This window comes from Convolutriloba macropyga, chromosome 4 (genome assembly GCF_964194025.1).
Source record: "Convolutriloba macropyga chromosome 4, txConMacr16.3, whole genome shotgun sequence".
Lineage (NCBI taxonomy): Eukaryota > Metazoa > Xenacoelomorpha > Acoela > Convolutidae > Convolutriloba > Convolutriloba macropyga.
Window position 1 is genome coordinate 36,453,708 of NC_134471.1, and position 67,722 is coordinate 36,521,429.

Below are 67,722 nucleotides of genomic sequence, written 5' to 3' on the forward strand. Positions count from 1 at the left end.
CTGATAATTCCGGTCGGAGCAAGACCTGTACCAGATGGAGATGAATTGAAATCTCCTTGTACAACAGGCAGAAGCTACAGATTACGATTCATCATCCTGCTGGGAATTAATTCTCACTATATGGCGTTGGGAGACGGCTGCATATTCTTACAGGAATGACGTTACTGGCCAACACCCTATACCTGGCATCGTTACCGACTCCACAACTGAAATGATGCGGATCACTCACTGACGAATCTAGTCACAGATTTCACTAGGCAGGGATCTCATACAACGAAAAAAGTCACCGACTCCAATATTTGACGAGGATGGCAGATTCAGCGTATTACAGCTTCCCTCTACAGATTTTGACAAAAAACTGAACCTCAGATGGATGAAGCAGATGAAAGACTGAGTATACACCTCCAACCAATCAGAGACTGAAAAGAATCTATTCTCTTATATACAGTTATTGTACGGCAGACTTTTGTCATTCTTCTAGTTATAGTTGAATACACCATGTGTATACTCAATACCTTCACTCCGGTGATAACTATGTTATACACCGCTATAAATGAAGTATTCTTTCAATGTTTTTTTTTAGTGAGTCGGTAGTCTGAGATAACTGGGTAAGTCTACTTCGCGCGTAGACATAAAAAACCTCAGTCTTTATACCTAAAGGCTGTAAAAAGATCCCTCTTAGGGTCTTCCTTTTTATTTATTGTATCCCTAACCACAATAATGACCCTTGGCCACTGGTAGTTCCGACAGCAGTTAAACGTCACATAATTGTTTCGCAGCTCATTTTGAATTTCAGCTAGTCTGCAAAAGCAAAGCTGATTCAAGTTTCAAGCACTGTCTTATATCAAATTCAAGTAATTTAATGTTTGAAATTGTCTATTTTTTGAGCAATTTTGTAACTTCATATTGAGGCAATCAGAAAATGAGAAAAAACGGCTTTAATGTGGCGAAAAAGATTTTGAGATCAAATTACAAACGCCGGGAGGCCTAAAAGTATCCCATAAGATACTATTATTAAGTATTGACACAGCGTTTTCTTTTGGAGCATTCGCAATTCAGTACTCCATTAATATAGATGATCAGGGTATCAGATGATCAGATGATAATTTATCCGCACATAAAAAAGGTTAATTTCACAAATTGTGTCTGCCGCAGGATTCTTGCAACATTTCTGATGATCTTGTCGGTCTAGCACTAACAAACTAGTTAAGTATAAATATTCCAGTATACTGTTTTTGATCAAATAAACAATAATCACTTAGCTGTATTCAAAAAAAAGGATATTCATTTTTTATGTTAACTTAAGCGTAAAACGTTAATGCAGAAACTAAGCACAAATCAAATAAAGTTTTCTTTCGACCTTCATCATATAATCTCGTCATTTTCTGTGTACAGAATGTTTCAATGTTTCACGTTTCGCTAGAATGTCCTAACAACCATTTATTTTTTTGCGAAAAAAAAACAATCATTTATTTATTAGTGTGGACTAAAGATGCAAATTGGCAGCGAGTTTCAAATGTTTTTAACCTTAGAAGAAAAAATCGTTAATTCGACAGAATAATAGTTAGGAAATACTTGGAAATGTATTTTTTTTTCTACAGTTATGTGAATCTCAAAAATAAACCTCTCTGGTACCTTTATCGCAAATTGTTTTCTATCAAATTAATATAAATCACACTCAAAGAGAAGATTTCGCTAAATCTGCCTCCAGTATGCAAACACTGGTCGATAATGTACCAATTTAAAATAAATTTTAGAAATTTTAATCATAACTTAGAGATGAACGCTAGAATTAACCGTTAAAAAATAAACTGGTCTCAATATTATGAAGAAAATGGTAGAATAGATTTTTGTCATTTTTGGGAAAACATAAAGGCAGAATGATGACAGCAGGCTAAAAAGCGTGCAGGAAAAGAATAATGTAAAACGGAAAATCGTGCGTGCTGTCGTTTTAATGAATATAATGTTTCTAGTAGATTCGAGCTTCTAGCTATACGCACAAACAATCTAACAATTCAGTTGATTTTGGTTGACTTGGTGACAAATTAATGTAACGTTTTGCTGAAACATCTCAAAATTAGAGCAAATTGATGGAAGTTTTGTTGTACTGAAGAATTTAACAACCCGGGAAATCTTGCGCTCAAGAAAAAGTTTGTATTGAAAGTTTGCTGAAATACAAATCCAAAATTGTTAAATAGTGAAAAATTAGCATTACCAGTGTCATATGCTCATGACCCCTATACCCACGAATAAGAAAAAAATCAATTTCGATAAATTCTAGGCTTGAAGAGCATTCCATGCTTGACAAACATTTGATTTGTAGTTTGAAATAATATGTATCAAGTAGTTCCTACAAAAATATTTATTGGCCAAAATTAATTGAAGACAATCAGAGTTAGGCATAAACTGAGAAAGGTTATCTTGCAAGATCTTGTTAGATTCGAACTGATGATAAGCAATTGTTTTCCAAAAATCTTTCAGGGCATATTTTTCTCTTATAAGGGGTTTGCATGTCAACTGATCATCTTGTACAAACACACTTTAATTTCTCTTTTTCCTTCTTTCTTTTTTGGCAATTTTTTCTCCATGCAAATTGAAGATGAGGAACATTTTCTTTCCCTTCTTTTCTCTGGTCAGAACATAATCAATAGGAATTAAACGTATAAAGTTTAAACGAATAACCAGCTCACAGTCACTAATGATGGATTATAACCAGAAGGAATACTGATAATTCCGGTCGGAGCAAGACCTGTACCAGATGGAGATGAATTGAAATCTCCTTGTACAACAGGCTGAAGCTACAGATTACGATTCATCATCCTGCTGGGAATTAATTCTCACTATATGGCATTGGGAGACGGCTGCATATTCTTACAGGAATGACGTTACTGGCCAACACCCTATACCTGGCATCGTTACCGACTCCACAACTGAAATGATGCGGATCACTCACTGACGAATCTAGTCACAGATTTCACTAGGCAGGGATCTCATGCAACGAAAAAAGTCACCGACTCCAATATTTGACGAGGATGGCAGATTCAGCGTATTACAGCTTCCCTCTACAGATTTTGACAAAAAACTGAACCTCAGATGGATGAAGCAGATGAAAGACTGAGTATACACCTCCAACCAATCAGAGACTGAAAAGAATCTTTTCTCTTATATACAGTTATTGTACGGCAGACTTTTGTCATTCTTCTAGTTATAGTTGAATACACCATGTGTATACTCAATACCTTCACTCCGGTGATAACTATGTTATACACCGCTATAAATGAAGTATTCTTTCAATGTTTTTTTTTAGTGAGTCGGTAGTCTGAGAGAACTGGGTAAGTCTACTTCGCGCGTAGACATAAAAAACCTCAGTCTTTATACCTAAAGGCTGTAAAAAGATCCCTCTTAGGGTCTGCCTTTTTATTTATTGTATCCCTAACCACAATAATGACCCTTGGCCACTGGTAGTTCCGACAGCAGTTAAACGTCACATAATTGTTTCGCAGCTCATTTTGAATTTCAGCTAGTCTGCAAAAGCAAAGCTGATTCAAGTTTCAAGCACTGTCTTATATCAAATTCAAGTAATTTAATGTTTGAAATTGTCTATTTTTTGAGCAATTTTGTAACTTCATATTGAGGCAATCAGAAAATGAGAAAAAACGGCTTTAATGTGGCGAAAAAGATTTTGAGATCAAATTACAAACGCCGGGAGGCCTAAAAGTATCCCATAAGATACTATTATTAAGTATTGACACAGCGTTTTCTTTTGGAGCATTCGCAATTCAGTACTCCATTAATATAGATGATCAGGGTATCAGATGATCAGATGATAATTTATCCGCACATAAAAAAGGTTAATTTCACAAATTGTGTCTGCCGCAGGATTCTTGCAACATTTCTGATGATCTTGTCGGTCTAGCACTAACAAACTAGTTAAGTATAAATATTCCAGTATACTGTTTTTGATCAAATAAACAATAATCACTTAGCTGAATTCAAAAAATATGATATTCATTTTTTATGTTAACTTAAGCGTAAAACGTTAATGCAGAAACTAAGCACAAATCAAATTAAGTTTTCTTTCGACCTTCATCATATAATCTCGTCTTTTTCTATGTACAGAATGTTTCAATGTTTCACGTTTCGCTAGAATGTCCGAACAACCATTTATTTTTTTTGCTGAAAAAAACAATCATTTAATTATTAGTGTGGAATAAAGATGCAATATTGGCAGCGAGTTTCAAGTATTTTTAACCTTAGAAAAAAAATTCTTAATTCGACAGAATAATAGTTAGGAAATACTTGGAAATGTATTTTTTTTCTACAGTTATGTGAATCTCAAAAATAATCCTCTCTGGTACCTTTATCGCAAATTATTTTCTATCAAATTAATATAAATCACACTCAAAGAGAAGATTTCGCTAAATCTGCCTCCAGTATGCAAACACTGGTCGATAATGTACCAATTTAAAATAAATTTCAGAAATTTTAATCATAACTTAGAGATAAACGCTAGAATTAACCGTTAGCAAATAAACTGGTCTCAATATTATGAAGAAAATGGTAGAATAGATTTTTGTCATTTTTGGGAAAACATAAAGGCAGAATGATGACAGCAGGCTAAAAAGCGTGCAGGAAAAGAATAATGTAAAACGGAAAATCGTGCGTGCTGTCGTTGTAATGAATATAATGTTTCTAGTAGATTCGAGCTTCTAGCTATACGCACAAAAAATCCAACAATTCAGTTGATTTTGGTTGACTTGGTGACAAATTAATGTAACTTTTTGCTGAAACATCTCAAAATTAGAGCAAAATGATGGAAGTTTTGTTGTACTGAAGAATTTAACATCCCGGGAAATCTTGCGCTCAGGAAAAAGTTTGTATTGAAAGTTTGCTAAAATACAAATCCAAAATGTTTAAATAGTGAAAAATTAGCATTACCAGTGTCATATGCTCATGACCCCTATACCCACGAAAAAGAAAAAAATCATTTTCGATAAATTCTAGGCTTGAAGAGCATTCCATGCTTGACAAACATTTTATTTGTAGTTTGAAATAATATGTATCAAGTAGTTCCTACAAAAAAGTATTTATTGGCCAAAATTAATTGAAGACAATCAGAGTTAGGCATAAACTGAGAAAGGTTATCTTGCAAGATCTTGTTAGATTCGAACTGATGATAAGCAATTGTTTTCCAAAAATCTTTCAGGGCATATTTTTCTCTTATAAGGGGTTTGCATGTCAACTGATCATCTTGTACAAACACAGGGTGCACAAATAAATTTGGGGGTAATCGGCATGTGACTAAAAACCAAGGTTTTAATAGATTATAGCTTGAAAATCAAAATTAATTGAGAAATTGAATAACACTCACTAATATTTGGAGAATACGATAATAAATGACTTTTATGTTTCTCGTAATTGATTGAAATAAGGAAAAAATCATTTACAAACAATTAACTGAGAAACTAAAAGTTAGCTTTCTTTTGAAATGATTTTTTACTCTGAATATTTTTAATTGTTATTGATACTTTTCAGACGATACATTACAGTTCATCTACCCTAAGTATAGAGAAAATCAATTTAATTCCTCGTTTCAATCAAAAGTTTATAAAAATTTTGGTTTGAATAGATAAGGGTATCACCATTCGATTCCATTTTTTATAGAATCAAACTTGATTGCATATTTACAAATATTTACAATTCATTTTATGAATTTTTATAAAGCTTACGTTATTTTTGACTGGGTTATTTTTTCAGAAGATCATAATTTAAAAAAATATTTAAAACCGAAACAAATTATAATGATTTAACTCATTATTTTTTAAAGCTGAAATCTTTATAAGCTGAGATCACATTAAACCATTTTTGAGGCAATAAGTTTTGAGCGTGCTATATTGATAAGCAATTTTCATTTAAGCGATACCTAATCACTAAAATAATCTATTCCTTTTCTTATGTTTTCAATGCGTAAAATGAATAATAATGCGCACAAAGAAACCAATGAGAGTGAAGATCAACAGGGACGAAATTGCAATAATCATACAAGGTAGCCAGATTATGTAAGATTCTTCTCAGATCTTAAATAACCATCTCTTAGAAAAATTATGCAAAATCATCCAAAACTTTTTCCATCCACACCCCACTCCCGCGATTGCTAAAAATTTTTGTCAAATTACCGACGATTAAGTCTTCGCTATGGTATCAATGAAGGTTGTAATAAGGATCTTAAGGTAGAAGTTCATGAAAAACATATTACCATGTGTTCTAATCAGTGATACACGCCTTTTGCCTTGATAGTTTCAGTTGTGAACTTTTGTGAACATTATTATGAAGCAATTGTGGAGGTTGTTTACTTTCGTGTTTGCAACACATGAATTTTGTATATATACATTGCCAAATAATTGTTTATTTAAAACCAAATTGATGAACTTCATTATTAATTCGGTTACATAGATTTACTTATGGTGGTTGATTGAACTCATACCCAGATTTTATAAATCGACCGTCTGAGCTGCACTTTCAGTATCTGATTTTTTTGTGTAATAATAATAAAAAAAATTTCAACTCAAAGATAGCTGCGGTGTTTTTTGCTGTGATATGCAAAAAAAAATCTTAAGACAACGTTACGTTCACTTTTATCACGTGAAAAAATTGCGATTCATCCAATAGCAAAAAGTTTGTACCGAAAAAAACAAAGCTACGTCAATATTGATTTTTCGGATCTATACTGTTTTGACCATCCATCCTTTTTTATGCCCTTAATTATAATTTATGCGTTGTTATATAATACTTTATTATGTAAAAAAGCATGAGCGCCTGGGGGAGAGGGTGTTAATTCGGGTCAAAACATAATGGATCTGGTTTTTTGGTGGAAAAAAATCAAACTTTTAGTCCTCGACATATGAAAAGACTGATAAATTCTAGTGTCAAGGTTAATTATTGACTAAAATTACACAATCGACCTTCGTACTAAAAGTCAAGAAAAGGTTTTGCATACATCAAGCAAATGTCTTTTCATAGGCATTTTCGGTCAAGCATGATGCATTCAAAGGTTTCGAATTAGTCCGGTCAAGGAAAACTCGAGCATGACAATTTAGGCCGAACTAAAGTGCAGATGCTCACTAAAGTTGAGCTTATGCCAAATCATAGACTATTTGGGTAGAGCATTGTCTTTTCACACTAGTCTTAGGTCAAGCTTGGTCTTTTCACAACTCGTGATCTAAACATGGGTTGGGCCTGCTGATTTTACACATTTTTTGTGCATGTTCTTGTGAGAACCTTTGAACAATCTGCTGAATAATCTGCATAGTTGAGTTTTTGGAACCGATAAAGTATAAAATTTGACCACTCTTCTTAAGAGCAAAAATTTTCAGTCAACAATTTACTCTACTATTTCTATATGTAAAGAAACAGTTTTTCTTCAGTTGATGATCGAAAAAGTTCGATGGCAACTTTTTTTTCCAAAAAGTTTTTTGAAGTCGATGTTGAAAACAATTTTAGGCCCTTGAAATTGTCAACATGACGAATGACAATCACAAACAGTTTTTGAACATTTTGGTACATGTCTGAAAGGTTTGAATGGTATATGTTTTTGGCTTAGTCCCATTTTGTGAAGATAGGTAGAAAAATAGTGATAAAGGCTCATATAAAAATTATTTATGTAGCGAGTTTGAATGGTTTTGGAGCGCCACACAGTGAGATTTTAATAGAAGTCCATTTGAAACTTTATAATGGAAATGTTGCCAATTTTTTGCGATCAATTAGATGACTATCAGAGCAATTTATACTAAGGCAATGTAACTGGAGATAAAAGTAGGCATCATCTTAAATGATTTTAACAGCCTAGTTTCAGGACTGTTGATGCCATCTTGAAGTTTATTTCATTAAAAAAACTAAATATTAATTGATCAGAAGTTACTAAAAAAATGGCTGTTCTTCATTTCAGTGAGAATTGTTTTAAATTTATGTTATCTCTGATCATTTTTACTTTGAAACAATTTTCTAATTGAGACCGTGCATTTTAAAATACTTTTAGAGAGCACATTGTTTTAAAAAAATCCCTCAATCCCTCACCACAGTGGCCATGATAGTTAATAGAAGGAATGGAATTCCTCGCTTGCTCTCTCTCTCTCTCTATTCATCTCTCTCTCTCTCTCTCTCTCTCTCTCTCCCTCTCTCTCTCCCTCTCTCTCTCTCTCTCTCTCTCTCTCTCTCTCTCTCTCTCACTCGCTCTCTCTCTTTCTCTCTCTCTCTCTCTATCTTTCTCTCTCTCTCTCTACACATATGAAAATTTATTTACGTTCCTATAAACGTCAACTCAACGAAAGGGCGCTCCATCTCTCTCAATATAAGAAGAACGCAGTTGTGCTATCAAGCTATACGATTACTGTTTTTTGAAATATTATATGAAAGTTTTGTAAATGATTGTGCATAAAAATTTTTCGATTTATAAAATTATGAGAAATAAAAAGATAAATGTTTTAGAAAATGATAGATAAACGGTACTTCTTCGATCTCTATGAGATCTTTTTCATTTTCATGTCGTCTCCGATCAACCTTACGTTACAAAAACCTGTGCTAAAATTATCTGGCGTATTTTCACTTCTTTCTGTTTTTATTATATAACTTCCGAATGCAAGGGACAAGTGCTTGACCAATATCACGAGCCACCGTGTTCCATATTTTTTCTTTTATTTTATTCTTTATAAAAAAAACAGAATCAATTTATTAAGTAGCAGTTATACGATTTTATTCATTTTTTTTCAATGGGGAAGGGTAGTACTAACTTTTAATCACAATAATTTGGTTTTTTAATGAGACCATTTATATTTGAGCTGCATAGAAGCCTAAATTTCAACAACTGAAACGTTTATAGTAATCTGCACAAATATAATGCAAAAAATCAGACGTTTACGCAAATTTGATAAGTTTAAGCAAATTTGAGTGCATTGATCTTTACCGACCGCCGGTTACTGTGATCACTACAACTAGTTAACTACTGATTACTTTAGTAGACTGGTAAACCTTGTTACCTACCTTTGTTAGCTACCTTAGTTTAAAAAAAAACTTCTTGACGGTTACAGATTTATCACATAACTCAAACTTATCAGGAACTAGCATTATGTATTCCTTGGCCCTCAAACTTTTATTTCTCACTGCATTTACTCCATGTATTGTAAACTCCACTCTTTTTTATATGGCCCCAAAATCGCCTCCTAAATCACTGAAGTCGGCGAGTAAAAATTTAATAATCGGTGGATACGACAGTCCCGTGAGACCGTTCTTTATTAGGGTCAATATTATCAAGCAGAGCTACTTTTGCGGTGGAGCTCTGATTGACTTCTGGTGGGTGATAACATCCGCTCAATGTGTGTACAGAATTAAAAGTAAGAATTATTATTTTGTCCTTTTAATTGAAACGTTCAAGTGCGTGTTTCAAACTTCGATAAAATTGAATAATCACTTCGGTCTCCTTTGAACATCATAAAGTCGTTCAGTGGAAAGACTATCTTAAAAAGAAAAAAAGTACCACAAACATTGAAAAATATCCCAAACAATTATCCCAAATATCCCAAAAGTGTCAAACAAATCTACTGAAACATTTTGACTAAACCCTAAAAACAACAACCAAAAACGTTTAACGAACAGAGAAATTTTTGTTTGGTACAAAAAAAATCACGATATCTCTCAAAGGAAGAAGAGATAAAAACAAATAATATATCGTTCAACAAACCATTAAACGAAAAAAAAACGTATACCTGAGAGGGCTGATGAGACCGGTCATTAATGTGACTACCATAAAAGACTGCGATAAAATTCAAATATTTACAAATGTTAGTTACAAAAAAATTCGTTGTCCATTTTTTTTAAAAACAACTCATCCTACTAAGAATTAAGTACTTTTCCTAAGTACTAAGTACTTTTCCTCAATGCAACTTGATAACAAGTCGACAAGAAAAGAACAAAAGGGGCAAAGTTGAAAAAAAACGTTGCAATTTTTTTTTAAAACAAAATGTCAAACTGATTAAAAACGTTATGTATCCACTGAAATCCTTGAAAAATTCATTTATAACACCCTAGAAAGTCACTGAGACTTTTCATTATCCAGGATATGTAACACGACTACAAAAAGAAGGACAGATACCGAAAAAAGTTTTAAAAAAATCAGAATATGGGCGAAAACAGTGTCCCAGCCAATTGAACATTAAGCTGTTCACTAATAAAATTATTTTGATAACGTCTTTTCCAATTGGCAACGGAACCGGGCGTTATTTTGATACTTTTTAAGGAAAACGGAAATCTAAAAAAATTGGGCAAATATGCAAGAATCACAAATGTTTCATGAAAACCGGTAGAGCCCAGAACATGAGGCAGACAGATGAGAAAGACCATTGAGGATTAAAAACAGTTATAAAGTGAAAATTGTAGTTCACTAGTAAATAAATGCGACTTGTCTGTAGAGACACTAAGCTACAACTTAAACTTTTAACTAAATGAACAGATATTTTAACTTGCAACGTCACAGAACACTAAATGTGCTGGTTATCAGGGAGCTTAGGTCATAAGACTACAAAATAAGTTCAAGCAGAACTAAAAAGTTTCACAAACAACCTTACGAAACCACAGTGTTGAAGCCATTAAATTTATTGCATATTCACTTCGTGAAAATTGAAAGTTCACTTTGGTCTCCATTGAACATCACAAAGGCTTTCAATAAAGGGTAATTCTTAAAATGACAACAAAAGTACCACGAACATTGAAGAGTATCTAAAACAGACAAAATTCTTCTGAAACAAACTGACTAAGCCCTAAAGACAACAATCAGAACGGTTAATGAACAGAAAAGTTTTGTTTGGTCAACAAAAAAATTCACGAAATCACTCAGTAAGTGGACTAAGTTACGCAAATGATACAAAATTATTAAAAAACGAAAGTTTCGAAAACCAAAACAAAAAATGGAACAGTTGATGAATACCTTTAGTTTTTTAGGGAAAACTAAAAGGTCACTAAAATTATGAGCTATATACTTATGTTAGTCATTGAAATCTTTTATATATCTTCAGGTGGCCATTGAGAACTTTTGTCACCCAATATATGGCATCCGACAACAACAAATAACAACAAATACAGTTCAATGTTTTAAAAGACTACCAAATTCTGCAAAAGAACGGAGCCGTAGCCCTTAAAACCGTAAATTATTACAAAAAATATGTTCAATTGCGTAATTTAAGTGCTGTTTCCATTTGGGTCACTCAGCAATGTGACAATTAACCAAAAATTGTTCAAAATTGTAAACAACAAAAAAGAAACAAAAAAGCAGCAAAAATGAGCAATTTCGCATAAAAATCACAAAATTTTGTATGAAAACTCGTAGTACCAAAAACAAAGAGCCGTTATTCAAGAAAAAAACCGCCACTAAGAAAAGTGTGTGTCTTATATAATAATAACATGACCCGTATGTACTGACAATAAGCTGAAAGTTAACAGAAATAAGATAAAAAAATGACAAATTCAAAAAATAACTAACATTTTCTTAAAGCAATAATATTCAATGTCATAATAGACATTAGATAACAACCAAATGCATTGTTTAGGTTCTCACAAATCTCTTGAAGAAGACATTTAGATCTTTAGTTATTGATAATTAGCAGTCAGACTGCAAAGTGAAAAATATGAAGGCAAAAAACAAGAATTCACCTAAAATGTATTAAAACTCATCGTCAAAACTGTAAAAATTATTAGGTTTTCTCTGAAAACACAAAATATATTAGTATTTGGCCTGTTTTTTCCATAAATGGGAGCTGAAATTATTTGAGTCGCAAAACAAAATTTTTGTCAGTAATCAACACAAGAAAACAATGAAACAAAATAATTTGAAAAAAAGCCGCGTCTAAATAAAAAAAATTGATTTCCATAATCAATGATAAGTTCAAACCTATCCCCAATTTTGCCACGCTTCCAAAAAACAACTCAATTGTTCCAAACGTCTGTGAAGTTGATCACTCGGTAAAAAAGTTATTTCAGAATTTAAAAAAAGATGCTTTTGTATAAGTATTGAGTTAAATTAGCAAAAAATCTAACTTTAGAAGTCCTCTATAGGTCGCCCAGCTAGCGCTCTTTGACTTCTGCTGGGTCAGAATTGAAATTTAAAATTATTATTTTGTTCTGTTAATTGAAACGTTCAAAAACGTATTTCAAAAATTTCTGGGCTCAGCAGTCCCAGATCTTTTAAGTCAAAGATTTAACAAACCAACAGAATTATGATTGGCAAAAGCCAAAAAACCACTGAATTTTTAAAAGCAAGTATTTTTGAAATTCATAAGAAACAGAAGCTTTCAACTAAAAGAATAGACCAATTATCTTGCAACTTTAAAGAAAACTAATTGTGCTTGTTGTTTTTGAGACTGTTTTATAAGACTATAAATAACAGTAAATTCAATAAGAACTAAGAAAATTTTACAAACAATTTTATGAAAACCGCAGTGTTCGAGCAATTATGTTTATAAGATATGATTTCCAATAAAATTGAATAATCACTTCGATCTCCTTTGAACATCGTAAAGTCGTTCAGTGAAAAGACTATCTTAAAAAGAAAACAAAAAGTGTCACAATCATTGAAAATTATCTCAATGTCACGCAAATCTTCCGAAACATTCTGACTAAACCCTAAAAACAACAATCAAAACGTTTAACCAACAGATAAGTCTTTGTTTGGTACAAAAAATTCACGATATATCTCAGAGGAGGAAGAGATAAAACAAATAATATATCGTTCAACACACCATTAAATGAAAAAAAAACCGTATACCTGAGAGTGCCGATGAGACCGGTCATTGATGTGACTACCAGAAAAGACAGCAATAAAAATCATATATTTACAAATATGAGTTACGACAAAACTCGTTGTCAATTTTTCTGAAACAACTAATTACTAAATCAAAATCTTATCCGATAAAACCTATGATAGAGCAAAACAAATGGTACTTCATCTAGAAAAAATATGGTACTTTTTCTCAATGCAACTTGATTACATGTTGACAAGAAATGAGCAAGAGGGCAAAGTTTAAAAAACGTTGCCATTTTTTTGAAAAAAAATGCCAGATTGATTAAAAATTTATATATCAACTGATATTTTTGAGAAATTAATTTGAACATCCCTAGAAAGTGACTGCGACATTTCATTATCCAGGATATGTCATATGACTAAAAAAAGAAGGACAGATACCGGACAAACTAAAAATTTCATAATTTGCGCGAAAACGGTGTCCCAGCCAATTGAAAATTGAGCTGTTCACTAAGAACTTTTAGTTTTTTTGATTACGTTTTTTTCAAATGCTAGCAGAACCAGCCGTTATTGTGATACTGTAAAAGACAGAAATCTAAAATTTGGCAAATATGCAAGAATCACAAATGTTTTATGAAAACCCTTAGAACCCAGAACAAAGACAAAACAGTTATGAAAAGCAAATTGTAGTTCACTGGTAAGTAGATGTGACTTGTCTGTAGAGACACTAAGCGAAAAATAACAGAAAACTGATTGGTAGAGCTCAAAAATTCATATTCTGTTTTTAAAAACAAAAATTTTCAAAAACTATAACAAACATAAACTTTGAACTAAAAAAACAGTTTAACATGCAGAAAACTATGTGTGCTGGTTATCAGGGAGCTTAGGTCATAAGACCAAAATATAACAAAAAAGTCAAGCGGAAATAAAATAAATCTTTACGAATCCACATTGTTAAAGCCATTAAATTTATTAGATAATGATTGCGAGAAATTTGAAAGTCCACTTCGGTCTCCATTGAACATCACAATAACTTTCATTGAAGGGTAATTCTTAAAATGACAACAAAAGTACCACAATTATTGAAGAGTATCTAAAACAGACAAAATTCTTCCGAAACAAATTGACTTAACCCTAAAGACAACAATCAAAACGTTTAACGAAAATAGAAATTTTTGTTTGCTTCAACAAAAAATCAACAAGATCTCTCAAAAACAAGAATAAGTTACGAAAATGATTTAAAAAAATTTTAAACAACAAAAAAATCAAAAAAGCAGCAAAAATGAGCAATTTTGCATAAAAATCACAAAATTTTGTATGAAAACTCGTAGTACCAAATTCAAAGAGCCGTTATTTAGGAAAAAACCGCCACTACCGAAATAAAATGAAAAATTGACAATTTCAAAAAATGACTAACATTTTCTTAAAGCTATAATATTCAATGTCATAATAGACATTAGATAACAACCAAATGCATTGTTTAGGTTCTCAAAAATTTCTTGAAGAAGACATTTAGATCTTTAGTTATTGATAATTAGCAGTCAGACTGCAAAATGAAAAATATGAAGGCAAAAAACAAGAATTCACCTAAAATGTACTAAAACTCATCGTCAAAACCATAAAAATTATTAGGTTTTCTCTGAAACACCTTTTTTTATTAATTGGCCTATTTTTCACAAAAATGGGAGCTGAAATTAATTGAGTCGCGAATTCAAAATTTTGTCAGTAATAAACTTAAGAAAACAATGAAATAAAATAATGTGAAAAAAAGCAGCGCCCAAATAAAAATTAATGATTTCCAGAATCCATGATAAGTTCAAACCTATCCCAAATTTTGCCACGCGCCCAAAAAACTACCCAATTGTTCCAAACGTTTTTGAAGTAGATCACTCGGTAAAATAGTAATTTCAAATTTCAAAAAAACGACCATGCTTTTGTATAAGTATTGAGTTAAATTATTAAAATTTTAAAAGGCCTCTATAGGGCGCCCAGCTAGCGCTCTTTGACTTCTGTTGGGTAATAACTTCATTTCAGTGTGTGTGCAGAATTGAATTTTAAGATTATTATTTTGTTCTGTTAATTGAAACGTTCAAAAGCGTTTTTCAAAAATTCCAGGGCTCAGCAGTCCCGGATTTTTAGAGTTACAGATTTAACAGATTAACGGAAACATGATTGGCAAAAGTAAAAAAAAAACCAATGAATTTTGAGAAACAAGTATTTTTGAAATTCATAAGAAACAGAAGCTTGCAAACAAAATAATAGACAATTTATCTTGCAACGTTAAAAAAAACTAAATGTGCTGTTTGTTATTGAGACTAATTCATAAGACTATAAACAACAGTAAATTCAAGAAGAACTAAGAAAATTTCACGAACAAATTTACGACAACCGCAGTGTTGAAGCAATTATATTTATAATATATTATCTTCGATAAAATGAAAATTCACTTCGGTCTCCTTTGAACATCATAAAGTCGTTCTGTGAAAAGACTATCTAAAAAAACAAAAAGAACCAAAAACATTGAAAATTATCCCAATGTCACACAAAATTTCTGAAATATATATTAAACCCAGATGTTAAAACCCGAAAAATTCATAGTTCAAATAAGTGCAGGGGTTGCGTAACTCTAGCTAACGTTTTTTCCAAATTCTGGCTTCCATCTCGAACTCTTATGCGGTTTCCGACGAACGGCAGTTTTTCCAGTGACTTCATTCGAGTAACTTTACCTATACATTATCAATCCGAGTAATTATGTCGTGATAAGTCTGATACAAAGAAAGCTTCAAACTTTGTACGGTTTTCATTTCAAAGCATTTAGATGTGCATAATATAAAAAGGATGTAAATGCAATATAATTTGAGAAATTGGGCAATAAACACAAAGAAGCTAGCACAATTAACAGATAAATTTTGGAGAACACTTCATTCTGCAAAAAATTGTGAGGCGTTTTGGTGAGCAAAACCAAACAAAAAGGCTCGCTTATGTGCGTTTGCACATAATGTTCCGACCCCACTCATATACATTTTTCACCTAATGGTCGATATCGTGACTTGTCTATGGAGAAACTAAGCTACAAATTTACCGAAATATGATTGGTAAAGCTCAAAACCTCCTTGACTTTGTTTGAAAGCCATTTTTTCGCAATTCAAGCCAAACCTAGGCTTTCAACCAAAAAAAGAGACGGTTTATCTTGCAACGTCATAGAAAACTAAGTGTGCCTGTTATTATTGAGACTAAGTCATAAGACTGTTAAATAACAATTAATACAAGAAGAACTAATAAAATTTCACAAACAACATCACAAAACCACAGTGCTGAAGCCATTAAATTATTAAGATTTATTCCTCGAGAAAATTGAATAATCACTTCGTCTCCTTTGAACATCATAAAGTCTTTCAGTAAAAGGACTATCTTGAAAAGAACCCCAAACATTGAAAAGCATCTAAAACTCTTAACATTTTTCTGAAACAAATTGACTGAGCCCTAAAGACAACCATCAAAACGTTTAATGAACAGAGAAATCTTTGTTTGCTTCAACAAACAATTCACGAGATCTCTCAATAACAATGCTAAGTTACGAAAATGATACAATATTGTAGAAAACGAAAAAGTTACGAAATCAGAACAAAAAGGGGAGCAATTGAAGAATACTTTTACTTTTCAAAAAAAAAATTTAAGGTCATTAGCTTTATACCAATTTTACTCATTGAGTTCAATTATTTATCTACAGATGGCCATTGAGAACTTTAATTGCCCAAAATATGGCATCCGACAACAACAAATAACAACAAAAACAGTTCAATGTTTAGGAAAACCACCAAAATCTGCGAGAGAACGGATTCGCAGCCCTTAAAACCGTAAGTTATAAAAACAATAAATATGTTCAATTGCGTAAGTTAAGCGCTTTTTCCGATTGGATTACTCAGCAATGTGACAATAAACCAAAGAAACAAAAAATAAAAGCAAAATTGGCAATTATGCTTAAAAACCACAAATTTGGTATGAAAACTCGTAGTACCAAAATCAAGGAGTCATTAATTAGGAAAAACTGCCACAAAAAAATGTTTGTATCCTATATTGAAAAAACTTGACTTGTATGTAATGAGAGTAAGCTAAAAGTTGACAGATATGAGATAAAAAATTGAAAAGTTCAAAAAATCACTAAATTTTTCTTGAAGCAATAATATTCAATGTCATAACAGCCTTTAGATAACATGGGTATGGGTTCTGATAAACCTAGTGTTCTTTTGGAAAAAAACGGTGTCTGTGTCAGCGGTTTTTAGGTCTAAACTTCTGGCAAACTTTAACGGTATTTCCAGCCAAATAAAGCATATTTTGTGTTTTTTTTATTTTAAAAAAGTACGGTTTTCGAAGGTTTTATCAAAAATTTTAGCCAAAAAAACTTCAATCAAAAAATTCAGCAACGCTCTTCTATCTTTAACGAAAACAATGAAACTCCATCATAAAAATTTTAACATATTTCTAATTATATTAGCAAAATTCAGCCAAATTTTAGCGAAAATTAAGGAAAATGTGAATAAAAATTGTCGAATATTCACAAAATTTTAAACCTCGATAACTCCCTGTAAAACACAAAAATTGAAAAAATCTTTTTCTTTCCATGTTCTAGCTTGTAATGGCTTTCTATTGATACCACTCACAACTCTCTACGATGAATATATCGATCGGCCAAAATTGACTGAACTAAAAAACCCATTTGGGTATACAGTTCCTCCCTACCCACTAAAGTGAGGACAAGCTTATCAACATAAGTAACAATTACAATGATATGTTTCTTGCTTTCGGCTTGATTATCTCAGTTAAAATGTTGCAAAGGAAAAAGCAAGCTGGATAAAAACATACATAAGAGAGTTGAACGTGCGAAGTTCTCGACACTGTTTGGTCTAATTTACGTTGTGTTGTGTTTTTACGCCCAAAGACAAGCCTTCTAATGTTCATAATATTTGCAGTCTGTCCCAGGAATCTCTGGATTACTCATTTCAAACATATAGAGCACTCTCCAAAGTTAAGATGTACTATGGTCAAATTCCGTTTTCATTTTACTCCCCCTCCCCCTCTCCTTGGGTTACAGTTTTTCAATTTAAATTCCCATACAGTCAAGTAAAATTTCGAAGGAAATTGAGTAATAGACGAAGAGTTGCAATCAAGAGTAAAGAGCACCGGATTGTCTTTGCATTTTTAGTTTAACAACCTTACAATCTGGAAAAAACAGTGCCTCCGTCTATAATAAATCAACTTTAGGCTCGGGTTATTAGCAGAGTTTGCTACCAAAAAGGGGATGGGATGTTAGGCGAAAAATCTATAATCAAACAAAATTTTTGTGGCCATTAAGTCCAAAACCAATTAAAACAGAGACGGTACTCCAAAATCCACTTGACGCTATGTAAGTACTCAAAAATTTTTTGGATGTTCTCTACTCTTTTCGCCGTTTTTTTTTGCACTTTCTGCCAGAACATTACCAAGGCCTGAAATGACGTACTATTTTGAAAAGAAGTAGTGAATTTTGCATGTGCTTTAAGCTCGTTAGATCATTTTTATGTGTAGAATTGTTCGGGGGCACTTAAGCAGTTACATAGCGGTAAGAGGAATTTGGAGTACCGTATTTGAGTGTTTTAATTGTTAAACGCCTAATGTCCATATAAGATTAATTCAAAATTTTCGCCCAATGGCTAAAACAATTTGGTTAGCCTAAACGAGTTTTCACCTGATATCCTCCGCCCTACCAAAAGCCACATGATCAAAATAATGTCTACTTTTTCAGTTTTTGACATATTTTTTTCTCGCCACTTGCTTTGAAACCGTTTTCCATGTACCAGGAATGATGTTTTCAGCTGATTTTGGACTCTTGTTTACATAAATTTTCAAAATAAAATGTCTGAGAGAAAACAATCGCACGGTATGAATTAGTTGCTGAGCTTGCAACTGGCTGGGTAAAAACAAGATTACAAGAGAAACATTTGCACCAATTTGGAAGCAATGATTGGTTATTAGGTTTTTATTATTATTGTTAAACATGCCCACTTCAACTTTTTTAAAATCCAGCTAGATGTTTTAAGTATTTTTACTAGAAAAACACTTTTTCTAACAGATAATGTTACAAGTGAGTCGGTCGGTTTCTAGTGAGGTTGAGCTGACATTGAGTGTTATTTTGGTTCCAGTAGTATGTGGCTAGCCACAGTTCACATAGTGTTGTACATATCTCAGTACAGACGTCAGTTATTTGAGAGCAATTCGTTGGTTGGACATTAGATAACTTTGTTTCAACTTTTAGCAAAAAAAAACTAACATAATTATTGTTTGCTTGTTGCTGTTGAAGAGAAAGCAAATATCATTGTGGGCAAAATCATGAATCAAACAAGGAGGCTCGGTAATCTGCGATCGCACATAAGGTTCCGACCCCGCTCATCCATAATTTTGACATAATTGTCTACCAAATGAGGAACAGATAGAAAACCCTAAAAATTCAAACATTTTCTAAAGAAAAAATAGCTGTATGAACAAGAAGATAGCCTGCAAAGCAAACAACTCAGTGGAGTAAAAAATGATGCATTAGATTGATGAGTTATGCCAATATTCAGAAAGCGAGTCCAAGACGAACAGCGAAATCAAACAACAACAACAAATATTAACTACATCAAAAAACTTAATAACAAAGTCAAATAAGCGTCAGATAAAGCTGCAACTAAACAAAATAACTTGCAATTCACCAGGAAAGATATGGGATTAGTCAGCAAATAAAGCTTGGTAACAATTAGACAAAAAAGAACAAAAATAGTAAAGTCGAAAGTTTCGGTTTATTTCTTTAAAAACAATTTGGTTTATTTCTTTAAAAAATTTGACCAAATTAATAGTAAAAAGGAGGCAATTTTCAAAAAATTAATTTTTTATTTAAAAATCAATTATTTTCAAAAGTCAAAACGACCATAGGCTTTCAAATAATATACCAGTGAAAATAAATTGGAGCTAAACAGGGAGCCAATTGAACTTATCACTAGTGAGCTTTGAAGTGAAATGTTCTGTTATTTAATTAATGTAAAAGGATGGATTTTTTTATAAAAAAAACCGACTGGTTACAATTGCTTTGAAACCGTTTTCCATGTACCAGGAATGATGTTTTCAGCTGATTTTGGACTCTTGTTTACATAAATTTTCAAAATAAAATGTATGAGAGAAAACAATCGCACGGTATGAATTAGTTGCTGAGCTTGCAACTGGCTGGGTAAAAACAAGATTACAAGAGAAACATTTGCACCAATTTGGAAGCAATGATTGGTTATTAGGTTTTTATTATTATTGTTAAACATGCCCACTTCAACTTTTTTAAAATCCAGCTAGATGTTTTAAGTATTTTTACTAGAAAAACACTTTTTCTAACAGATAATGTTACAAGTGAGTCGGTCGGTTTCTAGTGAGGTTGAGCTGACATTGAGTGTTATTTTGGTTCCAGTAGTATGTGGCTAGCCACAGTTCACATAGTGTTGTACATATCTCAGTACAGACGTCAGTTATTTGAGAGCAATTCGTTGGTTGGACATTAGATAACTTTGTTTCAACTTTTAGCAAAAAAAACTAACATAATTATTGTTTGCTTGTTGCTGTTGAAGAGAAAGCAAATATCATTGTGGGCAAAATCATGAATCAAACAAGGAGGCTCGGTAATCTGCGATCGCACATAAGGTTCCGACCCCGCTCATCCATAATTTTGACATAATTGTCTACCAAATGAGGAACAGATAGAAAACCCTAAAAATTCAAACATTTTCTAAAGAAAAAATAGCTGTATGAACAAGAAGATAGCCTGCAAACCAAACAACTCAGTGGAGTAAAAAATGATGCATTAGAGTGATGAGTTATGCCAATATTCAGAAAGCGAGTCCAAGACGAACAGCGAAATCAAACAACAACAACAAATATTAACTACATCAAAAAACTTAATAACAAAGTCAAATAAGCGTCAGATAAAGCTGCAACTAAAAAAAATAACTTGCAATTCACCAGGAAAGATATTGGATTAGTCAGCAAATAAAGCTTGGTAACAATTAGACAAAAAAGAACAAAAATAGTAAAGTCGAAAGTTTCGGTTTATTTCTTTAAAAACAATTAATTTCAAGGAAAATGAAAACAGTTAAAAATCAACTAAAAAATCCCATAGGGTTACAATTGCCAATGCTTCTAGAAAAGGGGAATTAAAAACTGTCGGTATTCACTTTTTTATGCGGTTACGAAAAGAACATTAAATAGACAACAAACAAAAAATCAATTAAAACTTGCCAGAAAACGCTTTCGAAGCCTTAAAGCCATACTTTTGCCCTCAAAATAGGTCCGATAATGTATTATGTGACCTCTCATTAAAAAAAGTAGGTAACAAGTAGACTAAAAAAAGAAAAGAAAAGGCAAATTAGGTAACACTAGTTTTTTTCGAAAAAAATATATTTCCAAAAACATCAAAGCCATTAATTACAAAATGAATTAATTAAAAGGTTAGTTTATTCTTCCAAGGAAAGCCTTTGAGACGTGCAATTATGCAAAATATGTCTTATGGTTACAAAAAGAACGTCAAATTTGACAAAACCAAAAATTAATTTACTTTTATAGTGAAAAACCCGTGTCGAAGCCAGTAATGTCGTAACGAATTCTTCAAAAAACTTTAGATTTTCTGACAACAATCCCCTTTGAAACCATAGTTTGACAACAATAATGTCATATTTGGCCTGTAATTAACGAGACTAGGTAACAAACAGACAGTAAAGTGAACAAAATTGCAAAGCGTTTTTTTTAAGTTTGCAAAGGAAATGTTTTCAAAGTCAAGAAAGTCATCAGCTATCTGCTAAGATCAGAATATTGGCTCATCTAATTTTTCATGAAAGGCCAATAAAAACGGATCATTGTACAGGAAATTAACAGACGACTATAAAGACAAAGTAAAATCGACAGTTAGAGACAAAATTTAAAAAAATCAATTAAATTTTTCGAGAAAGTAGTGTCGAAACCGTTAACACCATAATCTATATCTTAAATGGTATTAGTATTGTCAATTGTGCCTTATTTTGAACGCCACTAGTTTGATATATGAACTGTCAATAACGTAATAATGTGACAGAAATAGAAAACATGAAAAATGGGCAAATACCTATAAGTTAAAAAGAATGTGAAATGTAGTAGCATCGAAGCCAGAAAACCATAAGTTAAGGTGTAAAACAGTCATAAATGTTCAAATTGAATTCAGTAGAAAGAAAAATCTTTCTTTCATTGCTGACACAAAGCTAAAATTTGACCAAATTAATAGTAAAAAGGAGGCAATTTTCAAAAAATTAATTTTTTATTTAAAAATCAATTATTTTCAAAAGTCAAAACGACCATAGGCTTTCAAATAATATACCAGTGAAAATAAATTGGAGCTAAACAGGGAGCCAATTGAACTTATCACTAGTGAGCTTTGAAGTGAAATGTTCTGTTATTTAATTAATGTAAAAGGATCGATTTTTTTTTATAAAAAAAACCGACTGATTACAATCCGAATTTTTTTTGAATTGTGACGGTTCAAGATTGGTCGAAAACTAGCCCTGCTAATTTTGTTCGTCCGTTGAGAACAACTAATTTTCCGAAAAACATAGATATAGATATTTTGTTAGTTAAAAAATCAAAAAAGGATGCTGAGTTTTTGACAATCAGCGAGTAAAGTTAGCAAAAAAACGGCAACGTTTTAATTACAGAGCACTCTCAACTGAAGTTGAAGTAGAAAGAGCCCCATTTTGAGTCTACAAAGATTTTGCTAGAGTTGTTTGGGTGTGCACTTCCTGTAAATTTAATCAAAGTGTACTGAAGGAATTTATTTCATGCTCTTTTAGATGAAGTTTTTTGACGAAATTTTACTCAAAACAAGCTTTCTAATGATACCAGTCTCAACTCTCTACGATGAATATATCGATCGGCCAAATTTTCTGAACAAAAAAGAACGCACGAGTTTTGGTAAATGCACCAAAATGTGGACATGAACGCACAAAAGTCTGGTAAAAACAAGATTTGGTCTTTGCAATTTCGTCAACCTAGACTTGTGTCTTCTATGAATTGCGCAAGATCTTCTCAGGAGGACATTGAGAGAAGCTTCAAAGGTCTTTTAGCCGAGTTTGATGGACCAGGGAGACTGTGTCCTTTAGTATTTGCTTTTCTCTGACATAATCGCTGGCAATATATAAATACGGGGCAATCTATGCTAATTACACGATTGGATGACTCATAAAATGTTCTTTTAGCTGCCAACATCTTTGTCGATGTGTCAGGGTTCTATACGTCCAAGAAACGCAGTCGCTACATCCGAGTCGACAAGGCTTTCCTTATGGACGGGTTAGCTCGCATTTTAATCTGAAAAATTTAAACTCAGAAAAAATCAAGCACAACTAACAAGTTAATAACCAGATTAAACAATGCAATTTGCTAATTATTAGGCTGCAAATATATTGTTTATTGCTCCGCCCAATTTATATGAGGGCTATATGCTCAACAGGGTTTTTTTTGTTCAGTCAATTTTTGAGGGTCAATTTATTTGACACACAGAGGTATGTGTTGGATTGCTAAAAAAGCCAATCAAGCGTATGATATCTTGTTTGGAAGATTTGACGATTCTTTTTTGAAGACTCGCCCAGGTATAATGTTATCTGAAGATTTGCTTTACTTTTCACATTTTTTTCCACTTTTCGAAAAATTTTCTATCAAAATTGATTACTTTGATATTATATGACAAATATTGAAAAATAGTGTTACGCATAACTCATTAACAACCAATTGAGCATATAACAGGTTGCTTAATCGATCTTAAGCATAAATTTGAAACAATCCCAAGGGTAATTGAGATTTCAAATATCAATGAGATTGATGTGGAATTACAGTTGAGCCGGATTTTTCGCAACCCTGAACCAGTTCACTCTCAATTCGCATTCTTTTCAGCAATTTTTTCTCTCCGTCCAAAATTTATTTTGGAAATATGCACTTTCAGTAGGTTGGATTCCAGTTACGCTGACTAAACCTTTCTATTTTATTGAATTCTTGCTCAGATAGCATAATTGCATTTCTGCTCAACCATCTTACAAAAAAAAGTATTTGTAAGAAAAATAAAAAAGAAAGAAGAATTCTCAAACTAATAACATGTGTCCGTTTTCTACTGAATCATTCTAGGTTTAATACCAACTGTAGAAAAAAAGCACGTAGAAATGGCAAAAGAATTATTGGTCCAGCAGTGGAACACAAGACTTTCAGTGAAAGTACTAAAATTGAATGCTGTAGAATTTATCAAACCAAGTAAAATTTCTTGAAGCTCAAAACAAAACAATTTATTTTTAAGGTAAAAAATTTATCCAAAGCTGTTTTTTCTCCCAGATTACTCAAATTGTCACAGAAAATGAATAAAACAAGAAGACAAGAGAGCTAACTTTCTCATTGAATCTAAATTTTCTTAATCAAGCAAATCTGTTCCAATGAAAATGGAGAAAAAATTAAGCAAACTAAATAAAACAATGATTTAAATTTCAAAGCGATTGCACAAAAAGCTCCAAAGTTGTAAACGAAACTTTTTACAAAATAATAAAACAAATTTTATAACGAAATTGTTTCTTCAACGATTCAAAATATTTTAATTTTAATTACAAGTCCAAAACAATATTGAGGCAATCATTCTTTGTTTCAGTACGGTTTTGTTTCCTCCAAGCGTCAGAACTGAGGTTCATTTGATCAAAAGTTTCCTGTTCGTGAGTTATGTTTCGCTCATTTTCATGCAAATTGCAGACAAAATGAACTCGATTAAATTTGTTTGTAATATATCTCTTTATATCGTTCTGATGAAAAAAGTGATATCAAGGTTAAAGCTGTAAAATTTTCACATTTGTTTTCTGAGCTTTTCCCCCTTTTATTCTGTATTTTAGAGCGTAGGTCACTTGGTGATGCAAACATAATTATTTTGGCCCAGCTGGCACCCTAAAATTCAAATTAGGAAGAATCGCCTAAGGTGTCTGTCACGTTATTACCATTCACTTCGGTTTTTTTGTTATTGTTATGTTTGCTAAACACATTAACAGTATTTTTCGAATTTATTTGCATTCTGAGCTGTCAAGATTTACAAATATTTTGTTTGTGGTCCGCCAGGATGAAGACTATTGAGTGCAAACCAAGTTATACAGTATATTTATCGTTGTAAGTGTCAATTTGTTTCGATTAACTTTTATAATTGATATTTCGGTGATTTACGCCCACAAAATATTATTTATGTAGCCAATAGAAAAGTAAAGGAAATTATAACATCGAAAAAGCCATCTTTTTCCATAATTTTCAAATCTGCTGATTATATAACAGGACCGTTGATTAAAACTATGATGAGTTCAGAAATGAAACGAGCAGCATTGTTTTGGTTTTGCTTCTTCCTTAACTGTTTTCCCGGAGGTTAGTGGCAGAGCAAATCAGCGCTTAATAATTATAGAGACATTTTGTTTTTTGGGATGGCCAGTACTCTGTTCATGTCACAATTTACACAAGCCAGTCTTGATTTTTGGGTGAAAATTACTGCATGACAAATAATATGCTCAGCTTTGCTTAACTCCTGCCAACAAGGTTTGATTTATATGTGATTCGAATTTCCGCGTGGGTACTTGTAACTTTTAATTTGCGCAGCAAGTCGTAACCACTAAGTTAAATGGGCTTTGTGGTAATTGCCTATACAAAATAGCTCACATTTAAATAGTCTGTATACTACTATAGTAATTACCAGTTATAAGCTACAGAATTATGACATTATTCTTCTCAGACTTAATTTTAGGGTACGAGTAATTTTCAGACTGTACAGAATAAGTTTAGCCTGGGCTAACTTCATGACCTCAATATAATCATAATGAAGAAGAACTGCACATAACAAAATTGAAATTATTCTGGAGATGCAATGTTTCAGAACTGAAATAAGTTTAACACTTGAAATGCGCTGGCTCAGCGCTGAAATGCTCTGAGACTTAAGTCCGGGTTAATTTGCATTACAGAATTGAAAAATTAAAATGTTCAGATGATTAAAATTCAGATGCAATAATTTATTTAAGCAGAAATGACGAGTGAACATAACTTTTTATATCATAATTCTTTCATGTGTTGTTCTTCTGGTTCCATTTTTTGACAAATGACACCAAATATTTTTCTTTCCATTTCTCAACAAACTATAGTAATTGAAGTCTTAGAGTAAGACATTATGGCTATTCCTGATATTGTTGCAGAAGATTATCGAAAGAAATTTTAAAAGACATCTCCAGAAGTAGTGTTCTTGATTTTTTACCGAAACTAATGTCAGTTTCAAAAGAAAACCAAATTAATATTCAAAAGGTCGAAAAAATTTTGGTTTAGGAAATCATTACCAAGACTCCTTATTTGAATTTCTCCTTTTTATCCCTGCATTTGTCTGCTCATCAGTTTATACCAAAAACATTCATTTCACTTGCAGTATTTCTGTTTGGGACCGCAGAGATAAAAAAAGGAACACGTAAATTCCTGAAAAGATATATAAAATACATCATGCATGTAGTGTAATTAATAAATAGTGTAATTAATAAATAAACAGAAAAAGTTATTTTTGAATTCTGAACACCGAATAATTGAAATGGTAGATAAACATTAACATTCGGACAGGTATTATGTTATTCATCAGTTTAAGATCGTAAGATGAATCAAACTTTTTACGATTGTAGCAAGCTTTGACTGCCCAGTTTAATTGTTTTTCGAGAGTTGTTATAAGATTCTGAGATAATGAGCATAGAAGTACTGCTGGATATTGCAGGTGTCGTATAACAAGAGAGTTATAACATGATAATTGAGAGTTATAACAGGATAACAATGGAGTTATAACAAGATAATTGCTAATAAACACATATATGAAATCCTAGCATGAACTAGCAAAATTTTTGTTCAAGGTACGATGTCAGCCGCAATTTTTCCAAAGACATAGCTCTTTTACTGCTGCAAGAGAAAGTGCTAAAAGTCCGAGGGGATCCTCTTCCACTGTGCAGAGAAGAGCCAGAGTTAGGAGAAATACTTGTGGCTTGCGGATTGGGATCTATCTCCAACTTCCGGGTTGACCTACCAGAAAAACTGCAGGTTAATTGATTATATACATTTATATACGTAGGCGATGAATGCACTGCATTCCCAGGGTAATTTTAGTGCCCTGAAAATGGGAATTTTTTTAACGAGGTCATCGATCCAAATCAGGCGAAATGAGAGTCACGGCAGTACTATTATTGATAATAAAGCATAACTAATTTTCAATTTTGCGTCCGAAGTCACAGAAATCGAAACAGAATTTAATTTATTATCCAGCTGTGTTTAGCTAACTGATGTGGCACTCTGGCATTATCTTTTTTTTGTGTAATCCTCTAAAATCAAGCAAATGTAGAATTACTGAGATTGGTTTTGGTAATCCAATAGAAACACTGATGCAATAAATTTGAATTGCCTTCCAAATGGGTTAAAAAATCCAATATATTGAATGTAAATATTAACTTCAGGGACACCAACTGCAACACGCTGTGTTGTAACCGTTTATAAATAGCAAACTTGATCATTGTAATGTTTTTTTTTAAAAAAAAAACAACTCAATTGATTATCTGTAGACTTGTGTAAGTTTTTGACAGTTTTTGTATCGTCTATTCTCTTTCATTACCGTTAATTTATTTGCTTCGGTCTGTCTTTTGTTGAGAATTCCGATATTAGTTTTCTCAAAATTGGCCAATTATTTGTTCGCAGGACTTTTTTAAGGAACAAATATTTTTAAAAATCCTTGAGCGCTGGTGAAAAAAGTTTTGTTTTTACAGGTTCTGTTGTATGAAATGTGACAGAAAATATAATCAATCGCCTACTACTATAATCACACTATGAATGTTCTCATTTACAGGAAACGATGCTTTATGAGTCAGTTTTTAAGACCAATCAGCCTGACTCTTATGACTCGTGTCCTAATGGCCACATATGTACAGACTATGCAACTCCTGTTCTATCTTCGATCTGCGCAATGGACATTGGGGATCCATTGTTCACATTAAAGGCTTGTCTCTCGGCACCTTGTTAGGATTGGAGATCATAATTAAGATATACCACATTATCAACCCCAAACCCACCACTAACATTAATAGGTAACCGGGTCTTTCCCAAAATTTATGTAAGAAATGCGCAGACAGGCGCTGAAAAAAATGTCCGTCTTGTACTAGATGTGCTGATAAAATTTAATAAGAAGTGCATTGCAAATATTTTATTCTTACAAAATATTCTGTTTACACCCGATCACACCTGGGTGTATATGAATACCAAGAGAAATATTAAGGAGCTTTAGAATGTAATAACATCACATAAACTACCACTGGAATTGGAGCTTGTCCTCTAAAGTGTTGGAGGGGGGGGGGGGGGTCTCATTGACCGATATATGATGATAAGGATTCTAAAACACTAATTGATTCTTTAAGAAACGTCACCTAAGATATATGATACGAGTTCAAATTGTTCATATAGCAGAATCCGGAGGTGCTATATGAAAATAATGAGCAAAGAACCCAAATGTTAAAAATCTGACCGGTGATCCAATGTAGAATTTTGTTATCTACTTCTGAAAGTACAAACCAGATCCAAGTTCCAGAAAGAAGCGACCTCTGATTAGAGATCGGGAGCTGTGGTCGCACAAAAGTCTGGGCAAAAATAGCTTAACGGTCTATAGTGGTGATTATAGATCTATTTTGGTTATAGATCAACTTCTAAAAAAATTAGAAATAAAGCGAAACGTTTAGAACCCGGTCTGGTCTCATTTCTAGAAATCTGTTTGAAAAAAGGACAGAATTAGAGCCACGGCAAAATCTTATGATTGGAAGACGGTCTGATCAGAGGGAAAAGTTTGCAACATCGTCTGATCTTAAAAATGGGAAAAAGGTCTCATCAGAGAGCTAAATTTTTAGAAAAAGATTTGAATAGAAATCAAACAGAACCAAATCTCAAACACGATGTGCACATCAATCTAGATGGTGTGATCTTAAGTCTGGAAAACGGGGCGATCAGAGGACCAAGTTTTGATCATGATTTTTGTCATGTAAACGAGGTAACCATAGAGCAAAATTTTAAACATTTATAAACTGTTGTTATTCTCATTTTATTTCGTTAATTTACTAGAAATTGCTCTTAACGGAAGGTCACCTCTTATGAGAAGTTGTATTAGATATCACATCTCAGACATATATATGGAATTAAACCTTGAGCGACTGAGGTTGCGTTTTTGAGAAAAACACCAGTTTTTTTCTCCTTGAATAACTAACAACAGTCCTAATTATCAAATTTTTGTCGCAAAAATGAAAAAAGAGTACGAGCGTCGAGCATGATGGAAAAATCGCAGATATGATAAACGCTATTGACGATGAAAAAACCAGAAGCGCAATCAAAAAGTTAGCAGCATGAGTTGTGGAAAACTAGATTTGCATTAAAAAGAAAAATAGGGTAAAAAACTTCCACTTTTTAAGTGTGATATTTGCAGACTCAGTTTTTTCTAGGCATGAATAAAATAAGCTTAAAAATAGGCTCATATTCTAAAATTTAGTGTTCTGTTATCTACGTGTCGCGAAGAAAAAGTTAGAACCACCAATTTTTGTCTCTTTGGGAGCTAACTTTTTTGAATGAAATGTCTATTTTCAAAGAGTTAAAGTGCAACAAAAAGTTTCGAATGTCGCCGAAACTTGTTTGCGAGAGTTATTCTGCGTTCAAAAATTTTTTCACAACCCGTTGGAAAATATTGAAAACTCTTATGAAAAAAAAGAAAAGTGGCATTCTGTACAATTCTTAGGTCAAATGCAGTACCCAGACTTAACTGTGAGTCGAATTCAGTACTGAATCAGTACAATTTGCATCATGCATTTTTTGAGGATCATTACTATGTACATGTCACTTCTGGGCATGGTTAGGCTGTAGTTTAATCAACCTAATGAGTCATATGCATGCAAATTTTATGCACATTCTTTCTCGCCTAATGTATCTTACATGTACATGTACTTGCAACAGACTGCTCGTAAGAAGCACATGAGTGGCGCCAGTCTAATTTTGATCTGGCCAGGCGTAATTACAAACCACTTGAGCGTGAACAAATTCAATCTGTTGAGGCGAGATAATTGCCCTAATTGTTCTCGCTCTACTCGCTCTATTTGTATTGTTCGCGCTATAACTCTTTTATTAAATCCACTCGCATCTCTTTCATTAAATCCATGCTCATCACTAGTGAGCTCATCCTTTGAAGGAAATCCATGCTCATCACTAGTGGAAAAAGGAAAGGAAAAGGAAAGGGAAAAGATATGAATTTATAAATGAAGGATTTATAAATGGAGGATTTATAAATGAAGGATTTATAAAGGAATTTATAAACGACATGAATTATAATTTATAATTATTAGTTTTAGTTTCATTCGTTTTAGGTTCCAGTTATGTTCTCTGTTCTCCGTTTGAACTGGCTTCCGTTAATCTCTTTAATACCCAAATAATGCTTTTATTGTAACGTATTTGGCTCTGTCAGCACCTTCTTTAGGACGAAGAACAACCTGCGGAGTCACAGAATACAATGGCAATCGAGTCTCACCCTCAGCCACTGTGGCTCACCTGTTCCAGATGCACGTGACGTGTTCATAAATGACCAGAGACGCTGCCCAATGTCTCGGAGGTCCTCGTAAACGACGAGTTGAAAGCATAACTCTGAAACAAATTTGAAAACACAGCAGCACCGATAGTTCCAAATGCATGACTATAAGTGTAAACACAACCGAATAACGTCGCGCTCTCAAACGACCGGCGGGCTGTTGGCCACCTGGGGCCGGTGGGGGGGGGGGGCAACAGTGGGTTGGGGGGGACAGTGGGTGGGGGGGAACAGAAGGGTGGCGGAGGGGCAGCAGCGGGGGCGGGGACAACAGCGGGGGCGGCAACAGTGGGGGGGGGGGGAAACAGAGAGGGGGGGGCAACAGCGGGGGCGGGGATTGAACTCAGAAATGTTCCTATGAACTCGAAAATGTTATCAAAGTGTTAAATGGAAATGTTATAAACTGTTATAACTTGAAATGTTATAAACTGTTAGATTAAAACAACGTAAATGGAAATGTAAATTGATCAGTCACGTCAGTCACGTGAATATTATGGAATATTATGAAGTCACATGAATATTATGGAATATTATGAAGTCACATGAAAATTATGAAGTCACGTGGAATATTATGGTCATTCAGTAGCACAAAAATCTTTGAGAACAGAAAGTATCAACGCCGCGAAATGGCGATAGCCCTCTCCAAATCTATCAAAGTGACAGTCCCAAAAATCTTCCTTTTTAATGATACGAGTTCCCTTTAGCTGATGACCTAGTTTGTTTCGTAAGAACATATTATTTTTCGAAACCAATTCTGCTGGCAAATCTTTTCGGCGCATATGACCGGCAAACATAACCTCGGTTGGCCATATGGCATCTCGAAATTCCTTGTATTTATTGCAAATATAGTGGATTGATTTCGTTTTGGCATCATTGTCCCCAACAATAACAAAGACATGACTATATGTTCTGGCTTTTTTGCGAGGGACATTAAATGCTCGCAACGGCGACCACCTTCTCCGTCGTAGAAAGGGCTAGAAAAAACAATACTTTTCAGCTAAAAAACATTTTTCATCCCAGAAATTAAGCAACTTTACCGGAATTGTTGCAACCGCTCGTCTTGTTCGAGATATGGTTTCGCATCGCGTAGATTTGAATCTCCAATAACTAAGATCCTGATCTGTCAAAAAAAACATTTAAAAAACTTTCGTATGTTCGGTATCTTAGATTTGGTACGTTCGGTTTAAGACGTAAGAAATATTTGGTATGTTCAATTTCTTGGATTTTTTGAATTTCTGAAACCAAACGTAAGGAAAAACCGAACCTACTAACGCTTTTTTACGTGGAAAACAAAAGGTAGGTCTCATGATCTGCCCCACCCCCGTAAATAAACGAATAGCAGTTTTATTACATAAGTGAATAGGTGTGTGTATGCGCGTGTGTGTGTGCGTGCGTGTGTGTTTTTGCGTGCGTGCGAGTCTGTGTGAGTGTCCGTGCGTGTTTGTGTTTGTGTAATTGTGTGTGTGGGTGGATGCGTGTGTGGTGTGTGCGTGCGTGTGTGTGGAGAGTGTGGTGTAAGTTTAGTGTGTGTGTAGTGTGAGTGTGGTGTGTGTGATGTCTGTAGTGTGTGGAGTGTGTGCGTGTGCGGTGTGTGTGTGGTTTGTGGTATGTGTGTGGTGTGTAAAGTGTGTGTGTGGTGTGGGTGTGGTGTATGGAATGTCTTTAGTGTGTGTGGTGTGTGCGGAGAGTGTGGTGTAAGTGTAGTGTGTGTGTAGAGTGAGTGTGGTGTGTGTGACGTCTGTAGTGTGTGGAGTGTGTGCGTGTGCGGTGTGTGTGTGGTTTGTGGTATGTGTGTGGTGTGTAAAGTGTGTGTGTGGTGTGGGTGTGGTGTATGGGATGTCTTTAGTGTGTGTGGTGTGTGTGGAGTGTGTGGTGTATGTGTTGTGTGTGTGGTGTTTGGTGTGTGTGTGTGTGTGTGTTGTATGTGTGGCGTGTGAGTGTTGTGTTGTGCGTGGTGTGTGTGTATATGTGTGTGTGTGCGTGCGTGTGTGTGTTTGTGTGTGTTTGGGGGGTTGTGTGCGTGCTTGCGTATGCGTGTGTGTGGGTGGGTGTTGTTGTGTGTGTGTGTGGGTGTGTTTGTGTGTATATGTGTGTGTGTGCGTGGTTTCGTGGGTGCATGTGTACGTGTGTGTGTGTGTATGTGTGTCTGTGCATGTGTGTGCGTGTGTGTGGGGGGGGGCATGAGGGCAAAACGAAGAACAGATGAGAAGAATTATCTCTCTCTCTCTCTCTCTCTCTCTATCTCTATCTCTCGGCCTCTGGCTCTCTCTCTCTCTCTCTCTCTCTCTCTGGCTCTTTGATTCTCTCTTTCTCTTTCTCTCCTCCACACACACACACACACAAACACAAACATTCAAAAACACAAACAGACGCACACATACACACACACGCAGACACATACACACATCAACACACACACACACATCCACACAAACACATATCCACACAAACACACACACACAAACACAAACATGCAAAAACACAAACAAACGCACACATACACCCACATGCACACACATCTACACATACACACACACAACACTCACATCACACATACACACATATTCTTTCTCTCTCCTTCACACACACACACACACACAAACATGCAAAAACACAAACAGACGGACACATACACACACGCACACACAAACACACACACACACACATCCACACAAACACACACACAAACACAAACACACACATGCAAAAACACAAACAGAAGCACACATACACACACACGCACACACATACACACATCAACACACACACACATCCACACAAACACACACACACCACACATCACAAATACACACACATATATTCTCTCTCTCTCTCTCTCTCTCTCTCTCTCTCTCTCTCTCTCCTTCTCCACACACACACACACACACAAACATGCAAAAACACAATAATGTAGATTTGCCTTTCCTTAACTCACCTTAGCTAAGACTAACTTTACCTGAACTTTACCTGAAAAGTTAAGGCCTCACTACTTTAAAAAATACCTTAAATTTTACTCTAAATGGTCTTGTCCAAACGTTTTGTTCCAATGGTCAATTATTAGCCCGGACCCGAGTATCATAGACTTTCAGTACTGAATCAGTATATTCCATTAGTAAGTCGGCGACTCAGTACTGATTCAGTGACCTAGGATGTTACGAAGAAATTAACTACTATGAAAGTAATTACGAAAAGAACTGGAATAAAAATGCAAAGTAAGTCCAGTGACTTGATGCCTTTTTTCATTGAGTCTTTGAAAAAAAAAAGAAAAACATGTTAGGAGCACCACAATAGCAGAAATCTGTTGAAGCAGCTGAAGCAAAAGCTCTGTTGATTTGCACAACAAGTTCAGTAACTTGATGCAAAAATGGAGCAGCTAAGAATCTATCAAGAGAAAAATCCGAAAGTGTAGCCCTTTATTTGAAATAGGCAAACCAAGCCCAGTGACTTGATGCCTTTTTTCTTATTAGTTTTTAAACAAAAACAATAATTTGTCAGAGGTGCGACATATATTTTTGAAAATTCGGAAATGAACTTATCAAATTGATTGCATAGCAAGTTCAGTAACTTGATGCAGCTGTTAGGAAGGAATTAACTACTATGAGACTAACTACGAAAAGAACTGGAATTAAAAAAATGCAAAGCAAGTCCAGTGACTTGATGCCTTCTATTATTAGTTTTCAAACGAAAACAATAATTCGTCAGAGGCGCGACATACAATTTTGAAAATTCGGAAATTAACTTATCAAATTGATTGCGTAGCCAGTTCAGTAACTTGATGCAGCTGTTAGGAAGGAATTAACTACTATGAGACTAACTACGAAAAGAACTGGAATTAAAAAAATGCAAAGCAAGTCCAGTGACTTGATGCCTTCTATTATTAGTTTTCAAACGAAAACAATAATTTGTCAGAGGCGCGACATATATTTTTGAAAATTCGGAAATGAACTTATCAAATTGATTGCATAGCAAGTTCAGTAACTTGATGCAGCTGTTAGGAAGGAATTAACTACTATGAGACTAACTACGAAAAGAACTGGAATTAAAAAAATGCAAAGCAAGTCCAGTGACTTGATGCCTTCTATTATTAGTTTTCAAACGAAAACAATAATTCGTCAGAGGCGCGACATACAATTTTGAAAATTCGGAAATTAACTTATCAAATTGATTGCGTAGCCAGTTCAGTAACTTGATGCAGCTGTTAGGAAGGAATTAACTACTATGAGACTAACTACGAAAAGAACTGGAATTAAAAAAATGCAAAGCAAGTCCAGTGACTGGACGCCTTTTTTCTTATTAGTTTTTAAACAAAAACAATAATTTGTCAGAGGCGCGACATATATTTTTGAAAATTTGGAAATGAACTCATTAAATTGATTGCATAGCAAGTTCAGTAACTTGATGCGGCTGTTAGGAAGGAATTAACTACTATGAAAGTAACTACGAAAAGAACTGGAATTAAAAATAATGCAAACCAAGTCCATTGACTTGATGCCTTTTATAATTAGTTTTCAAACGAAAACAATAATTTGTCAGAGGCGCGACATATATTTTTGAAAATTCGGAAATGGACTTATCAAATTGATTGCATAGCAGGTTCAGTAACTTGATGCAGCTGTTAGGAAGGAATTAACTACTATGAGACTAACTACGAAAAGAACTGGAATTAAAAAAGCAAAGCAAGTCCAGTGACTCGATGGCTTTTGTCATTAGTTTTCCAACGAAAACAAAAATTAGTCAGGGGCGCGACATAAACTTTTGAAAATTCGGAATTGAACTCATTAAATTGATTGCATAGCAAGTTCAGTAACTTGATGCGGCTGTTAGGAAGGAATTAACTACTATGAAAGTAACTACGAAAAGAACTGGAATTTAAAAAAATGCAAAGCAAGTCCAGTGACTTGATGCCTTCTATTATTAGTTTTCAAACGAAAACAATAATTCGTCAGAGGCGCGACATACAATTTTGAAAATTCGGAAATTAACATATCAAATTGATTGCGTAGCCAGTTCAGTAACTTGATGCAGCTGTTAGGAAGGAATTAACTACTATGAGACTAACTACGAAAAGAACTGGAATTAAAAAAATGCAAAGCAAGTCCAGTGACTCGACGCCTTTTTTCTTATTAGTTTTTAAACAAAAACAGTAATTTGTCAGAGGCGCGACATATGTTTTTGAAAATTCGGAAATGGACTTATCAAATTGATTGCATAGCAGGTTCAGTAACTTGATGCAGCTGTTAGGAAGGAATTAACTACTATGAGACTAACTACGAAAAGAACTGGAATTAATAAAGCAAAGCAAGTCCAGTGACTCGATGGCTTTTGTCAATAGTTTTCCAACGAAAACAAAAATTAGTCAGGGGCGCGACATAAACTTTTGAAAATTCGGAATTGAACTCATTAAAATGATTGCATAGCAAGTTCAGTAACTTGATGCGGCTGTTAGGAAGTAATTAAATACTACGAGACTAACTACGAAAAGAACTGGAATTTAAAAAAAGCAAAGCAAGTCCAGTGACTCGATGCCTTTTGTTATTAGTTTTCCAACGAAAAAAAAAATTAGTCAGGGGCGCGACATAAACTTTTGAAAATTCGGAATTGAACTCATTAAAATGATTGCATAGCGAGTTCAGTAACTTGATGCGGCTGTTAGGAAGGAATTAAAAACTATGAAAGTAATTACAAAAAGAACTGGAATTAAAAAAATGCATAGCAAGTTCAGTAACTTGATGCAGCTGTTAGGAAGGAATTAACTACTATGAGACTAACTACGAAAAGAACTGGAATTAAAAAAGCAAAGCAAGTCCAGTGACTCGATGGCTTTTGTCATTAGTTTTCCAACGAAAACAAAAATTAGTCAGGGGCGCGACATAAACTTTTGAAAATTCGGAATTGAACTCATTAAAATGATTGCATAGCAAGTTCAGTAACTGGATGCGGCTGTTAGGAAGTAATTAAATACTACGAGACTAACTACGAAAAGAACTGGAATTTAAAAAAAGCAAAGCAAGTCCAGTGACTCGATGCCTTTTGTTATTAGTTTTCCAACGAAAAAAAAATTAGTCAGGGGCGCGACATAAACTTTTGAAAATTCGGAATTGAACTCATTAAAATGATTGCATAGCGAGTTCAGTAACTTGATGCGGCTGTTAGGAAGGAATTAAAAACTATGAAAGTAATTACAAAAAGAACTGGAATTAAAAAAATGCATAGCAAGTTCAGTAACTTGATGCAGCTGTTAGGAAGGAATTAACTACTATGAGACTAACTACGAAAAGAACTGGAATTTAAAAAAAAGCAAAGCAAGTCCAGTGACTCGATGCCTTTTGTTATTAGTTTTCCAACGAAAACAAAAATTAGTCAGGGGCGCGACATACAATTTTGAAAATTCGGAAATTAACATATCAAATTGATTGCGTAGCCAGTTCAGTAACTTGATGCAGCTGTTAGGAAGGAATTAACTACTATGAGACTAACTACGAAAAGAACTGGAATTAAAAAAATGCAAAGCAAGTCCAGTGACTCGACGCCTTTTTTCTTATTAGTTTTTAAACAAAAACAGTAATTTGTCAGAGGCGCGACATATGTTTTTGAAAATTCGGAAATGAACTCATTAAACTGATTGCATAGCAAGTTCAGTAACTTGATGCGGCTGTTAGGAAGGAATTAACTACTATGAAAGTAACTACGAAAAGGACTGGAATTAGAAAAATGCAAAGCAAGTCCAGTGACTCGATGCCTTTTTTCTTATTAGTTTTTAAGCAAGAACAATAATTTGTCAGAGGCGCGACATATATTTTTGAAAATTCGGAAATGAACTCATTAAATTGATTGCATAGCAAGTTCAGTAACTTGATGCGGCTGTTAGGAAGGAATTAACTACTATGAAAGTAACTACGAAAAGAACTGGAATTAAAAATAATGCAAACCAAGTCCATTGACTTGATGCCTTTTATAATTAGTTTTCAAACGAAAACAATAATTTGTCAGAGGCGCGACATATTTTTGAAAATTCGGAAATGGACTTATCAAATTGATTGCATAGCAGGTTCAGTAACTTGATGCAGCTGTTAGGAAGGAATTAACTACTATGAGACTAACTACGAAAAGAACTGGAATTAAAAAAGCAAAGCAAGTCCAGTGACTCGATGGCTTTTGTCATTAGTTTTCCAACGAAAACAAAAATTAGTCAGGGGCGCGACATAAATTTTTGAAAATTCGGAATTGAACTCATTAAAATGATTGCATAGCGAGTTCAGTAACTTGATGCGGCTGTTAGGAAGGAATTAAAAACTATGAAAGTAATTACAAAAAGAACTGGAATTAAAAAAATGCATAGCAAGTTCAGTAACTTGATGCAGCTGTTAGGAAGGAATTAACTACTATGAGACTAACTACGAAAAGAACTGGAATTTAAAAAAAAAGCAAAGCAAGTCCAGTGACTCGATGCCTTTTGTTATTAGTTTTCCAACGAAAACAAAAATTAGTCAGGGGCGCGACATAAACTTTGGAAAATTCGGAATTGAACTCAGTAAAATGATTGCATAGCAAGTTCAGTAACTTGATGCGGCTGTTAGGAAGGAATTAACTACTATGAGACTAACTACGAAAAGAACTGGAATTAAAAAAGCAAAGCAAGTCCAGTGACTCGATGGCTTTTGTTATTAGTTTTCCAACGAAAACAAAAATTAGTCAGGGGCGCGACATAAACTTTTGAAAATTCGGAATTGAACTCATTAAAATGATTGCATAGCAATTTCAGTAACCTGATGCGGCTGTTAGGAAGGAATTAAATACTATGAAAGTAAGTACAAAAAGAACTGGAATTAAAAAAATACATAGCAAGTTCAGTAACTTGATGCAGCTGTTAGGAAGGAGTTAACTACTATGAGACTAACTACGAAAAGAACTGGAATTTAAAAAAAGCAAAGCAAGTCCAGTGACTCGATGCCTTTTGTTATTAGTTTTCCAACGAAACCAAAAATTAGTCAGGGGCGCGACATAAATTTTTGAAAATTCGGAATTGAACTCATTGAAATGATTGCATAGCAAGTTCAGTAACTTGATGCGGCTGTTAGGAAGGAATTAACTACTATGAGACTAACTACGAAAAGAACTGGAATTAAAAAAGCAAAGCAAGTCCAGTGACTCGATGGCTTTTGTTATTAGTTTTCCAACGAAAACAAAAATTAGTCAGGGGCGCGACATAAACCTTTGAAAATTCGGAATTGAACTCATTAAAATGATTGCATAGCAAGTTCAGTAACTTGATGCGGATGTTAGGAAGGAATTAAATACTATGAGACTAACTACGAAAAGAACTGGAATTAAAAAAAAGCAAAGCAAGTCCAGTGACTCGATGCCTTTTGTTATTAGTTTTCCAACGAAAACAAAAATTAGTCAGGGGCCCGACATAAACTTTTGAAAATTCGGAATTGAACTCATTAAAATGATTGCATAGCAATTTCAGTAACCTGATGCGGCTGTTAGGAAGGAATTAAATACTATGAAAGTAACTACGAAAAGAACTGGAATTAAAAAAATGCAAAGCAAGTCCAGTAACTTGATGCCTTTTTTATTATTAGTTTTCCAACGAAAACAAAAATTTCTCAAAGGCGCGACATACATTTTTGAAAACTCGGAAATAAACTCATTTAATTGATTGCATAGCAAGCTCAGTAACTTGATGCGGCTGTTAGGAAGGAATTAAATACTAAGAAAATAATTACGAAAAGAACTGGAATTAAAAAAATGCAAAGCAAATCCATTGACTTGATGCCTTTTTTATTATTAGTTTTCCAACGAAAACAAAAATTTTGTCATAGGCGCGACATAAACTTTTGAAAATTCGGAAATGAACTCATTAAATTGATTGCATAGCAAGTTCAGTAACTTGATGCGGCTGTTAGGAAGGAATTAAATACTATGAAAGTAATTACAAAAAGAATTGGAAATTAAAAAAATGCAAAGCAAGTCCAGTGACTTGATGCTTTTTTTATTATTAATTTTCCAACGAAAACAAAAATTTCTCAGAGGCGCGACATACATTTTTGAAAACTCGGAAGTAAACTCATTTAATTGATTGCATAGCAAGCTCAGTAACTTGATGCGGCTGTTAGGAAGGAATTAAATACTAAGAAAGTAATTACGAAAAGAACTGGAATTTAAAAAATGCAAAGCAAATCCATTGACTTGATGCCTTTTTTATTATTAGTTTTCCAACGAAAACAAAAATTTTGTCATAGGCGCGACATAAACTTTTGAAAATTCGGAAATGAACTCATTAAATTGATTGCATAGCAAGTTCAGTAACTTGATGCGGCTGTTAGGAAGGAATTAAATACTATGAAAGTAATTACAAAAAGAACTGGAATTAAAAAAAATGCAAAGCAAGTCCAGTGACTTGATGCTTTTTTTTATTATTAGTTTTCCAACGAAAACAAAAATTTCTCAGAGGCGCGACATAAATTTTTGAAAACTCGGAAATGAACTCATTAAATTGATTGCATAGCAAGTTCATTAACTTGATGAGGCTGTTAGGAAGGAATTAAATACTATGAAAGTAATTACAAAAAGAACTGGAATTTAAAAAATGCAAAGCAAGTCCAGTGACTTGATGCCTTTTTTATTATTAGTTTTCCAACGAAAACAAAAATTTCTCAGAGGCGCGACATAAATTTTTGAAAACTCGGAAATGAACTCATTAAATTGATTGCATAGCAAGTTCAGTAACTTGATGCGGCTGTTAGGAAGGAATTAAATACTATGAAAGTAATTACGAAAAGAACTGGAATTAAAAAATGCAAAGCAAGTCCAGTGACTTGATGTCTTTTTTATTATTAGTTTTCCAACGAAAACAAACATTTTGTCAGAGGCGCGACATAAACTTTTGAAAACTTGGAAATGAACTCATTAAATTGATTGCATAGCAAGTTCAGTAACTTGATGCGGCTGTTAGGAAGGAATTAAATACTATGAAAGTAATTACAAAAAGAACTGGAATTAAAAAAATGCAAAGCAAGTCCAGTGACTTGATGCCTTTTTTATTATTAGTTTTCCAACGAAAACAAAAATTTCTCAGAGGCGCAACATGAATTTTTGAAAACTCGGAAATGAACTCAATAAATTGATTGCATAGCAAGTTCAGTAACTTGATGCCTTTTTTATTATTAGTTTTCCAACGAAAACAAAAATTTCTCAGAGGCGCGACATAAACTTTTGAAAATTCGGAAATGAACTCATTAAATTGATTGCATAGCAAGTTCAGTAACTTGATGCGGCTGTTAGGAAGGAATTAAATACTATGAAAGTAATTACAAAAAGAACTGGAATTTAAAAAATGCAAAGCAAGTCCAGTGACTTGATGCCTTTTTTATTATTAGTTTTCCAACGAAAACAAAAATTTCTCAGAGGCGCGACATAAATTTTTGAAAACTCGGAAATGAACTCATTAAATTGATTGCATAGCACGTTCAGTAACTTGATGCGGCTGTTAGGAAGGAATTAAATACTATGAAAGTAATTACGAAAAGAACTGGAATTAAAAAATGCAAAGCAAGTCCAGTGACTTGATGCCTTTTTTATTATTAGTTTTCCAACGAAAACAAAAATTTCTCAGAGGCGCGACATGAATTTTTGAAAACTCGGAAATGAACTCATTAAATTGATTGCATAGCAAGTTCAGCAACTTGATGCGGCTGTTAGGAAGGAATTAAATACTATGAAAGTAATTACGAAAAGAACTGGAACTAAAAAAATGCAAAGCAAGTCCATTAACTTGATGCCTTTTATATTATTAGTTTTCCAACGAAAACAAAAACTTCTCAGAGGCGCGACAAAAATTTTTGAAAACTCAGAAATGAACTCATTAAATTGATTGCATAGCAAGTTCAGTAATTTGATGCGGCTGTTAGGAAGGAATTAAATACTATGAAAGTAATTACGAAAAGAACTGGAATTAAAAAAATGCAAAGCAAGTCCAGTGACTTGATGTCTTTTTTATTATTAGTTTTCCAACGAAAACAAAAATTTTGTCAGAGGCGCGACATAAATTTTGAAAACTCGGAAATGAACTCATTAAATTGATTGCATAGCAAGTTCAGTAACTTGATGCGGCTGTTAGGAAGGAATTAAATACTATGAAAGCAATTACAAAAAAGAAATGGTATTACAAAAATGCAAAGCAAGTCCAGTGACTTGATGCCTTTTTTATTATTAGTTTTCCAATGAAAACAAAAATTTCTCAGAGGCGCGACATGAATTTTTGAAAACTCGGAAATGAACTCATTAAATTGATTGCATAGCACGTTCAGTAACTTGATGCGGCTGTTAGGAAGGAATTAAATACTATGAAAGTAATTACGAAAAGAACTGGAATTAAAAAAATGCAAAGCAAGTCCAGTGACTTGATGCCTTTTTTATTATTACTTTTCCAACGAAAACAAAAATTTCTCAGAGGCGCGACATAAACTTTTGAAAACTCGGAAATGAACTCATTAAATTGATTGCATAGCAAGTTCAGTAACTTGATGCGGCTGTTAGGAAGGAATTAAATACTATGAAAGTAATTACGAAAAGAACTGGAATTAAAAAAAGTCCAGTGACTTGATGCAAAATGGAGCAGCTAAGTATCTATCAAGAGAAAAATCCGAAAGCATAGCCCTTTATTAACTAGTCAAACGATTACAAAGAGAACATTAAAATTTTAAGCTTTTTACCAAATAAGTCCAGCATACAGATATTAGGATTGCTCAGAAATTGAACACAATTTCACCATAAAACTTCTGTTCAATTGATGTGGTTTTTGTATTGAAAAATCCTTAAAATGAAATACTCTACGGAGCGAAGTTACTGGAAGAAGTTTTTTATTTGTGCCTTCAGAAACTGAGTAGAAGACGCCTTTAAAGAGTCCAATTTTTTCAACATCATCAAAACTTCTAACGCTGGCCATTAGTTTGTCAGGGAAAAGACGATTGGTAAATTTTACAAAATACTCTATTTGGCCAAATTTTTCTTCATTTTCATCGAAGAAGTAAACATAGCAATTTCCCAGCCTGGATCTTCTGTAAGCTTCGCAATCAAAGTAAACATTTTTTATTGTCACCCGATTGAAAAATTTCCCATCAGGGTATTGTTTTCGTCCTTCTTTGACCGCTTCTGTCTCACGGAACTCATTGTCATAACATTCATCAGCGACGTTTGAGCATCCAACAAATTTGTCAAAAAAGGTTTTCAATTTCGGGTTAAAAACTTCTTTTTGAGCAAATTTTTGACGATGTAAAAATCGTCTACATATGATTTCAGCATCTGAATGCGATCCACTAAAAAGCTGCGAAAGTAATCTGTTGGCGGCCTCAAAACTCATAGCAGAGTAGCAGCAGAGAGGCCCAAATCTCTTGACCTGGTCTGCAAAATGTTTCAGACAATGTACATTGATATTTTCAATTTTCTCATTTCCCATATGGACTGATACAATTTCCTCGCAAAATTCATTGAGAAGCTTTTCTGAAATTCTAGTTGTAGCTTCGCAGCTGGATTCTAACAGCAGACGGATACCAAAAACCAATTTCGAAAGATGCGAGAACAAAAAAGAGGGAAGTCTGTTCATAAATACAATAGGACTTATATAAAAAACCAATTGAAGTGTTCGTTCGCTTTGAACTGAGGCATATCGTCAAGAGACCTGATCTTTCTTGAAAACGCGACCATTTCTCTAGGGCAGCACATGTTAGAAACAACAATGTTAATTTTGATTTTTTCTTCAGTGTTCAGTTCTTTAAAGCAAAGCCGCAGAAGGTCAGGGAAAACACCGAGTAACACACAGTGCATATAATCAATTGGCGCGGTAAGTGGAAGGCCATCAATTATTGAAGAAAAAGCACTTCTACCTTTAACACTAACAACATTATAGAGCGTATCAGCTTCAAAAACTTCGGTTAATTTTATTAAGTTATTATTTACTGATTGTTCCCGTACATCACCACACTGGTCCGATGGATAATAGGAATGGGTTTTTGCTATCGTTTTTCCGGGCACAGTGCAATAAAGGCATCCGTAAAAGCCATTGAACTTGAACATATTGAGAATATGGCTTTTCGCGCCAAGATCAGATACTAACAGCCGAACTTTAAAGGATACATTGATAGTACAATTATCAACGCTGTCATAAACCTCTACAGAAGATAGCAGTTCTCCCTTCACAAACGGAACAATTTCAAACCAATCGGGTTGACCTCCACCAACGAATAGCGCTGCCAGAACAATATTTTTCTGGGACATCCTAAGACGAGGGGGAAAATCGGCAATTTGAACCCAAATGGGCCACAATTCTTTCCTCATGGTTGATTTTTTGATGCTGACTCCGTCAGAGAAAAAAACTAAACTGATTTTGATTGCACCGTTGTTGTCTTTTTTCACAAAAGGAAAGACATTGGAGTTGAAATCTGAGTTTGGCTCCCTTTGTCAATTTACTGAATGTTTGAAAATGGCTTGCAAATTTTTCTGAACCAAAAAGCGCAATTGAAATCTGAAGTTTAGTACACAAAAAGAATAGCGCTTTTTTTGCGAAAGCAGCGTATCTGCTCTTGAAAATTCTGTTTGATTTTCTTAATATGAGAAAAACCAGAAGGAAAACAATTATCAGATGGAAGAAAAGCTTTTATCAAACTGTGAACAGAAGAAGCACACACATCCGAGAGATTAAACCGAGAACACAAAAAATCAGTCAAGATAGCAGCTTCTTCAGCTGTTAGTTCGCTACCGTCAAAAAGTTTTTCTCTTGCCGAACTCGATGTTTCTTCAATACAATGGGAAAAAGAAATCTCGGAGTCTGATAGATCGGACATATCCGGAGGCACTTCCAAATCCTCCCCGGCTCCACCAGATTTTTCTAAAGAGGGGTAAACAATGTTTGGTACGGGAAATATCCCCTTGATTGAAGGAGAAAACTTTTCGCTGCCTACATCACAGTCAGAATCTGTTGAAACATAACTACTTGTTGGAGACTCATCTTCAGACTCTTGGACAGATTCGGTGTCAGCACATGACATAGATGACTCATCAGAAGCGATTTTGGGTGAATTTTCTGTACTTAGAGGACTACTTGTAACAGCGTTAAATATTTCGATCAATTCACGTCCCCTGATCCTTCTTTTCTTAAGTAGAGGCTCTTCAGTAATGTATACAGGACTTTCCACAGTTTCAGATCTTAAACTCAAGAGTTCTTCGTCAGCAAGATCAGTTATTAGGTCACCAAGCAGCAAATCAAAGGTAACTTCGAATAATAAGTTATCAGTTTTTGAGATTTCGCAAGTCCTGCAGAGACAACTGTTGAATTCGAAGAATTCGGTGCCGTATTTTACGAACAACTCGTCACCAGGGCTTATGCGTCGTTTCACTTTCAATTGAACTATGCCAGAATCACTTGTGAAATCGTACTCACAATTTGGAGTACAGTCAGAATTCACAAACCTTACGGGTCCCAGCAAAAGCAGTTGCTCTCCGGTACGTTCGGAAGACATTACGGATAGATCAGTAACGACTCCATCAGGTATCGCGGCAACAAAACCCACAGGATTTCTCCTCGTAACAGCTGGAGGTCTTAAAATAGTTTTCCCTTTGTATATGAGCCGATAACCACCAAAACGATCATGCTGGATTTCAAAATTGGGAGAGAGTTCTTTGTAAGACCTAGTAATAGCATCATACGTGTTTTTCCACTTGGCTTCTTTCTTTAATTTCCGCTCAAAAATTGTTTCCATCATAGGTTCAATGGTCTTCATCGCGGGCCGGTCTGGCGTTTCAACCAATCTTTGAACAGTAAACAAATCGCATTGCGCCAAAACCGACCATTCTACTTTTTTTGGCAGCATTACTTCTTAAAAAAACAGGAGAAATGGTAATGTCGAGTTTCAAATTTTTTAAAACATAATTTCAAAAACAAACGGAAACCATCAAAGAGTTTTTAGTTAAAAATGACGAAGATTGCCTTTGGGACTCAGTTGAATGAAAACAAAAACAAAACCACTTAAATTAAGAAAACTTTCCGAACAGACAAATAGTACACAACGTTTAAGTCGAACTTATAACCGCAACATAACTAACTCAAAATTTTTAACTTTACCGCCTTTAAATACAAGGCACCTGAAGCAACATTTTGAAATCTCAGAGAGAGGAAACACTGGAATGAACAAAGTAGGGGGTAGTAATTTGGTGAACACAAAAAAGCCAACTAAACGACTGATACTTCATCATTATCTCTAGCGATTCAAATAATAAAAGCAAAAACAAAAACAAGAGGAAGAAGGATTTTTCGTTTCGTATCAGTTTACTTTAAATTCTCTGATCCTTTTGGATTTCTTATTGATACGCTAATTGCTCATGCTCATTGCTACGATCTCCATCGTAGTAGTTGCTTACAGTTGTCGCTGCATTGTTATCTAAATAATTTCCGCTATCACCGTCACAATTGTCAGATGTTCCAATATTGCCACCCTGATCACCACTACGGCGTTCGATTGATTTGATTTCGTTTGCCCTATTGTTTACGCTCACCTTGGCCAGCTCGTACATGTGGACCCACTTGTTATCAAACTTCAACCGGAACAGATCTAAATCCCAAAAAAGTCATCGAAAAAGTAATATAAAAGATAAAAAGTAAATAGTAAAAAGATAAAAGTTCAAGACTAATGGAATGCAGATTAGTGTTCGGAACAATTATTCACCAACTTAGTCTACTGAATTACAGAAACTTTCTTGTGCTCACGGTACGCAAACCTTTGAAAAGCTCCTTCCTAACTGGGGAGAAGTCAGTTCGAGTGACTGCCCCCTGCCTCTGTTTTTCCTTAGGGGACAGCATGTGGAGTTTAATCTCTTCTGTTGTCCACGGAAGTTTGCAAGCATTTCTGCCAATGAGTTGTGGTGTTGAACCATCTACTAGTGCCAGGTCTTTCCCTGTTCCTGGTCCAGTTGTTATGGGAAGCAATGGATTATCACTCTCCGGAAAGCTTTTAGCTTTTGGAAGCAGGACACCCAGTTTTGAGACCTCCGCCGTCTAAAGAAATCAATACCAAACTCTCATGTCTAAGCTAATAAAAAAAGCAAAATAATCTCAACAGCACGCAAGTAAAATCATAAAACCAGCCAACATCATAATGAGATAAATTTCGTACTAACCAATTGCTTAACAGCATTCGTTGAGATCTGAATTTCTCGGTAATTGCGATTGGAAATCGCCTTAAGTTCCGGTCGTAATTCACTCATGCAATTGATGATCAACTGCGCGGCCTCCATGATTTTGTCCGCTGCCGCCTTTATTGAATCTGACGCCTCACGATCAATTTTTCGTTGCTTTAATTCCGTTGCCTCGCCAGGGTTTATTGTTTTGGCCCTTTTGACTTTTTTGCAGTTTCCGGGAGTCGACGAAACTATCTTCGGCGCAGCGGGATCGACTGACTCGGCTTCACAATTTTTCTTAAAACAACAAACTTTCTATGCAAAAAAAAATTTCAGCTTGAAATACAATCAAATTAAACCTGAGTTTTTGCTATCACGCTGCAATCCGGTTCTTCATTCTCTTGAATCTCACTTAGGGTTTTTGAAACGTCTTGAGGATCCAGCAACACAAAAGATTGAGAATGAGGACTCTGTTCAGCATCATTGACCTCTTCTCCGTGGGGAGCGACGTTTTCGTTGCCACTCTTTTGAGCTATTTCCAACTTCCGTCGGGAACCTTGTGGCCCAACGTTTTGACTGATCAAGATTTGGTCAATATCTTCGTAAACAGTTAAGTCTGGATCTACCGGCACGTTTATTAGAGGCTGAAAGCTCGTATTTCCTTCAGCGTCTTTTATTTGAACGCACGCGTCTCTCATGTGCTCATAACAAAATCTCTCATGTCCAACTGCAAGAACTAATGCCGTCCACACATACGACTTGGTTTTAGGATTCTTTTTGATCCATTTTATGTTCACAGAATCATTCCGCTAGAAAAACGTTTCTTTAGAAAAATTCATTTAAGTAAATTTTGATTCAAAGAAACTCTCACTTTTATGTAGCGACGCTCTCGTATCTCCATGCAAATAGAATCACATCGTGACCAAACTACGCTGCATTTTTGATCTTCGAAGTACACCAACCAAAATTTGTTTTGGAGTTGCTGCTTGATGATCTCTAAAGCTTCTGCTGCTAGTTTTCTATCGTTTGCACTTAGTCCCCGATTACTTCTTTGTGGTCTACTTGCTTGCGAATAAAAAATCATTTAGAAAAATAGCAAAACTACAATAATAATGGTAGTGATAATAAAATATGTATAGTGATAATAGAAATTAGCCGCAATAATTTTGTAGATCTGTAGTCTCAAAAAAATAGACCAAAAAAAATTGTCTTTTCATTGAAGGCTGATATGTTATATTTTGATAAAAACCTGTATAAGTTATTGCTGCCTATATTAGCTGCTCTCAAATAACCTTAATTTAGTGTGACACACACCCATTTGACCTTATCTCTAAATTAAAACAAGTAACAGTGAGGAAGTCATTTTTGCGAGTGAGGTAAATCAAGTGTGACCAAAAACTTAATCACGCGAATGAGCAAAAAAACTAGCTCCACTAAGATCAAAAAATGACGTCACACACGCACTTCAACTGAAATTGCATGAACTAATGAACAAAAAGCAAATTTGAAGTGGTTGTGACGTCATATGGTCGTAACAAAATCGCGACGACAAAATAAAAAAAGCCCAATAATAGCCCCAGCAATCGCTTTGCGGCTGTTAATAAGAAAATGAACGTTCGGCCTTCACTCACCGGACAGTGGAGCAAGCGTCATCAGGAAATTAATGTTATTTGTAAAACCAAATTATTTATAAAACTATAGCAGGTAATTTTTTTTCCGCCTGGTGAACGCACGAAAGTCTGGACATTTAATATTTCACAAAAAAATGGACCATTTCAAGCCCAGTTGTTTTATAGCTTTATAACGACCCAACAAATGGCAACAAATCAGAACCGTATCTAAACATAAAGACACACACACACACACACATATATATATATATATATATAAATATATATATATATATATATATATATATATAGAAATTAGTAAATACTAAAACGTAACAAAATCAAATAAAAACTAACATTGGCTGCGTCTTCCCGAGCATTGCCTAAATTGTCTTCCCGAGCATTGCCATTTTCTTCGTATAAATGTACTGGCTGATAACTCGTAGAAGTTGCTCCACCATCAAAATGATAACTACTAGAAATTGCTCGTCCTTCGAACTGATAACTACCAGAATTTGTTACGACTGCAGGCTGATAAGTACTATTTGCTGGACTTGAACTGACATACTCGTTTGGTGCCGCATTATTACTTTCTCGTGTAGCTGGAATTTGTTGAACGATTCGTACTCTTTTTGACTCTTGTGACATTTTTGAATAACTGCGTTGAGTATTTCTAGCGCACAAGCTGATTCAAGACAATATCTGAAATAAAATTTGCTTAAAGGTAATTAGTCTTTTTTTGACCGCTATGAACAACATTATTTTCATTTTGTAACTGACGATCACATCAGAGACATTAGGCAGCGTCTCTGGCAATTTCTGAACACTGCACGTGGATCTGGAACGTAGGTGCCACGGTGGCTGGTGGTGAGACTTGATAGCCATTGCGTGTAGTGACTCGACAGGTTGTTAGCTAAGCTCGAAACGGTGCAGACAGAGATTCCATATTTAACAAACAGATAGTTTCCCCCAAAGAATTGTTGGGGGGGGGGTTGGGAGAAGTAGAAGACTGAATGACTACCGGAAGATTAATTTCAATTCCGGAAGATCGAATTACAGATTGAGTTACAAAAATTAACACCACTCATTAGCACCACTCATTAACACCACGCATGTACATAGTTATGGCTCAGTTAATTCTATTGATAATTGTGCTACGATGAGATCGCTCGCTCCGGCTAACGACTTTCAGCTCATTTTCTCCAGACTCATTGAATTGATCAAAACCAGCCAATACACCAGCTCCAGCCACTCCCCTCAAAATGATAGCTCCGGCTCCGTTCATCATGGACATGAATCCTTCATTCTTCATAATCTGCATCGCACAGTCAATTGATCGCTTATACTTGACAGCTTGTCCAGATGTCATCATCATCATTTTCCAGATGTCGTCTAATGGTATCTATGGGGTATCTATGGGTCCTGCAGTCACCGTCACACCGTATCCCAGGCAGAAGGACAGCAATAAGTTGGCGTTCTCTCCCAAGAAGTTCTCCCAAGTTGCCGTTCTCTTCAATTTTAGCGGCGGCCGTTCAAAATTTTCCGTTCAATTAATAAATGATTAGATATAAATTATAACTTTGCAGCTCAAATTTGCAAAATGCACACCTTTGGTAACTCTTGCGCTGGTGTAATAAACTCTATTTAGTTAAGTCAAACTAGTTATAAATCAGACGCGGTTATAAATACGCACGTCTGCAAGGCTCAATCGTGAAGTTGTTATAACCATGTAAGTTATTACCACTAATCAGCCGTCAGTACCACAATACGTGTGTGTATTCGATTCAGTTTATTGATAAAACACATACAAACTATCTCAACGCGAACGCAAGTTTGAATCGGTAAAAGAAACGTAAGAATTGAAGATTATTGACACAATCTTCATAAGACACATAAGACACAATCAATAACTTGATAAGACACAATCAATAACTTCCAGCTTTGATCATCTCATCTTGGTTCTGTAAAAGCAATTTGACTCTTTCGATGGGAGCAGCAGCTGTCTTTGAGATTATTGCAGCAGCTCCGGCAAGGGCGAAATCTTCGAAAAAAGAAAGCTTGGGCTTTCCAGTTTGACTAGCAGCTGTGAGAAGCATATTGACTGACTAGGTTTGCTGTTTAAATCGTTACTTTCTTCTTTTGACGACAGTAATATTGCTTCTGAACCCTGTTGGAACTGTTTCATTTTTACTTAAACTTGAATATCCAATTCTATCATTCAAATTATATTAATCTTTGTTTTTGTTAGCTTAAGGTGTGTTTCCCGTTATACCCCCCCCCCCACTACCTTCCCCCCCCCCTTATGGTATAACTAACACGAGTGAGGGAGTACGTTATGAGCACTAAATTTTGATCACGTGTATAACATCCCCACCCCTTATGGTATAATTAACACGAGTGAGGGAGTACGTTATGAGCACTAAATTTTGATAACGTGTATAACATGATTAAATGGAACAGTTCCTCCCTGTTAAATATGGTCGATCCCGATCCAAATGCGATAAATGATAAGCAAATTAGAACAACATTAGAATAAGAGAATAAGTGAATAAGCGAACAATTGAACAAATTGCAGCAAAAAGCACAAGACATGGGCAATCTCTACCACCCTGGATAAGCTTAATTAAGTCAATTTTAATTGAATGCCTGAATACCCCGAAGAAATTACTGCAAAAGTCCCACCAGCTATCGAAGAAATCAAGTATCAAGATTACAGATCTGTTTTGACAGACACTTCAAAAAATCGACAGAATCGAATATCAAGAGTGCAATTCCCAACGATCTCAAATTTATGAAGAAAAACTAAAGCTCACGCCACTTTCTTCATAAGCCAACATAAGAATAATGCAAAGCCGACAGAATAAGAATCTATGCGAAGCGATTTTTTCCATTTAGTTTTCAGTCCGAAAAAAGCCAGATTTCAGAGTCTCGAAGAACTTAGTGCAAGAAATTTTTTCAAGATCCCGATCCAAATGCGATAAATGATAAGCAAATTAGAACAACAATAGAATAAGAGAATAAGAGAAGATCATTAAGAGCGCGATTTATGAGCAATTAGAATAAGCAACGGTTAATGGCGATTAAAACGGAAGTAACCACGTAATCCAGTAAACAAAATAAAGTAAAACGAAGAAGTAAAAAACAAGTACCGTCAACAACTAATTCAAGTGAACAACTGAAGATGATGATGATTTTGTAGATGACTTTACGCTTGTTGACCCCGACTTTGATCCCGAAGACTTTGACCCCGACTTTGATCCCGAAGACTTTGACCCCGACTTTGATCCCGACGACTTTGACCCCGACTCACACCTCAATCTCAAATTAACAGAATTTTGAACCCTTTGATGATGTCTCTTTAAATTCGCAGAATAGATAGTTTTGAATGGGCAAAGATCACATTTCGTAGGCCTGATGCTTTTTTGGTGAACGCGGGCAACGTGCCTTGCAGTGATATACTGCGCACGTGATTCATACTCACAAAACCCGCATTCAAATCGCCTCCCCTTGCGTTCATTCACCACCACTACACTACTCGCAGGTGCCCGTCTTTTGCGCAAATTGCGTACAAGATCCATTCGTTCGTTATCGATATCGAACACCTTCCTGACTGTTAGAATTCCACTTCTCTTTCGGATCCGCAACTACAAACATAAGTTCCTGCCTGCATTTCATAATCGACTCGTGTAACTCAACCGTAATAACAACCTGTTCCATCTTCTTGATACACAATTCAATCAAATCAAAGTCAGTTCAACAAACACAAATATCAATTACAAGTCTCAATCAAATGTGAAATACACAACATATGAAGACCATTGAGTCTACTATTCAAACACAGGAAAAAGGTTAACATAAATACACTGGTGCATTCACATCAATCAGGTAGAAACGGCGGAGGTCGGTGGAGGTCGGCGGAGGTCGGAAGTCGGCGGAGGTCGGTGGAGGTCGGCGGAGGTCGGAAGTCGGCGGAGGTCGGTGGAAGTCGGCGGAGGTCGGAAGTCGGTGGAAGTCGGCGGAGGTCGGTGGAAGTCGGCGGAGGTCGGAAGTCGGTGGAAGTCGGCGGAGGTCGGTGGAAGTCGGCGGAGGTCGGAAGTCGGTGGAAGTCGGCGGAGGTCGGTGGAAGTCGGCGGAAGTCGGAAGTCGGCGGAGGTCGGTGGAAGTCGATGTGTCAGTTAATTGTAGTGTAGTTCGTAGAATTTCAGCTAGAATGCAGCTCCGGGTATCGACACGTTGAAAATTTCATGAATGATATCAGTCATTCGAAATTTTCAAAATTTGCTATGTACAGTCTGTTAGTTCTTCGTATGTACAGTCTGATCTGAGACATTCTGTGCAGTGTTAACCAATAATGTAAACGATGCTGCGAAGAAAAAAAACAGACTGGGATGTTTCTTAATCTACTCTGGGCAGACTGGCAAAAGTATTTATACTGCTATTTGTCTGGTACAGTAATGGTTACAATTGAAGATCAATTGTACAGCGCTGAAACCCACTGCGACCAAAATCCGGGTAAACATAGTGCTACTAAAAAACCAGTTAGATCAATGTTCATGTATCATCGGGAACGCTGCTCTCTCTAAGTCAAAAAGCTGCTCCTTATAAATCTTTTTTAAAAAATGCGGTATATTTTTAATTGATCACCTTTTCAAAAAAAATAGATTGATTAACAAAAAACTAAATAGTTGTTGTTAATGCAGTATACCAGAAAAATTTTAAAAAATGACATTTAACGTTGTCGTAAAGACCTCTAGTTAAATTCAAAGGTCAACAGTGGTTGAAATTTCTAGTCATTCATCAAAAGAAATTTTATTCGCTATTATCAACATTTCAAACAAAATTAAAAACCATCCAATAACGGATTGTTTTGGTATTATCGTGGTAACCAACGGAGCAAAATTGCATGAAATTTGAGAAGAAAACGGCTGGTTTCCGGTAACCGGAAAAACTAAAGAAACTGAAACAAAACTACTGCTAACAAAGCAGGGAGGAAAAACCGAACTTCGGAGATGCAGAAAGCATTATTTTGAAATTTGGAAGAGCTACATTACGGGAAACTAAAAGCCATGAAGCGAAAGACAGCATCAAATGGGACCGAAATTGCAAGCGCCTAGTTTATACAGCAAAAAGGAGTCAACAGTTCTGTACAATAAAAATTTTTTAAAAAAACAATCTAAAAACAACGATCTTTTAGTTTGTAAAAAAAATTAGCAAAAAAGAACTGCTCTTTCTCCTTGATTAACTAATAACAGTAAAAATTACTAAATTATTGCGGAAAAATTGAAAAGAATAACAGCGTTGACCTTGATAGAAAAATCTTGATGAGAAATGATTAATGCAATTGACAATAATGAAGCGAGAAGCGGCATCAAAAAATTAGCAGTTATATTTGTGGAAAAACATATTTGGATAGAAAGAAGTAATGGGTAACAAAGTTAGTTTCCACTTATAAAAATAATATTTTTAGACTTACCTTTTCCTAGGCATAAAAGATGAGTTGTTAATGAGAACTAATGGCAAGCTGTTCGCTAATTTTTTTTACAAAAAATACATTAGAAGACATTAACTGAAGCAGAGCCCGATTATAAGTCTGGACAACCTTCACCACAGCGGGAAAACTTGAGAAGTACTGATCATGAGTCCAGAAAGCTGTCTGATCATTAAGTACGCATTGTACGCATCAATCTGAATGGTCTGGTCTTGAGTCTCAAAACGGGCTATCAGAAGACAAAGTTGCGATAATTATTTTTCTCATTTAAACGAGGTAATCAAAGAGAAAAGTTTTAAACATCATAAACTGTTGTTATTGGCTGCTCATTTTGTTAATTTTGTTAATAACTTATAAGTTTCTTCTTAACTAAAGGTCAGCTCTTATTATAAGTTGGATTAAATGTCAAATCTCTACTGAAAATATTGAATTGAGCCTTGAGCGATTGAAATTGTCTTTTTGAGAAAAAACAACAGTCATTTCTCGTTGATTAACTAACAATAGTCTCAATTATCAACTTTTTGCGGCAAAATTTGAAAGAGTAGGAGCGTTGAGCTTGATGAAAAATTGCGGAAACGATAATTGCAATTGGGGATGAGAAAACCAGGAGCGCCATCAAAACATTAGCAACATGATTTATGAAACACCGGATTTCGATTAAAAGAAAAAAATAAGTTAAAAAGTTTCCATTTTTAAGTGTAATATTTGCATACTCAGCCTTTTCTAGGCATAAATAATTTGAGTTGGCATAATAGATAACGTTTCATTTACATTTATTTGTTAGATGTTCCCTAATTTTTCTGAAGTTTAGAAATGGTTGCCGTTGCTTTTTGCTAACAATTTGTTTAATAATCGAAATGTAATCGACAGTCTGCTCCTATTTTGTTTTGCAGACCGAAAAAATTAACTACAAAATGTAAGCCCGCAAAAAATAGTTGTTTTGACTTCCATAAATGGATAGGCTGTTGTGATCACAGGTCAATATTTTGGTCTATGAAACTCGACTACTGAATTAGCCATTTTTAACATGTTTACATTGTACGAACGGCAATATAATTATACCCTAAATCAGCATAAATGCAAACTTTATTTGATTTTGCACAAAATTTGCATATAAAGAAAGATTCTTGTGTATATATGCGTGTACCAGGCAGTTCTTCTATATAAACATTTTGTCAGATCTTGGATGTGAATGCCTATGTTGCCAGATTTTACAGGAAAAAAAACACGTCGTTGAAAAAGAGACAAGCCTTTTACGTAAAGTGTGGCTCCATTGCAGCTTCTTGTCTGTACGGAGTGGCAAGCTTTTATGATCCTCCCGGTCTTTTCAAACGACAAGCTAAATTTGTGCCGTGCAATGGAGGCAGCACTTTCACGAATGTTGTCTCACATTTAAAATGGATTGAAGAAACTATGGAAGAGAACAGTCCCACTTGCTTGTCCTGAACAGTTTATCATGGAAAAATGAACGATTGATGTGTTTCATCTTATATTTTTCAATTAAAATAAAAGGAAAACTTGCGCGTTTTTCGTACCAGCTGGGTAATATCATTATCATTGTTAAACACAGCAATTAACTCCCCGTGTCGAATTTTTACCCCAAAAAGATGTAAGATTACAAAAAACTCTCACATCAATTTGGGGGGTAATGGGGGTTAATTTGATGCAAGAGTGGGGGTAATGACTGATAATTTTTGGGGGTAAAATAATGTAGTAGGGGGTAATATGGGGTAAAACGATGCAAACAATTCCCCCACTCCCTATAACCCACTTATCCCCTTATTTTATATCGTTTTACCCCCCTAAAATTACTCCCTATTCTTACATTTTTATGGGTAGTAAATTATGGGGGGTAAAATCTAACAATTCCCCTTTACTCCCCATTACCCCCTAATCTTAAATCTATTTACACTCCAAATTGTTGGGGGAGGGGGGTCAAATGTAAAAATTCCTAATCTTACATCATTTTACCCCCCATAAACAATTACCCCCTATTCTTACATTAGTTTGGAGGTAATCAGAGGGGCAATTTCGAAACGGGTATCAATTTTTGTTACATTCTTCAGTGCGGTAATTATTCTTCAGCCAATTTCGACCGCCCAATATTTTTTATTGAGAGACATTGAAAAACATTGGCCATACAAAATCTCTACCTGAAGAGACTTTTTTGATTTTTCCTGTCGAAAAATTTGATATGGAAAAATTTTTGAAAAACTTTTCAAAATTTTTGACATTGGAAGATTATAAGAAGCAATTGGAAGTAATTAATTTGTTGGCTGAAGATTGGTAAACATCCAAAATATATTTAAAAAACAATAACAAAATGTCTGGCGATAGCTGGCGAAATCTATATTACGACTGGCAAAAGTGAGCAAAAGTTTGCATAAACAACAAACCGATTGCATTATAAACGATTGTTCGTAGTGCCATTATCAAAAAAAGGAGCAAAAGTTACCTACGTTGTATAGATACAATTGATTACAGTGAGTGACATCGTTAACACTCTCTGGTTTGTTTTCAGGCGCCTCGCGGAAGAGTTGTGTAACTTTAACTGAATTAATTAATGTCAAAAAGTTTTTAAATATGAAAACTTTTCCTTTCTAGTGGAGGTTAGCCTTTAAAAAACGGTATTTGTAGCAATCCATAACTTTTTGCTCTAATAGATATGAAAGAGTCTGTCTAGCAACTCCTCTTACAAATTATATAAGATCCAAAAATGTATGGCAAATTATTTTTTAACTTTGCTTCTTTTATTGTTCTAACGTCTTCATTGTTATAATTCAGTGAAAATATTAGCATCACAAGAACTTTTTGTTTCAGTGAATTACTATCAAACCTTTGTCTGCCAGCTTGCACATACTGTCCACGATTTCTCTTTAAAGACACATTTTTCTTAGGAGTTTTTTATGCAGTTTTTCTTGCAGTTTTTCGATAGCCTTATTGGGGCACCCTTAGGTACCAATATCGGTGATTTTATTTTCTGTCAATATTGATGTGTTTGAGTTTTTCGAAGGATTAACAATTTTCTAATTCAGCCCATTTTCTTGTAAACTTTCTGTGCCCGTTGGAAAAGTTCTCCTGAGATTGTTCAAACAATAGTGTTACTGTACGATTCTCTGAAAAATTGGAAACAATGGTTTGTACAGAGGATAAAGTGTTTAAAAAACCCATCCAGTTTTAAATTTGCGTTCCAGTTTTGGCGTGTTAAACAATATTTTCCATCCATTGAGAGGGTACTTCCTGCCAGTCAAGTGACTGTTTTCCCAAAATTTGCATTGTTAATCTAAATCTTAATGTTGAAATAAATGTTTCTGCTGGAAAAAAGGAGAAAATGTATTCGCGGAAATCAATAGCTAAGCTATTTCTAATATTCTTTGCCTCTGTTAGTCACGTATTTCGCGGCTGGCCAAAAAACGGCCCGCGGAAATCGCAATCAGAGAAAAATTCAGTCTCGATAAAAATAAATAGGAAAAAGGAAAGAAAAATTTTTGATTTTTATGAGGTTTTGATTTTAAAACATCCTTAATGAGTTCATTTAACTTCTCCTCCTTCGTTGTGGCAAAACGAAATACAAATTAAAGCATAAGATATCTACGCAAACGCAAAGAATTGAGTCTAATCTCGAGTTTGTTTTTCTGTTTTTCAGTTACTGTTTTCTAAAAATGGTTTTCTTTCTTGGGCGGAGACGCAATGGTTTCCACGGATGACATGTTCGGCTTTTGTTATTGTAGCTTTGTTTTCTTTAATTGCTTTTACTTTTTCAAGATCCGCCAGCTCGTTAACTCTCGATCACCTTTGGTTTGTCTATGCGGTTCCAAACCAGAGCTGAAACTACACAGTTGTGAGTTGACACGACCACATAGCCCAATTTTCCACACTGACTTCAATTGCTGGAAAAGATTCGTTGAAATAGATGTTTTTTTATCATTAGGATATTTTGAGATGCCAATTTTTCGAATAAACGTTGTTTTTGTCATTAAAATATGATAATTTAGATATTACCGATGACAATTGTATCGCGTTTCTTCTAGTATTGGGCAGTATGTGGCATGCTTTTAAATCCTCAAGCAAAAGGTAAATTAAAAAAAACTGAAAGAACATCATTGCTTCTTTTGTCAGATCAATACATTTTCTCGGTGGTTTCACTATAACAATGGAATCCTTTCATGTATAACGCTCCTGAGCGAGCAATTGCTCGTTCAATTTTTTTGTCACCTTCTTTTGACTATCAATTTCGCCGGACGGTTCTTTAGAGAATTATTAACTTTTTCAAACTCGAAAACTATTGTATTTACCTCATCTTCTGTGTACTTTCTACTCACAAGGCCTGAAGAGCTTGTGTTCCATTTTTATAATCTATTGAATTCATCAAAAAACAATAAATTGCAAACAAAAATCTGCAAAAAATAACAAGAGAAAAAGAAATGAATACAACGTTCCTATGCTGCAAATTTGTCAATAGTAGGGCCAAGTTCCAGTGCAAAGAAATTAGAACATTTTTGCTGAAGGTCAATGGTAGCTTTCAAAGCCCGCTTTCTTTCTTTCTCTTTCTCTCTCTCTCTCTCTCTCTCTTTCTCTTTCTCACAAACACACACTCTCTCTCTCTATCTATGTGCATGATTTTGATTCAGATGAAGTGGGTTTGGTGTCATTTTTTTCTAATTTGAAGTACGGGAGAATATCTCAGTCTAAAATTTCATTTCAACTCTTCTTTTGAAATTATTTTTTTTCTTTTGAGATTAAGAACGCTCGGTAATGTGCGTTTGCGCGTAATGTTTTGACGACGCTCATCAACTCTTTGACTTGATTGTCTACAAATTGACGAAGAGATTTAATAACGATTCATTAGTGGGCTGACGATACCTGCCATTAGGAGTACTATGAGACAAGTTTAAAAAATAAAATAAAATTGGTTAATTACGATCAAAACTCAATGTCTAGCTACTTCGAATTACCCTAATAAGAACTAATATAGCATCAAACAAAACCTTAATTTAAGAAAGCCTCAAACTTTAATCAGAAAAGATAAGGGGCCTGTTTTTCTGGAGATTGATTAGCTAGCTGACACAAAGAACCACCAATAGGGGCAAAGTTAAAAATTGAAAAAATACACTTTTACTTTTTGAAAACAATCGTTTTTAAAGTCCTGCAAACACTTAGTTATCAATTAAAGGTAATAAATAAGCTCATCTACATCTGCAAAACATTAATGAGACCTGTCAACAAACATAATGAGTTATGGGACTAAAAATGAGCACCAAGTAAAGGCCAAAATCAAATAGTCGATTATAGTTTCCGAGAACACGCTGTAGAATCCGTTAAATTCATAATCTATTCACCAAAAACTTTAAATATAACATTTGCATCTTTTTTCAAAGGCGCTAATGCAACAGTTGACTGGTAATTATTGGGATAATAAGACAAGACAGCGAAAACAAACTTTAAAATCGAAAATAAAAGTTATGAAACCCGAAGTCAAAGAAAAGTTATGAAAACTCTCTTATGTTACTAGTTTTAAAGCCAAAAAATCAATATTAAAATAATAAAACCGCAATAAGAACTGCAATCTAATAAATTTAAAAACTGATAAAAATAGCTTTGTTTCGCAGAAACTACGCTTCAACGTATTAAAAATAAGCTGAAAACTAGTAAAGCTCAAAAGACCATTAATTTTTTTGCAAACAAAACTTTTCAAAAGATCATAGCAACCATGAACTTTCACCTAAAATTTTTGAATAGAGTTTCTTCGCCTGGAAAGCCAATTTCACCAGTCATTAGTGATACGGTGTCAGAGACTACAAAATAACATAGAACACAGGCAGAAATCAAAATTTCTTAAACAATTTTACGCAACCACTGCTGAAACCAAAAAAAACTCCTCACCCTTTCCGTTGAAAAATTAAATTATACTCAGTGGCGCACTCGTTTTTAATTGAAATTGATCATTTGAGTATTGTAATTTGATTTGAAAAAAAATTCCGATTTGTAATTGAAAAAACGAAAAAAGGCAAAAATTTTTTTTGATAAAGGACAGCTCCCTATTATAATACGAAAAAATTTTGGAACGTAAAATCCACGATTAAACCAAAACTCGCCCTGCTCATCCATTTACACATAATTGTTCCGAACTTAAGCCAAATATATAATTTGACAAGAATATTCAATATATCAAAAATAAACTATTAATTTTGATAACTATTGAATTCTGTCATCAGAAAATCATTAGTTGGGTCGGAACAATAAAGCATGCCGAGCCTTTCTCTATATACATTTTTTTAAAGGTTGATTTATTTTTCAGTTTCACTGAGCTCGTACACTTGACATTTGCACATATTAACATTGATTTTAGTGTATCAAATTTACAGGCCGTATCAAGTAAAACAAACTTGCTGTTCTCTTACACCATTTGAAAAACTTTCTTTGGATAAACAGTTTAGAGTTATTCAATTCTTATTACTTCGCTTCATTTTGTGAGATTTTTTGTTATCATATTGTTAGCATAGCTCTCTTTTTTCGCAATCCTTTAGGCGTTATATTGAGCGGATTTTGCACCGCAAGATGGAAAATTTGAGTAGTTGCTTCGCCAGGGGATAGAAAGTTTAGTTATTAAATGAACTTTTTAAATTAAGAGTGACTTTGTCTATTTTTCCCAACTCTTCTGCTCAGTTATGGTGTAGCGATGAAAATAAAGAAGTAAAAGAAAAAGTGATTGTCAATTAAAATTTGTCTGACCTGTTCTTATGCACCATGATGCCACCAGCCGTCAGCGAAAAAGTCGGACTTGAGTCTCCCGGACTTGAGAGGTCAATAATCTCAAAGGCTCTAATAACTTGAAAAAATGTACAGTGTATTTACAAGTGTATGCTGAAATAAAATTCAGGAGCCCATGATTGAGATTTATTTATTAGTGTGGTTCTGTGATCAAAATGCCTGATTGATGGGAGTTTTGCGTTTTTCAAGAAGCGTGCTGGATATTTATCACAGTTTTTTGGTAGCTTAGTAAAGCAACAATTTTTTCTCGTAGTTTTTGGAAACTGTCTTTTCCCATGTGATTGAGTTAGGTAATAATCTTATAAAAATTGACAATAATAATGTATGGACAAAATTGGGTTTGCATGTAGACCACTGTCAGATTGAAAACTGCAGTGCCGGTTAAATTCAACTGTCTGACCTGGAATGGGTTCGCCGAATTGACCGACAGGAGATTTAGCAGAGAACCAAAAGATGAGAATTTGACAGCCCAGCCGGATACCAATTATAATGAGTGAACGAACAAGTGATACTTTGATAAATCAGAGTGTGTAAACTAAGTTTCTCAATTTTTACTTGTTGGCTGCTGGCCATCATTCCAGCACGGTTCTGGATGAATAACTAACATAGATTTGAGTGTCACTATTATTGCTGCTTTCAAGGCTTTGGCTGATATTTAGCTACTGTTGTTTAGGCTGTTCAAAAACTGTCCATTATAATGCCTGTAGGTATGGTTGTAAAGAAAGCATTTATTGAAAAACCCAAACACAGAGAATTATCACGCGGTAATTTGTCAGCGTTTACAAGAAGTGATTACATCACTGCAAACAAGCACATGAAAAATTAATTATAATGCCTATTCTAAAAGATGATATCGCATGTCTTATAACACTTGAAACGCGCCTGCGAAGTTACATATTTATTCTCTGAGTAGGTGGATTATATTTTTGCTGTAACTTATGTTATCATTTCTTGTCAGCCTGTAAAAACTATTATAAATGTTAGAAAGCCTTAGTCTGTTCAGACAACGCAATGAAAACACAAAGTTTGTTAGAATTTTGAGAACTTTGCGGTCAAATAAGCCGACAATTTTCGAGATATCCCTATTATATTTTGCGATCACCGGTCCACGTCTCCAGGTTGCATCCCATAGACGATGAGAGTCATGGCCCATGGACAGCGATCCACTGGGGCTCGCAATAACTATAGGTTTAAAAACAACGTATTTTTGTTTTTTTTCTGTTGCACTGGAAAACATTATAAAATGCAAGTACTAATAAGTTACAAAATCGATTTGCTTTTATGTCGGCTTCTTTTTTTTTTCCTTTTGCTCACTTTGCGTTAATCAAAGGAAGCATTTCACTCCAATGTAAAGTTCACAGTTTTGTGAAGAGTTCCTGTCTCTGAAACTAACGACATTTTTTTTAAAAAAATTATATTATGGTTGAATTTCCATCATAAAGCAAGTCCTCTGTAAACGCAATTTAGATTTTTCCTTTGAAGAAAGCAAGTAATTACTGCCCTGGTCTACGTTCAACGCTTATCTTGTAAGAATCTAAGAATCTTTAAAGACTGCAGGAGAGGAAATTCCAAATATAATCATCTGGTTACGGCTTCCCCTTTAGAAAAATTGTGATAATAATTGACCTAAAGAGGAAGCGTAAAAGAAATCATCTGATTTAGAGACAATCAAGAAGTTTTATAAAATTAAAATTTTGTTACCAAATCTTAAGAGCCAAAAACCGATGAAGGCAACACTTATAACGTCAGCTGTGGTTGCTCATATTTGTTCATCTGTGAGCCATTTTCTCCTTCTTTCTATAATATGCTAACAAGTAGCAGGAGAACAACAATCCATCCACAGAAAAAAATTCGTTGATATTTTCAGCTTTTCGGGGAAAGCAGGGCTTGAATACATTTAACTTAAGAAACGCATGAGAATGTTCAAGAAAACTTTTTACGGATGAAAAAGAGACTCAACTTGAACAAATTGAACCAATATGCTAAAATAAACCACTTTTTTGAGAGAAAAGTGAAAAATTAATAGAAAAACTTTATAATTCATTCAAAATTTTAACTTATGACTACACGGAGGGCTTAGAATCCAATGAAAAAGTTTAACGCTAACACCTGCTTCTGATTGTGATTTTTATTACAGAATGGGTAAGGCTGCAGTTGTTCTATGGCTAAAATAAATTATTTAATTTAACAGAAGAAGAAAATAAGTCATTACTACATTTCACCTAAACTGCTTCGTGATAAAAGTTGTTGTCGAGCAACAACGGCTGTCGAAATTTTTGTGGCTTTGGGCATTCATATTTTCTTGAAACGAAAGAAGGGGACAAATAATTATGTTTTCGAGAGCGGGATGGAGACACAATCTTTTTTCACAAAGTTCAGTTGACAAAGTCCAGCCTCATAGTTTCTCACTATCTATTATGTTGAATTCGCCTAATTGCCTCAATATTTTGCATTTGATGCAAATGACGGGTTATTTGATCTCAAATGTTTTGGAAACCATTTTTTCAGTGTTGAAACAGTCGACCGGAACTTCTTAACAAACATATGTATATTTTTAACCCATTACGTCGCCAGACGAACACTTTTTGCAACTATACTATTTTCGCCTTTTGCAGATATATGCGACGTTCTTTCGTAACAATTATCCACGTATTGTCCAGAACCTGAATGGTGAAAAAATGTGACGGAGCGTTTGAGACAACAGTTGCAAAAATTTGAAGCAATTATAGGAATTTAACGTTTGCAATGTTCACAACAAGGAAATTAGATGATTTATCTCTGGACATAAATTGAGCAAAGTGCAAAAATTTGTCACACAGTATATGTGGACACTACAAAAAAGGAATATGCTTACACTTACTGGGATTCATTGTGACGGTATTCTGCGGACAATAGAGACGATACCCAAAATTAAGCTTTGTTGATAAATGTGACGAATAAATTAACTTTTGAGCGACTTTGAACAAGTTTTTCTCATGGTCAGTATTGTCCGCGCACGCTTTTTAGCCTAGCCTTAAAACGTGGGCGCGGATAATACTTACAAAATTGCGTACATTTACTCGACCAAATTCTACATTTTGCAAAGTAATGTCTTTCTTTTTGGGTAATGAGATTCAGGAGAAAGTTGTCGGGATAGAAATTTTACGACTCCGTGCGTGCCCTATTGGAAGAACGTTCAGCTAAACATATTAAAAGGTTCAAGAAAAATTTTAAATTTTGCTTTCAGATTCAATGATTTTTTTTATAACACTTAGAATTTAATGTTACCTGTTCTAACATTTCGGCAATATTTTTTTCCAAGTCAATTGTTCCGACGGTAGTTGGGAATTGAGAGAATGTTAACCTTCTTTTCGACAATTGCATGTCAAGTTATTACTTATCGTTCTTTTCTTGTGTCCCTTCATACGTTTTCCATCATACCCTTGAAACAAAGGCTTGTTCAACAGATTCGACCAATTTCTGTATTCACAATGCCCTTTTAAATATAGAACAATGTAAAAGAAAGGAAATATTTGAATCCAAAATCAGCTTGCATTCAATTGATAATTAATTGGTATGGGCCGTATCGGCACTTAAAATTAATTTCAGTTTCGGCACTCTTCAACGTCGACATAGCTTACATCGGAATGTATGTACGTATTCTGTTTTTCATACGGTAAGTATTACTCAAAATGAAGATTAGCACGTCAGCTGGGATCTGAATTTGTACATCTGATTTTACAGATCTTATTAAAAAACAATTTAGTAGTCAATTTAGTAGTAAAAAAAAACAATTTAGGAGTCTGAAACAATGTTAGTAAAGCAATTATCGGAGCCCTTATCGTAACTCTCATCCACGAAAATAAATTTGCCAAACTTTTCGATGTTTCATTCTATAATTTTAAAATTAACTTCGCATTAAGCTAGCTTAATTCGTTAAAACTAATGAATGGGTAAGGCTGCAGTTGTTCTATGGCTAAAATAAATTATTTAATTTAACAGAAGAAGAAAATAAGTCATTACTACATTTCACCTAAACTGCTTCGTGATAAAAGTTGTTGTCGAGCAACAACGGCTGTCGAAATTTTTGTGGCTTTGGGCATTCATATTTTCTTGAAACGAAAGAAGGGGACAAATAATTATGTTTTCGAGAGCGGGATGGAGACACAATCTTTTTTCACAAAGTTCAGTTGACAAAGTCCAGCCTCATAGTTTCTCACTATCTATTATGTTGAATTCGCCTAATTGCCTCAATATTTTGCATTTGATGCAAATGACGGGTTATTTGATCTCAAATGTTTTGGAAACCATTTTTTCAGTGTTGAAACAGTCGACCGGAACTTCTTAACAAACATATGTATATTTTTAACCCATTACGTCGCCAGACGAACACTTTTTGCAACTATACTATTTTCGCCTTTTGCAGATATATGCGACGTTCTTTCGTAACAATTATCCACGTATTGTCCAGAACCTGAATGGTGAAAAAATGTGACGGAGCGTTTGAGACAACAGTTGCAAAAATTTGAAGCAATTATAGGAATTTAACGTTTGCAATGTTCACAACAAGGAAATTAGATGATTTATCTCTGGACATAAATTGAGCAAAGTGCAAAAATTTGTCACACAGTATATGTGGACACTACAAAAAAGGAATATGCTTACGCTTACTGGGATTCATTGTGACGGTATTCTGCGGACAATAGAGACGATACCCAAAATTAAGCTTTGTTGATAAATGTGACGAATAAATTAACTTTTGAGCGACTTTGAACAAGTTTTTCTCATGGTCAGTATTGTCCGCGCACGCTTTTTAGCCTAGCCTTAAAACGTGGGCGCGGATAATACTTACAAAATTGCGTACATTTACTCGACCAAATTCTACATTTTGCAAAGTAATGTCTTTCTTTTTGGGTAATGAGATTCAGGAGAAAGTTGTCGGGATAGAAATTTTACGACTCCGTGCGTGCCCTATTGGAAGAACGTTCAGCTAAACATATTAAAAGGTTCAAGAAAAGTTTTAAATTTTGCTTTCAGATTCAATGATTTTTTTTATAACACTTAGAATTTAATGTTACCTGTTCTAACATTTCGGCAATATTTTTTTCCAAGTCAATTGTTCCGACGGTAGTTGGGAATTGAGAGAATGTTAACCTTCTTTTCGACAATTGCATGTCAAGTTATTACTTATCGTTCTTTTCTTGTGTCCCTTCATACGTTTTCCATCATACCCTTGAAACAAAGGCTTGTTCAACAGATTCGACCAATTTCTGTATTCACAATGCCCTTTTAAATATAGAACAATGTAAAAGAAAGGAAATATTTGAATCCAAAATCAGCTTGCATTCAATTGATAATTAATTGGTATGGGCCGTATCGGCACTTAAAATTAATTTCAGTTTCGGCACTCTTCAACGTCGACATAGCTTACATCGGAATGTATGTACGTATTCTGTTTTTCATACGGTAAGTATTACTCAAAAATGAAGATTAGCACGTCAGCTGGGATCTGAATTTGTACATCTGATTTTACAGATCTTATTAAAAAACAATTTAGTAGTCAATTTAGTAGTAAAAAAACAATTTAGGAGTCTAAAACAATGTTAGTAAAGCAATTATCGGAGCTCTTATCGTAACTCTCATCCACGAAAATAAATTTGCCAAACTTTTCGATGTTTCATTCTATAATTTTAAAATTAACTTCGCATTAAGCTAGCTTAATTCGTTAAAACTAATGAATCATTATAGATTAAATCGTTCATTAAAGTTAAAAATCGTGTGATCACAATTTAGTGTCATGTCAATTCACAGTATAAACATCTGTTACGCTTTAGAACTAGCGTAAACGTCGTTTATTGGTGCTGGGCCGACTTTGTTTTGCTTTGGCATTAAAGTCGGTATTTCCAACCTCTGGTTGAACGCGTAATTTCCAAACAAATTGGATCCATCAACATTCGCAATAGACTCCAAGTCAACAATATCCAGTTTGCATAGAATACACGAGTTGAATATCTCGAAACTGCATGGTATGCAAAATGTAGCTTTCACCGTTATTTCATGACAGTTAAGAAAGTGTTCGCTGCAGTTAATCCGCTTATGGCGACCCCAAGCAGTTCTTCGACACGCAAAACAATATCCGTGAACACCCCGAGATAGTTTTGTAATTTGTCGCAAAACGCCGAACTCTAAAAACTGCTGACGCGTTTTGTCTTCGCGGAAACTCCGCAACACATTCTGCGCTATGATAACATCGCGGTTATGAATTTGATAACTTAGTTTATTAACCAGGTAATGCAATCGCGCTTCCTCTGAACCTTCGAAAAACATGCCGCAAATGATATGTCGAAATCTTAGAACCCAAGTCTGGGCTATAATTGTGAAGTAGAATAACATGAAACACCCAAACACACAGGTATTTACGAGAACTTCGTTATTGGGTCGCACAGGGTCGGGCAAGCATTGTTCATTGTTAGCCGTCGTTGTCAAATTACTGGTAAAATCATAGGATTCTATAAACATGTCAACGACGTCACGCATTAATCCGTCACCTTTAACTTGAAATTCAAAGTCAACGCTTCCTTCGAAGGTGGTTTCGGACTCGCCGTACTCCCGAATAAGTTTCAATGTGTAGTAGAAGAAAGCGTTGAAAAACAAAATGGACAGTGCGATTGAAGTATAAACGGCAGAAGTTACTATACTGTAAACGAGTCGTTTATTTTCAGTTGGTGTTCGTTTCCATTGCCAAATTCTGACCAATTTTCTCACTTCAGATCTTCGTAACTTTCGTTTTCCGTCTGTCAAATACTTTTCCAACGTTTCATTAAGATAATGGTTATCAAATGACGTGTCTTGAACGAACTTTGAGATGTAAGAGTAAGATTTATGCAAGATGGTCAAGAAAAAGCAGGCCATTATAATGGAAACGATTTTGGATCCAATTTCTAGAATTGGTTGCATGTTCTCGAATGCATGTACAATTCGCTCCTCTATAGCGGTGGCGTTTGAACTCTGTCTCGATGTTCCGTTAGTGTCAAAATCGTAAACAATTTCGTAATAAAACTGTTCAGTTACGATGCGAGACGCTTTTTGTACAAATTCACCGCAGTCGTTCACTAGGCTCATAGTTTCCCCGGCAGGGTAACATCCGGCAATTTTGGCGATGTCTCTTGCACCCTCACATACGTTCTCTGATTCTTCTTCTAGACAGTAATAATCTGGCTTG

The 67,722-nt window shown here is 34.6% G+C and overlaps 2 protein-coding genes across 3 annotated transcripts; one reads left to right on the plus strand and one right to left on the minus strand.

Moving 5' to 3' along the window:
• The first annotated feature begins 6,421 nt into the window (after nt 1-6,421).
• Nucleotides 6,422-55,205, plus strand: LOC142338410 (kallikrein 1-related peptidase b1-like). Of its 2 annotated transcripts, none has more exons than XM_075388168.1 (6): nt 6,422-6,504; nt 8,935-9,386; nt 23,059-23,149; nt 26,740-26,923; nt 27,720-27,869; nt 55,014-55,205. In XM_075388168.1, the coding sequence occupies exons 2-6, from the start codon at nt 9,122-9,124 to the stop codon at nt 55,194-55,196; spliced, it is 873 nt and encodes a 290-aa protein (XP_075244283.1). In that variant the 5' UTR covers nt 6,422-6,504; nt 8,935-9,121; the 3' UTR covers nt 55,197-55,205. The 2 variants fall into 2 exon arrangements, with proteins under 2 accessions (XP_075244283.1, XP_075244282.1); XM_075388167.1 differs by having other exon boundaries at nt 6,454-6,522; nt 8,929-9,386.
• A 10,849-nt stretch (nt 55,206-66,054) lies between these two features.
• LOC142338411 (E3 ubiquitin-protein ligase DCST1-like) lies at nt 66,055-67,716 on the minus strand. The gene has a single exon (XM_075388169.1). It carries the CDS (start codon nt 67,620-67,622, stop codon nt 66,324-66,326), a length of 1,299 nt encoding a protein of 432 aa, XP_075244284.1. The 5' UTR covers nt 67,623-67,716; the 3' UTR covers nt 66,055-66,323.
• Between the last annotated feature and the right edge of the window lie 6 nt (nt 67,717-67,722).

What these genes read in the sequence shown, in the direction of transcription:
- LOC142338410 (XM_075388168.1), top strand. Translation starts at nt 9,122, where the DNA reads ATGTATTCCTTGGCCCTCAAACTTTTATTTCTCACTGCATTTACTCCA. An exon ending in ATGTGTGTACAGAATTAAAA is followed by an intron (nt 9,387 to 23,058) that starts GTAAGAATTATT and finishes ATGTTCTTTTAG; the next exon opens with CTGCCAACATCTTTGTCGAT. An exon ending in ATCCATTGTTCACATTAAAG is followed by an intron (nt 27,870 to 55,013) that starts GCTTGTCTCTCG and finishes TTTTACGTAAAG; the next exon opens with TGTGGCTCCATTGCAGCTTC.
- LOC142338411 (XM_075388169.1), bottom strand. Translation starts at nt 67,622, where the DNA reads ATGAGCCTAGTGAACGACTGCGGTGAATTTGTACAAAAAGCGTCTCGC.